At 36.7% G+C, this 72,089-nt stretch overlaps 3 protein-coding genes and 2 long non-coding RNA genes across 11 annotated transcripts; 1 reads left to right on the top strand and 4 right to left on the bottom strand.

The window, feature by feature from the left end:
- Positions 1-21,761: 21,761 nt before the first annotated feature.
- On the bottom strand, positions 21,762-23,470 carry LOC145795026 (uncharacterized). Its single transcript, XR_014335167.1, has 3 exons — positions 23,332-23,470; positions 23,140-23,236; positions 21,762-21,941 (listed from the first exon to the last, which is right to left on the bottom strand). It is a non-coding gene; the product is annotated as an uncharacterized LOC145795026 (long non-coding RNA).
- Positions 23,471-29,922: 6,452 nt separating this feature from the next.
- LOC114294355 (uncharacterized) lies at positions 29,923-39,636 on the top strand. 5 transcript variants are annotated; one of them, XM_082877692.1, is made up of 10 exons: positions 29,923-30,552; positions 31,014-31,101; positions 31,187-31,301; positions 31,405-31,541; positions 31,862-32,242; positions 32,348-32,430; positions 33,199-33,296; positions 35,746-35,787; positions 36,239-36,373; positions 36,512-39,636. In XM_082877692.1, the coding sequence occupies exons 5-10, from the start codon at positions 31,967-31,969 to the stop codon at positions 36,625-36,627; spliced, it is 750 nt and encodes a 249-aa protein (XP_082733818.1). In that variant the 5' UTR covers positions 29,923-30,552; positions 31,014-31,101; positions 31,187-31,301; positions 31,405-31,541; positions 31,862-31,966; the 3' UTR covers positions 36,628-39,636. The 5 variants fall into 5 exon arrangements, with proteins under 5 accessions (XP_082733818.1, XP_082733820.1, XP_082733821.1 ...); XM_082877694.1 differs by having other exon boundaries at positions 31,405-31,620; XM_082877693.1 differs by lacking the exon at positions 31,014-31,101 and having other exon boundaries at positions 29,924-30,552.
- Positions 39,637-42,922: 3,286 nt separating this feature from the next.
- LOC145795025 (uncharacterized) lies at positions 42,923-50,033 on the bottom strand. Of its 2 annotated transcripts, XM_082877690.1 has the most exons (6): positions 49,947-50,033; positions 49,326-49,705; positions 49,139-49,221; positions 48,273-48,370; positions 45,222-45,356; positions 42,923-45,083 (listed from the first exon to the last, which is right to left on the bottom strand). In XM_082877690.1, exons 1-6 carry the CDS (start codon positions 49,963-49,965, stop codon positions 44,968-44,970), a joined length of 831 nt encoding a protein of 276 aa, XP_082733816.1. In that variant the 5' UTR covers positions 49,966-50,033; the 3' UTR covers positions 42,923-44,967. The 2 variants fall into 2 exon arrangements, with proteins under 2 accessions (XP_082733816.1, XP_082733817.1); XM_082877691.1 differs by lacking the exon at positions 45,222-45,356 and having other exon boundaries at positions 42,924-45,083.
- A 57-nt stretch (positions 50,034-50,090) lies between these two features.
- LOC145795024 (uncharacterized) lies at positions 50,091-51,616 on the bottom strand. 2 transcript variants are annotated; one of them, XR_014335163.1, is made up of 4 exons: positions 51,013-51,616; positions 50,466-50,553; positions 50,266-50,380; positions 50,091-50,162 (listed from the first exon to the last, which is right to left on the bottom strand). It is a non-coding gene; the product is annotated as an uncharacterized LOC145795024 (long non-coding RNA). The 2 variants fall into 2 exon arrangements; XR_014335164.1 differs by lacking the exon at positions 50,466-50,553.
- An 18,335-nt stretch (positions 51,617-69,951) lies between these two features.
- On the bottom strand, positions 69,952-70,629 carry LOC145795711 (uncharacterized). Its single transcript, XM_082880581.1, has one exon. It carries the CDS (start codon positions 70,627-70,629, stop codon positions 69,952-69,954), a length of 678 nt encoding a protein of 225 aa, XP_082736707.1.
- Positions 70,630-72,089: the final 1,460 nt, after the last annotated feature.

Raw genomic sequence — 72,089 nt, 5'->3', positions numbered from 1 at the left:
CTGTTTTAGCCGACATAATTACTTCGGCTGAAGAGTACAAAGTGTTGGTTTAATTCTGCCAACCGCTAAGTTGGTTTAGTCCAGCCAACCACTCTTTAGCCGATTGTACTTACTTCGGCTAAAGAGTACTAGGAGTTGGTTTAGTCCAGCCAACCACCCTTCAGCCATACCCTTACTTCGGTTGAAGAGTAACAAAAGTTGGTTTAATCCAGCCAACCATTCTTCAGCCATACCCTTACTTCGGCTGAAGAGTACAAAGAGTTGGTTTAATCTAGCCAACCATTCTACAGCCATACCCTTACTTCGGCTGAAGAGTACAAAGAGTTGGTTTAATCCAGCTAACCACTCTTCAGCCATACCGTTACTTCGGCTGAAGAGTACAAAGAGTTGGTTTAATCGAGCCAACCACTCTTCAGCCATACCCTTACTTCGGCTGAAGAGTACAAAGAGTTGGTTTAATCTAGCCAACCATTCTGCAGCCATACCCTTACTTCGGCTGAAGAGTAACAAAAGTTGGTTTAATCCAGCCAACCATTCTTCAGCCATACCCTTACTTCGGCTGAAGAGTACAAAGAGTTGGTTTAATCCAGCCAACCATTCTTCAGCCATACCCTTACTTCGGCTGAAGAGTACAAAGAGTTGGTTTAATCCCGCCAACCATTCTTCAGCCATACCCTTACTTCGGCTGAAGAGTACAAAGAGTTAATTTAATCCAGCCAACCATTTTTCAGCCATACCCTTACTTCGGCTGAAGAGTACAAAGAGTTGGTTTAATCCAGCCAACCACTCTTCAGCCATACCCTTACTTTGGCTTAAGAGTACAAAGAGTTGGTTTAATCCAGCCAACCACTCTTCAGCCATACCCTTACTTCGGCTGAAAAGTACAAAGAGTTGGTTTAATCCAGCCAACCATTCTGCAGCCATACCCTTACTTCGGCTGAAGAGTACAAAGAGTTGGTTTAATCCAGCCAACCATTCTTCAGCCATACCCTTACTTCGGCTGAAGAGTACAAAGAGTTGGTTTAATCTAGCCAACCATTCTGCAGCCATACCCTTACTTTGGCTGAAGAGTACAAAGAGTTGGTTTAATTCAGCCAATCACTCTTCAGCCATACCCTTACTTCGGCTGAAGAGTACAAAGAGTTGGTTTAATCCAGCCAACCATTCTTCAGCCATACCCTTACTTCGGTTGAAAGAGTACAAAGAGTTGGTTTAATCCAGCCAACCATTCTTCAGCCATACCCTTATTTCGGCTGAAGAGTACAAAAGAGTTAGTTTAATCCAGCCAACCACTCTTCAGCCATACCCTTACTTCTGCTGAAGAGTACAAAGAGTTGGTTTAATCCAGCCAATCTCTAAGTTGGTTTTTCCAGCCAACTTAGAATAAAATGTTTGGTTGTTTCGACCAAACGTCCTGCAGCCTGGATCCTTATCCTGGGCTTAGGAGGGGTGTTGGTTTAATCCAGCCAACCTCTAAGTTAGTTTTTTCTGCCAACTTAGAATAAAATGTTTGGTTATTCCGACCAAACGTCCTGCAGCCTGGATCCTTATCCTGGGCTTAGGAGGGGTGTTGGTTTAATCCAGCCAACCTCTAAGTTAGTTTTTCCAGCCAACTTAGAATAAAATGTTTGGTTATTCCGACCAAACGTCCTGCAGCCTGGATCCTTATCCTAGGCTTAGGAGGGGTGTTGGTTTAATCCAGCCAACCTCTAAGTTAGTTTTTCCAGCCAACTTAGAATAAAATGTTTGGTTATTCCGACCAAACGTCCTGCAGCCTGGATCCTTATCCTGGGCTTAGGAGGGGTGTTGGTTTAATCCAGCCAACCTCTAAGTTAGTTTTTCCAACCAACTTAGAATAAAATGTTTGCAATGTACCTAACTTTACTAAAGCTGACTTTTACAAAGAACAACTTATGCTAAAAAGAATCGATTTGTTTTATGGAAGAAAGAAAAAATTACACATGTATAAAAGAGGATAGCTAAAAATAAAATAACTTGAGATTGGCGGTGTTCCATGGCCTAGGGATTGCTTTGCCGTTCTTGTCTTCTAGGTGGTATGCCCCTTTGCCAGCTAATCCGACCACTTTATAAGGTCCTTCCCAATTTGGCCCTAACTTGCCATCTCCTGGTATCAAGGTGTTTCCCATCACTTTGCGCAGTACCCAATCTCCGATCTTGAATTGCCTTGGATGTACTGTTTTGTTGTATTTCCTGGATAACTCTTGCTGATACGAGGCAATGTGGACTAGTGCTCTTTCTCTTCTTTCTTCGGCGAGGTTGAGCTCCAATGTTATGGCTTCTCCGTTCAAGTCGGGATCAAAATTTTAGCTTCGAATTGTGGGGAGGCCAACTTCCAGTGGGATTACTGCTTCCATTTCGTAGGCTAAGGAGAATGGTGTTTCTCCTGTTGATCGTCGAGGTGTGGTGCGGTAAGCCCATAAAATATGAGGAAGTTCTTCCGCCCACTTGCCTTTTGCCTTCTCTAGCCTTTTCTTCAGTCCATCCAAGACAACCTTATTTGATGCTTCTGCTTGGCCATTTGCTTGAGGATATGCTGGTGTAGAATTGTAGAACTCTATCTTGTATTCTTCACAAAAGCTTCTGAAGATTTTGCCATCAAACTGGGTGCCGTTGTCTGATATGAGGGCTTTAGGTATGCCGTATCGAGTAATGATATTTTGCCAGACAAACTTCTTCACATCTATTTCCTTGATCGATGCCAATGCTTCTGCTTCCACCCACTTTGTGAAGTAGTCTGTTACTGCGAGAAAGAACTTCCTGTTGCCGGGTGCTGTTGGAAGTGGTCCTACTATGTCCAAGCCCCACATTGCGAAAGGCCATGGGCTAGTCAATGGTAGGAGTTCTCTAGCTGGTTGATGTATTTGGTGTGTGAATTTTTGGCATTTCTCGCACTTCTTCACATATTTCTCTGAGTCTGCCTGCATGTATGGCCACCAGTATCCTTGTGAAATGGCCCTGTAAGCTAGCGATCTTCCTCCTTGATGGCTTTCGCACACTCCTTCGTGTATCTCGTATAAGAATGCTTCCACTTTACTGGGGTGGACACACTTTAGATAGGGTCCTGAGAATGACTTTTTGTATAATGCCAAAGATGGGGAGAGCCAAAATCGCTGTGACTTTGCTCTAATTTTGTTGGCTTCTTTCTTTTCTTCCGGTAGAACGCCATCTTTCAAGAATAGTATGATGGGATCCATCCATGAGGGGCCTAGATCGGCGCAGCATACTTCTTCTGCTTCCGGGTCTTCGATGCTTGGTCTTGGTAAGTAGTCGATGAGCAATGGACGAGGGATGGATGTATCTGCCATTGAAGCAAAGCCTGCTAGTTCGTCTGCTCTGCCGTTCTCTTCCCTGCCTATCTGTTCTATCCTTACTACTTCAAATTTTTTGATCTCTGTTCTGACTAATTCTTGGTACTTGGCCATCCTATCATCCTTTGCTTCATAGTCGCCAGAAATTTGGTTTACCACCAGCTGTGACTCGTTGAAGACCATTAGTTCGGTGGCCTTCATGTAGGATGCTGGTTTGAGTCCTGCAAGGAGTGCTTCATACTCCGCTTCGTTGTTTGATGCTAGGAAGCTAAGGTTGATTGTTTGCTCCACAACCAGGCCGTCTGGTGAGATGAGGACTATGCCAAGTCCTGCACCATGCCGGTTGGATGCTCCATCCACAAAGAGCTTCCACATCTCTCCAACGAACAACTTCCAGCAGGTGGAGGGGTCAGACGATGTCGTGGGGTCAAGAATGTTGCTGGTGTTTTCTTCAAGGTCCATGCTTGCTGTCTGCCCCTCGCTATCTGATTGTACCAAGTCTTTATTTGTTGGTGAGTCTTGGTTTGTTTCTTCCTTGCTGTCTTTAGTCTGGTCTGCCTTGGAGTTTGACCGAGTGCTTCCTGCTAGGGGTTGCGCTATTCCGGCGTCAACTTCCATCCCTAGTCCGGTTGTGTCAGTTAGGTCGACTGGGCAGATATGATGACTTCCAGGAGTAAACTCTGCGACGAAGTCTACCAAAGATTGGGCTTTTACTGCGGTTCTGGGTTGGAACTTGATGTCGAATTGTCCCAACTCTACTGCCCACTTCAAGATTCGCCCAGAAAAGTTCGCCCTCTCAAACAAAGCTTTTAGTGGAAAGCTATGAGGACAACTATGGTGTGGGCGTGAAAGTAGTGTGCCAATTTCCTGGAGGCCATCATCAAGGCCAATGCTAACTTTTCCAATGGAAAATACCTTGTTTCGGTTCCTAGCAATGTCTTGCTGACATAATAGATGGGCAGATGTTGAATTCCTTCCGTACGGACCAACACTGCGCTAATTACGTGTTGAGAGACTGCCAGGTACAGGAAGAGTTCTTCTCCAGGTACTGGGGTGACCAGCAATGGTAAAAAAGACATGTATTCTTTCAGGCTTTCCAGAGCTTGGTCGCATTCTTCGTCCCATTCGAACTTGGTTTTTAGTGCATGGAAGAATGGTCGTAGTCTGTCTGATGACCGGCTTATGAACCGATTGAGCGCAGCTGCCATGCCGGTGAGATGCTGCACTTCTTTCACTGAGTTTGGTCTCTCCAAATCCTGGATTGCTTTGATCTGGGAGGGGTCTGCTTCTATTCCCCGGTTGGTCACAAAGAAGCCCAGGAATTTGCCAGATCCTACTCCGAATGCACATTTGGATGCATTGAGGCGTAACTTGTGCTTCTTCAGGATACGAAACATCTCGCTTAGGTCCTTGAGATGGTCATTCTCATCCTTGCTCTTGACCACCATGTCGTCGATGTAAGCCTCCATTGTTCTTCCTAACAATGGTTCAAACATCTTGGTGACCATCCGTTGGAATGTCGCCCCTGCGTTCTTTAGGCCAAAGGGCATGACCTTGTAACAGTACAGTCCTCTTGGAGTTGTAAACGATGTGACCTCCTGGTCTAGTTCATGCATGGCGATCTGGTGGTAGCCTCTGTATGCATCCAGAAAGCTAAGTCGGTTATGCCCCGCCGTTAGGTCTACCAGTTGATCTATCCTTGGTAGAGGAAAGCTGTCTTTTGGGCACGCCTTGTTGACTGTTTTGTAGTCGACGCAGACATGCCACTTGCCATTCTTCTTTGGCACTACGACTGTGTTGGAGATCCATCTTGGGTAGTGTACTTCTCTAATTGCTCCTGCCTCCAGCAGGTGTCCTACTTCTTCTGCCACTATCTCGGCATGATGGAGTGCCGATCTACGGGTGCGTTGAATGATTGGTCTAGCGGATGGGTGGACATTGAGTTGGTGACAGATGAAGTTAGGATCAATGCCTGGCATGTCGTATGGTGTCCAAGCAAACACTTTGATATTGGAGGTCAAAAATTCCAAGACCTCTAATCTCTCAGTGCTGGATAATGATGAATCGAGCAAAAAGAACTTATCTGGGTTCTCTTCATCTATTCTCACCTCTACCAAGTCTTCCACTGCTTTCTGATTAGCCGCTTTGCCTACATCTGCGAACAGTTCATTACTCTCAGGTTCTTCCACCGAATGAACATATCCTTTGGCAGCGCGGCTGCCGTTCACCGTGACAAAACATTGCTTGGACATAATCTGATCTCCGTAGACCTCTTCAATTACACCGGTGTCGTTGGGGAACCGCATTACTTGGTGGTAGGATGATGCCACCGATCGCATGGCATGCAGCCATGTTCTGCCCAAGATGATGTTGTAAGTGGAGGGGACCTTCAATACCCAGAACTCCACTTGTTTCGTCACGCTTCCTGCTCTGACTGGAAGAATTATTTTGCCGACGGGCCATTCTGGCATGGAGTTGAATCCAATTAGGGGAAATACAGCAGGTGCCAAGTCTTTGTCTTGTAGCTTCAGTTGTTTAAATGTTTCGTAGTACATGATTTCACATGAACTACCCTGGTCAATCAGAATCCGCTTGACGTCAAAATCCTTGACTCGGAGAGTGACGACCAGGGCATCATTGTGAGGGTAATATACCCGTTCTAAGTCTTTATCTGAAAAGGACATGACGTTTGTGGCTTCTGTCTTCCCCTTCTTAATGGCAGGTTGGGCACTTAGAACCTCTCTTAAATGCTCGGCCTTTTTGATTGATCCCCTGAGCTCGCATACACGCTCAGGTTCGAAAACTCCATGTATCACATTGATAATGCCTTGAGGCGGGGCGTCGATTGACATCCCATTGGGGTTATTATGATCCTGGGGGGCTGGTTGCGTCCCTCCTTCAATGTATTTATCCAAGTGACCTGCCGCCACCAACTCCTCCAGGTGCTGTCTCAATGGTGTGCAATTCTGAGTGCGGTGCCCCTTTTCTTTATGGAAGGTGCACCGCGATCTTTCGTCGTAGTCTTTCTGTGCTTCTCCCAGCTTAGCTGGCCACTTGACGAAAGGCTCATCTCTTATTTCGCTCAGAATCCGATATATCAGTTTCTTGAACACTGTGGTTATGGCAGTGCGGATTCTCAACCATCTTTTATCCGGGTCTTCTCCGTTATCTCGTCTGCCACGTCCGTTTCTGTTCAGTCGATCTACCGTATTAACCTTCGCTGAGGTCTTCTTTTTTGGTACTGTGGTCATCCCAGATTTTACTTTGGCACGTGCGCCATCCTCTTCTACCCTGATGTGATGATGCACTCTTTCCATCAAGGCTTCCATGGTGAGGGGTGGCGTCATGGTGATCGAGTCCCTTAGTCTGTTCCCGACTGGAAGGCCTTTTTTATACTGTGCAATGGTGAGATTGGTGGGGCAGTCCCCAATCTGATTGAATGTCTCCCAGTAGCGACTATTGTAGGATCTTAGGGTCTCTTTATCGCCCATGTCGATGGAGAGTAGCTGGTCGATCTCCACCGGGGTTTTAGTGTTTATTCGGAACCTTGTTACGAACGCCTCTGCCAATTGCGCCCAAGAGGCTATGCTGCCCTCTGGAAGTTTCTCGAACCAAGTCAAGCCTAGATCGCCAAGGCTTGACGGGAAGAGGATGCACATTAGAGCCTCGTTTCGCCGATATATCGCCATAACCTGGCGGAAGTAGCTTAGGTGAATGTAGGGGTCCGTCTTCCCCTCATACGTAGTGAATTTGGGCTGAAGGAAGCCTATAGGTAGGGGCGCGTTTTCGATTGCCGGAATGAACGGCGAGGTTTGCAGCCTTGCTAATGCTTTATCCGTTGGTTCGTAGGCAAGGCGCGGTATTGGCATTCCAACCTCGACGCTTCCATGCATCCGAGGAGCCAACCGCTGTAAGGCAGAAACTCTGTGCGGATCCCGTGCCCTGGCATCCTCCTTGTATCGTGCCTTTTCTTCGAGCACGGTTCGTAAGTCGGATGATCTGGGTAACTCCGTCTGTCTAGATCTGGTTTGGTGCGTATGTGAGGGCCAATACGTGCTTCCTTCAATGTATGATCTTTCAGATCTCGTCCTCTCAGACCTGGAGTGACGAGTTCTGGAAGACCTGGATTGAGTATCGTCTGTCCTGAGGCTTCTGCTCTCTCCTTGCGAGGGTGTGGTATTCCTACTACGATTTTCTGAGTGGCGAGGGGGCGTCTTGTTTTTGCGCCCCTCTCCTATCGCCACTTCTTTTCTCTTCATCTGGTGCTTTAAGGCCTCCATGTCCGCCGCCATCTTCCTTATTAATTCATCTTGCTCCTTCACGCGGTCTTCCAGAGCTTGAGGATCAATCCTCCACCTTTGCCTGTCAGGACTTTGCGAACGAGAGTGACGGGGGCTGTTAGTCCGCCTCCCCCTAGTATCCCTCCTGGTGTTATGTCGTTGGGGCTCCAAATCTGCCATGGGAGGGATAGAAGGCAGTCCTTCACGCCTTGTACCCCCATCTGGTGTTTGCCCGTCGATGGCGGACTGCGGTAAATCTTCATTGTGCGCCATTGTTTCTAAAGAGGAGAAGCTTAATCAAGAGGTTTTTGTTCTTGTCTCAATTCCCATAGACGGCGCCAATTGTACGGGAAAGAAATAAACCTTCTCGTATAATCCTGTTGATCAAGTATGCGCTCCTCTGTACGTCGTCGCTTTATCACCTGAAAACACAAACGTGAGCTAGCCGACGGGTGTGTGCCGGAAACCTCTCCGATGCCTAAGTCAGCAAGCTTGACAAATAGACAAAAGCTCTGTGTATTCAGAAAGAAAAGTTGTGTGTTACCTCTCCAAAGGTGATGTTGTAAGCTTATATAGGTTCCGTGTGGCACAATCCTAGTAGGACTTTTACTTCTCCATGCAGAGTCCTTCTAGGATTCATACTCCTGAAAGATAATGCTTATCCTTCAACACCCCCCTCACTGCTTAAACCAAGTGAGATGGTTTTATCATGGCCGAACTCCAATATGACCGAAGTAAACATGACTATGCATAGCCGCAGAGTAAGCCAAACTAGCTCTTCCTTCTACTGCTCTTACGTCGACTTCTCATGCACACCCCATGGCGTGGTTAGACCGAGCTAACGTGTTATGGCCGGTGTAACTCTAGGACCGGTCTAACTCCAAAGTACCGTTAGACCGATCTAACTTCGATCTTCTGTTGGACCGGACTAGCTTCACGGCCTTAGGACCGGACTAACTTCAAAATATCCATACGACCGGAGTAACTTACATGAACATTTTACACGGCCCTTTGTACTGTGGCTCATAACGGCCCATTACCCAGCTCGGCCCAATTTTCACATAAATTACCCTCTCAGTTACCAAGCTTGTTTTACTTAGTTCCTTCCCTCCTTTTACACCTTGGTTGCTTGTGGTAATTTTGTTGTTGGACATGCCCCCGTGTTGCTTGGTTGGTTCTTCGCTTGTTTCGAACCCCCGATTCTGTCAAATGGGTAAGTTTAGGAATCAGTGAACACACCGTGTAAACTAGCCCTCTTCCACAAGAAATACCATATTCCTAAAGATGTTACACTAGTGTTAGGGGGGTTAAACACACTTCGAACTCCAACCAATCACACTGTGCCTTTTCCTATAGGAGCCATCGTAGAAGAGGGAGTTTGGTTCCCCTTGGATCCTTTGTGGCTCAAATTCTTCCATTACTTCAAACTCCAACCCATGGAGATAGCCATGAATACTTTTATTACCGGTGTAGAGGACCGACCAATGCGAATATCTCATGAAGGTGGTGGTCCAGGTTAGCTTTTGTCCTTAACGCTTTACTTCCACACTTTTGGTGTTGACTTTTAACTTTTGTTGTATGACTTTGACAGGTGATTCTTGGACAAGGAGGTAGACTACCAAAGAACATCTGGCCGACCTTGAGACTGCCTTTGCCTACCCCGACCAATCTGTGACAAAACTACTTAATTACAAGGCCACTTACAAGCACAAGCATAATGAGATGAGGGTTCATGTAATTGACTACTTTAGGAAGTCTCTAGAGAGGTCGTTTGAACAGCAAGCTTGTGATAACACTGGTGCTTCTACTTCCGCCATTGCTTGGTCATCAAGTGGAACTATGAGTGGGGGCCCTCGTCACGACGACCAAGAAGGCATGACTCGCTGAAAGCTTGACCTTGTAGCTCTTGCTTACGGTACAGGTCCTGTTCCTGAAGTAGCTACTGTGACTGTTCAGCTAGCTGACCAAAAAGTCTTGGTTCCAAAACAATCCGTACAGACTTCCAAGGAAGTTCCTTCTCCTACTCCACATAGTACGACACATATTGAAGAACTAAGGGGTTCTAAGAGAAAGAGAAGTAAAGGAAAGGACGTTGTAGAGGGCTCTGACAAGCAAACTTTCGCTGAAGAGTGGTTGCCTTCCTTGGAGTATAAAAGTCAGCTTATCACTGTGGCTGACAGCGTGACAGATTCTCGTGATTTGGCATTCCACATGTCCAAGGCATTACTCCTACCCCTGGACATGGTTGAGTGTAATGTAGATTCTGAATCTCTAATCAAAGGATCTATTCAAATGGTGACCGCAGTTAGTATTCCTCTCCTGATTTGATTGTTTTCCTGTCCTTTTTCAAGAAACTTCTCTAAGTGTTTTATTTTGGTTCTTGATAGTTGGCACAGCGGCTTGATGTTCTAGAGCAGCGTCGCCTGGAGCAAGTAACAGACTTCAACTGAGCTACGCAGTTACTATCTGACATCGACCTTGCTCTGAAGTCAGCCAAAGCAAAACGGATAAGGGTCGAAGAGGAGGCTGCCGCTGCTAGGGCGTCGACCCTTACTAAGGAAAAAGCGTTGTTGGAGACTGAGAAAACTGCTATAGTGGCTTTGGCTGCCAACAAAGAGGTCGAACAAAGAAAAGCTGAAGCGGAGGCCGAGCTGGAGGCAATGAAGGCCGACCAAGCTAAACTTATTGAAGAGGCCATCCAGAAGGGTTGGGATGAGGCTGAAGCAGATTATGCCCAACAAGTGCTGGAACTGAGGGATGGCTTATTTGCCAAGGGTTGGACAGAGGCCCTTTGTGCTGTTGGAATCGAGGAGACTTCTGCTTTCTTCAAGGACATCCCTGTTCCATCTAAGACTGCTACTACAAGGGCTGCTAAAGCAAAGGGGGCGTTATTGGCTGAGACTTCGGAGGCCACCCTTTCTATTTCCCCTCTTCATCTGCCGAGCGCTATTTCTGAATGAGCAAACGTAGTCATGTCATGAGGCTTAAAAGCCCTTTACTTCTTTTCTGCATTTTGTCACTTTTCTTTTTTTTTTTTTTGCAAGTGTTGGAGTTTAGCTAGTTAGACATCATCATTTTGTAAGGTTGAGCTCCTCTTTTTGTAATGGATGCTTTATAGTAATGCCAAGCTTTGTTGAATTTTTATATGTCTTGAACTTCAATTTTCAATTTTTACTTGCATGTGTTATGCTTGCCCTCGGCCGAACATGGGCTCTCTAGAGAAGGAGGCCGCTTGTTCAGTCTGACTAGGCTCCGTGTCGTAGAAAAATTGGAAGAAAGAACTTTCCATGCCCCTAGCCAAGCAGAGGCTTCGAGACTATATAGGGCGTCTAATCAGGCAGACCAGGCTTTGTGCCTTAGAAATGTCTAGTTGGATTTGGCCGAGTATTTCGTTTCTCGGCCTTTTCTTAATTCGGTTAAGCTTAACTCATCGTAGAGTGTAACTCAGCTCTTCGTTGAGCGCGAGTTGTTACCATGGACTATGCTTTCAAGTAATGATACTTGGCACAAATTCCACCAAGCTATACCATTTGGCGCCCTACTCCGACCAAAGGGCCGAGTTTACAGGCTGGGGCATAGGTTAAGACCTATAACCCGTTCTTGCTCAATTACCGAGCGAAAATATCTACGACACATGAAAAAAAACATTATTCATAGGGAAAAGGTGATTTCATTAATACTTAGAAAATTGCTATTACATTCAAAAGTTGTTTTAGATCATTACATTACTGATAGTATTTCTTTAAGTTGGCAACATTCCAAGGACGAGGAATGGGCTTGCCTGCTAGGTCAGTCAAGTAGTAAGCTCCATTGCTCAAGGAAGAGGTAACTCTGTAAGGCCCTTCCCAGTCAGGGTCGAGCTTCCCTTCACCAGGGACCTTCTTATGATCCATGACCTTCTTTAGCACCAAATCTCCAGGTAGAAATTGGTGAATTAGCACATTTTTATTGAAACTTCTAGTAAGTTGTTGCTGGTATACTGCTAGACGAATGAGCGCGGCCTCTTTGCGCTTCTCTGCTAGGTCAAGAGCTTGGGTGATAGCCTCATCATTGTTTGCTGGTTCAAAGATTTTAGACTGAATAGTGGGAAGGCTGACCTCCAAGGGGATGATGGCCTCTATCCCATAGGTGAGAGAGTAAGGCGTCTCCCCTGTCGATCGCCGTGGTGTTGTTCTGTACGCCCACAGAACCATTGACAGTTCTTCCACCCATTTGCCTTTGGCCTTCTCCAGCCGCTTCATCATCCCATTGATGACCGTCTTGTTAGACGCTTCAGCTTGACCATTACCTTGAGGGTAGACTGGAGTAGAATTTTGGAACTCAATTTTTAAGTCAGAGCAGAACTTCCTGAAAACTTTCCCATCAAACTGGGTGCCGTTGTCAGATAATAGGGCCCTTGGGATGCCAAACCGAGTAATGACACTCCTCCAAACAAACCTTTTCATGTCAGCTTCCTTTATGCTTGCTAAGGCTTCAATCTCTACCCACTTAGTGAAATAATCAGTGGTAGCAATAAAGAACTTTTTGTTAGCAGTACCCCTTATTAAAGGTCCAACGATGTCCAGACCCCATTGTGCAAATGGCTATAGACTGGTGAGGGGAGTTAGGTTCTTGGTTGGTTGATGAATGAGTGGGGAAAACCGTTGGCACTTGTCGCATTTTTGGACATACTGTTGGCCATCTTTCTGTAGAAAGGCTAGAACAATGCTTGATATTATTGGGATAAATCCAACATATGCTAAACTTAGATCAATATATCATTCTATTAACTCATATATATATATATATATATTAAGTTGGGGGCAATTAACCCATTCATTAAACTCAAAAAATATCATTATGGTCCCACTATAAGAATTTACACATTTGGCGACCACTTTTGCCGACCAAAAAAATTTTGGTCGCAAAAAAATGACATTTGGCGACCAAATATTAATTAGTCGCGAATGATCAATATTTTTGGCGACCAAATATGAGTTGGTCGCAGAAGGTCACATTTTGGCGACCAAAAATGAGTTAGTCGCAGAAATTGGTATGTTTTTCGCGACCAACTACAAATTTGGTCGCCAAAGGTTACATTTTGGCGACCAAAAAAATTTAGTCGCCAAATTTGTACTTTTAGCGACTAATATTTTAGTCGGCGTTGATTGAGATTTAGCGACTAAAAAAATTTGTTGCCGAAGGTACCTTTTTTGCGACTAATATGGTGTTTTGGTCGCCAAAAGTATTTGGGAGGGAAATTTCAAACAGGGAGGGGGGAAATGAAATTTTTTGGCGACAAAAAAAATTTGGTCGCCAAAGTAAAAACGACGTCGTTTTGCACCTGGAAAAAAAAAATTAAAAAAAAGCCCTGATCTCCTCTTTGTCTCCAACTCTCCCTCTGTGTATGTTCATCCGCTCTCTCCCTCTCTCTGTGTTCTCTCTCTCAATCGGTGCCACTCTCTCGCTCACCGAAGTCCCTCACCACCGTTGCTCACGTCCGTCGCACATCGCCACCGCCGTAAATCGCCATCGCCAACTGTCTTTCTCTCACACAGATCCTCAGACCACACTCGCCATCGCCCTCTGTTTCTCTCTCTCTCTCTCTATTCGGTCTCTTCTATGTGTCTCTGTCTTCTTGTCTCCCTCTGTGATTTGGGTTCAGGTGAGTGTTTGTCGCCTCTAAATCTGCAGAGGCAGAATGGTATCTGCAGAGGCAGCTCTTTGGCCCCTAAATCTCGCAAGGGCTTTCCGTCTCCCATCTCTCTGACAAAGAAAAACGAGTCGGTTGTGCAGACCCCCTTCGATCCTGGTACTCTCTCTCTATAATCTATCTATCTGTATATGTGATTGATTAGATCATATCTCTGTGTGAGTTAAATTACTCTTCCTCTGCCCTTTGTGTGCTGTGTTCATGTAATTCAGATTTAAAATCAAATTTGAAGAACTCTAATGGAAATTGTGTGTAGTGGGTATTTTGATTTGAAGCAATAGAACTCCAATTGAGTTACAAATTGAAAAGAATTCGATGGAAATTTGATATTCCCATAACTAAATTAACTAGGATGGGGCTCTTCCAAAAAAATTATCAATATAGTCTTTAGCATTTTCATTTTCTGAGGCATCCAACCACAAAAATCCCCTATTTGGGGAGCTACAGCCTATATGGATCTGTTTAAATCAATTTATTCGATACTTCTCTGATGGCCAATGGTTTCTGATATATTTCTTCTTCTGCTTTTTTTAAAAAAAAATTTAATGAGTATACTTTTGGGTTTTGGTAACTTGACTGTTTGTTTCCAGTTGGCTTTTTTTTTTTTTTTTTGGAGTTAGTTTCCAGTTGTCATACTGATATATTTCCAGTTTGTTTTCAGTTGACTGATATATATCAAAGTGAGGGTTTCCTGATATATTTCCAATTTTGCATATAAAAAGTGAGGGTTTAATGTGAACTATGCAAAGACTTTGAAATGTAGCATTTTATGTGACTGCAGATTTTAATGCAACATGTTTAGATTTTCTGATCAACTGCAGTGCCAACGAAATTTTCTGGTCCAGTGAAATAGTAGAATCTGTGAGAGAAGAATCATTTGAGTTTTGTGACAAAGATAAAGATAGTGAAGAAAGGGATAGAGTCGAAATGCTCTTGTGGAGGCTAATCGGGTAAACTTTCTTTAGGTGTTTGGATAATAATCCATTGTTTGTCTTTTCTTTTTCTCTAGGACTTCTGTTCTTCTCAAGAACATGTCTTCTTACATTTTCTTTCGACAGTCTTGAGAAGGAAAAGAAAATAAAGTCCTCTTCTTTGCCTCAATTGAGTAGATGTGAAGTTGGTTTGAAATTTATAAAGGATTTGTTTTTCAATTTGGTTGGTGAAATGTGAATTTTCACTACAGAGAACTCTTTCTCCTTGGGTTTTAAGCGAAACCGATAAGAAGTAGATTGGATTTCAATATATGTGTATATATACACATACACAAATTCTGAAAACGATACTTGGGAATATGTAGGTGATTGAATTAGACTTCCTATAGCTAAAAAAAATTTGTAAAGCAACAAAAATGATTTTGACATAAGCTTAGATTACAGAGATTGCACAAAGGTTTTGTTTGGAATTAATGTTGCATGGCATTAATTAATGGTCAAGTAGTAGTTAGGCTAAGTGATTTAATAGGAATCAGATGAGATATCTAGATCAAAAAAATTTAAAAAAAAAAGGAAAGAATCTAGTTGGAGGATGAAAACAAGTTGACTTAATCAAATTATTTATCCTAAACTGAAGATTAGGACAATATGGCTAGAAAGTGGGTCTTATCATCTAAATAATTTATTTATCTATTTATCACTAATCTTTTCTATAGAACAGATGAAATGGAGTTTATTTTTTTTTTGGTTACAGAAAGTGTGATTTACTTTTTTTAGGAGAAATTACAATAAAAAAAAGTCAAGTTACTGAAAAGTGGGTGAATTTCCAGTTGACTAATATATTTCCAGTTTGTTTCCAGTTTTCATACTGAAATTCACATGATAGCTTATATTGGAGTTGCTCATTACTATTTTTATGTGCAAAATTGGGTGAATTTTATACCTATATTACAGTGTGGAACTTGTAATAATGGAGGTTGTAGGCAATCAGACTTTAGTGCTGATCTGTGAACGAATCTTTCAACTTCCTTTGTTGATTGCATATATTTTCTCTCTTTTATGATGAGTTCAACTTCATCCAAATACACATAGTTGCTCTCTCTCTCTCTCATAAAGAATTGAAGTTGTTACTAGAGGAAAAGAGCATAAAGAAGAAGACTTCTTAAAGGGTTGCCTGTTTTATTGATGGTGTGGGTTCAGATAGACATAACATAAGAAATCCCATTTTGTTTTAAGGTAAAAAAAAGATGGAAAAAGATATCAAATTTTATTACCATAGATAGATTATTGAATACTATGAATTTATTACGTTAAGTAATGAATAAACTTTGGGTATGTAGGAGCGCGAAAGCTCTGTCGCAAGAAGAAAAATTGAGAGTGGATTTATTATCTATTTATGTATGGAAAATATATTTTTTTAAGTTAAAATTCTTCCTAAAAATTCAAAGAATAGTTTGTGCAAATATGTGCAATGATAATTTTTGTTGCTGATTAAAAAAAAAGAGTGCAATACAAATTATTCTTTGTCTATTGGTGAATTCAGTGATTTGCTTTATTGTCCAGTTTTTCTTCAACTCTACCATACTATCTAAGCTTGACAACACGTAAAAATTCACATACGATCTCTTAATGAACATGAATCCTAGTTTGGTTCCACCATACTATATAAGGAACTTCATATGTAACATAATTTGTTAGATATGGCTTTCTTTTAATCATTTGGATGTATCCATGTAGCACAGAAACATGTTGAAAGGGTATGATAAGGAACTTCTACTTTGAACATCACTAATAATATTTTAGTATAAAACATATCCTTACCCATCTTTGTTTTTTTTTATCTGACACAAAATTTCACACTATGAAGTGTTTATGTAATAGAGATTTACACCATATATCAACATGTTTTAATTATTTGGGTTATTTACATCATAATGATAATGATTTTAAGTTGTTTATTTTTTGTCTTAACTCTGCTGGACAGGCCTTAACCCAACTATTGTCCTTAATGAATTGCCAACTTTGTTCTTCAGGAAATGAAAGATTTGAAAGAATCAGTTTCGAAATCTTATCTGAATCAACTTGAAGAGTTGCAAAATTCATTGGAGATCACACAGAAGTAGTTGGTAGAGGCTCAGAGAGTGTCAGCTGAGCAAAAGCACGGTATGGTGGACCTTAATGAAAGACTTAGTGCATCACTACAGTCATGCACTGAGGCAAATGAATTAATAAACAGATTAGTTGCATCTTCTTTTCCCTTAGGGATCAAATAATAGCCATTGGACACTTATGGCACGAATTTGATTCGTTTAATTTTTGTATACACTCAATTTCTTCCAGATTTTGTGAGATTTAGTCACATAGATGTATGCTTGTTTTAGTAGTTCTAGCTTTTGATTATGCCAAATTGTTTCAACCTATTTGACATGAAACTTGAGACTATTTCAACAATATGCATAGGGTTGTGTTAGTCTTTCCGAATATGAAATGTATTGTTGTTTATATGATTAGGCAAAGTTATAATTTCTAGCTGGGTTGTTTAAATTTTTTGATTTTTATGGGCAATTGAATTATAGTAGGCCATTCATAGAGTTACATTGTTTGTTTTGCTGAAAAAATCTAAGGGTTTATATAATCAAAACAATAATTTTCTTTGAGCTGGCCAGGCAATTTTGAATGACTCATGTGAGATCCAAGGTGGCTAATAAGAAAAAGACTGCAGTGGAAATTTTAAAACTATATATCCTTTTGTTTGAGTTAAAATGCAATGATCTGACAGGAAAACAATAACAAAGTGCGTTGATACAGCAAAATACCATAGGACGTATTTTAAAAACTTCAAATAGTCCCGCTAAATTAAAGAATTGGAGATATGTCAAATAGTTGTCATGCTACATTTATACAACTATACTAAACCTCTTCATAAGGTTATATGGATCCACTATCCCCAAGTGAGAAGGGTGGTGCTGGGAATTTGTCCAATGATATGGATTTTTGTGAACAACATAAGTAGTTCCTTGTAGGGATCCACTATAATCGAGTAGATTGTTGAGCTCTTGTTATAACACTAGGTGTTGCTACGTAAATCTTTCTGAACCAAGGACTTCAATTTCTTTTGTGGCTAATGTTGCTTTATCTATTGAGGGCATTTATTGATAGAGTTTTGTGGGACTTTTGGCCCCATTTTGTCTTTTAGGAAGGCATGCCAAGAACACTTTTGGCCCCATTTTGTCTTTTAGGAAGGCAATTTCTTCACTCATTGTGTTTTTATTTATGGACTCTGGAAGTGAGACATCTGATGGACTTGACAGGTCTTCTGAAGATGTTCTCCTTCGCACTCTGAATAAGCAGGTGCAGCACTTCACAGGCACTGGAAAAAGATTTATTTTCTTCTAACTGAATTCTGATGTGCACTAGGTGCTGAAGGAGGGGCATGGAATACTGGATCGACACCACTTGTTAGTAGAGGCTTGTGAATTAAATTTTGTATCTGAAGAAGATTATATTGACTTGGGTAGGGCTGGTTTGGGAAGTTGTTTACTTGGGGGATTACCTGATTGGGCTGATTGCTTACTCAGCTCGACTGGTATATATCTATGCTATACATAGCTTGGGTTTGTGGGTTTAACCTTTTAAAGATTCTGTTTGTCTGACGCATTCATGTTGTGTGAAGGTGAGGTTTATCAATTTTGAACGAACTAAGCTTCCTGAGGAGATTCTGAAGCATAATTTGGAAGAGGAGGAAATACCTTGCAGATAACTCCATTGAAGTTGAGAAAAGTGATGCTGAGGTCCAGGTGAATGTTTTACTGACAGCAACCCCCCGTTCCTGAGCTTAGACTCAAGTATTGTACATGTGAGGGTATTCTTTCAATTACAATCTTTGATATTCCGTTTTCTTTTTGCATGAGACAGGCCAAGGGAGTCTACAACCAAAGGCTTCAGAATTTGGCTCTTACTCTTGACAAGGTGGCTGTCTTTTTTTTTTTTTTTCAATTTACATCTCTCTTTCATAAGAAGGGAGCATCTATGTTGTTAAATTTCGGACCCTAACTTTGACTACCTAAGCTTGTCATGAAGCTCCTTGATAATTTACACCTATAATGCTCCCTTTGGAATGGACAACTGGTCCTTCATTATGTATGGCAGCTTCTTCCTTATGGTCCTTGTAATTTAACTATAACAGGGCTAAAATATAGATCTGTTGCATACTAATTTTTCAGCTCTTCAAAGCCTACCACTTGTGTACTCATCACAGTCAACCACAAAGATCACCTACTCAATGCATATACAACGTTATTCGACTCACCAAGAGGAGGCTACACTAATTCTGGTATAAATTGGTGTAAGAATTTGCACCAGGGGAACAACTACAACATATTAGTGTAAGAATTTGCACCAGGGGAGATATGTGTCAGTCTTACCGAAGGGCAGTTTCAGCAGGTAGAGATGGTGTTCGAATTGGAATGTAGTTCTATAAATAGGATGTATATAATGTACACTGTATTGATGAAACTTAATGTTTAATTTTGACGGGTTGAAATTCAAAGCATCAAGCAGATTCTTGGACTTCAGCATGGAAAACAGTATGACAGTGTGAAGACTTTGAGATATGGTCATTTGATGATCATGACTGATCAGGTTTAAAACATTTAACTTCTTGTTTTGTTTTTTCTTTTGGTTTTATCTATATGTTGATTCATTACTGATGTGTTTTGCATATCCTTCAAAATGCAATCATATAAGGCTGCATAACCAAGAGGTACACTCTCTTCCCTAAATTGCAGTGTTGAATCGATTCCAATCAACATCAAGCTATTACTTTAAATGTTTCAATAATGAAATTTTTAAATGTTTCGGTATCTGCAGAGGGCTCTAGCCAAGTTGAAAGATCACAGCAACTATCAAGAAGGAGCAGCCAGGTAAAAAGATTCTTTGGTTCTCGAAAACCCATGTACTGCACACTGTTTGTTTCAATAAGTCTTTATCAATGCCTTCGGATTGAAGGCCTAATTTTAATAACATACAGTTTCTCCACACATATATATATATATATATATATTAAACTAGTTTTGTTGTTTTCCTTCCTGTCATATGAAGCAGGCCAGTAAATGCAGACTCCCAACTTGAGGTATTTCAGCATCTCTCATGCACAACACCACCATAAATTTCATCAGTTTATTTTTTTATTTTTTATTTTCATTTAAAAATAATAATAATCAGTTCACGTGAATAACAGGAAATTCAACAAGAAATTCATAGAAGCAGGTCTCAGTTGGAGGAGATGGAGAAACGGTTAAAGTACCTTGCACTGCCAGAAAAGCCCAATAATATCCATCTGTTTGAAAGTTCCAAAATTGAGTTGGCAATAATGAATTATATGTAAATCTAATTCTTTTTTTTTTTTCCCTAGGATTTTCGAAGAACATCCATCTGAAATTACGTTGATTCTGTTCTCTCTCTGTGTCTGTCTCTCTTTGTCCTTGACACGATTGTAAAGAAATAAAGTTGTGTTGTAATGTTTATGATTGATGGGGAAATGTTCCGATCTTTTGCATTCCATGACAACTGAGAGTGTGAAATGTTGTACTTTTGTCCCAAATTCCCAATAGCTTTTGCTAATCAAAGCCCCAAAACTAGTAAGGGCACTCGTGCCCTAGTAAGTTATACTTTTGCCGACTAAATAAAGTAATCGGTGTATCACCAAGCACATTTAGTGACTAAATAATTAGTCGTTAAAATTATTAGTTTTGGCAACCAAAGGATTCGGTCGCGAATAGGTCTATTGCCGACTAAAGTTTTAGTTGCGCAAAACATGTTTGGTCGCGGAATGTGACAATTGGCGACTAAAATTTTTTGGTCGCGGAATGTTACAATTGGCGACCAAAATTTTTGGTCGTGGAATGTCACAATTGGCGACCAAACTTTTTGGTCGTTGAATGTGATAATTGGCGACCAAACTTTTTGGTCGCGAAATGTGTCAATTGGCGACTAAGATATTTGGTCGGGAAAATATCACTTTTCGTGACCAAAGTGTTTTAGCGACTAAATGAATTAGTCGCGGTAATGATATATTTAGCGACCAAAAATTTAGTCGGCAAATCCGACTTTTCCCGACCAACCAAAATTTTGGTCGCGAATTACTTTTGCCGACCCTCAATTGGCGACCAAAGTAGCGACCAAAAAAATTGGTCGCGGATAACTTTTGCCGACCAAAAATGGACTTTTAGCGACCAATTTTTTGGTCGGCAAAAGTGTTAACTCTTGTAGTGTCCATGTGGGCATAAATATAGAAAATGAAGAAATTTAAATAAAAAAAAGGGTTTTAGTTAGGAGAATTATGATATTTATAATTAAAAGACCTCATTTTATTCTTTCAACGTTTTTGGCTTGCTAATTTCACTTGTTTTAACTTTTTATAGCGCTAAGAGGATCCACTACACTCAAAGCAAGATCAGGATGCAAAAACAAATAAAATGGAAGCACATTGATACTACCAATTGAGGAGAACAATGATTTTGAATTCGATTTTGAAAAGTGCAGATCAATTCTTACCAAGGGTCCCGAGCTCAATATCGAGACATCAAACGGTATGTTAACTCAATTACTGTCAATATTAATAATAACTATGTAGCTCAAGTTATAATTAAGTGCATTGGGAATGCCTCACAAGGTTGTAGGTTTGAGAAATTCCATTAAAGCTTTTTTTTTGAAAATTAAAAATAGGGAATGGGCCCACAACCCACAGGGATGTGAATTTTTGTCTCAAATCTTCCTTTTTTTTAATTTTATTTTTATATATGGCACTAAAATCTTAAATCCACTTTGGATTTAGAAGTTATTTGGTCAAATAAATAAAATAAAGGTTGAGGATAGGATATCACTTTATAATTTTCTGACTATGACAGTTAAACAGAGTAGCAAATTCTAAGACCACCTCCTCTTTCACACTTATCCCATGAACAACCATTACTACAAAAACAGATAAAGATTACATTTTTTTTGTGTGATGTATGTTATTTAATCACACCTTTTAAGTTTTATTAAAGTGTGATCTTTGGGAGTGTGATTAAAAAGGGTCATTTTTAATCACACTTTTTAAGTGTGCTTCATAACATCTAGATCACACCTTTTAAGTGTGATTAAAAATATTTAGATCACATCTTTTAAGCGTGATTAAAAATATTTAGATCACACCTTTTGAGTGTGATTAAAAATATTTTGATCACACCTTTTAAGTGTGATCTTTGGAAGTGTGATTAAAAAGAGTCATTTTTAATCACTTAAAAAGTGTGATTAATAACATTTAGATCACACCTTTTAAGTGTGATTAAAAATATTTACATCACATATTTTAAGTGTGATTAATAACATTTAGATCACATCTTTTAAGTGTGATTAATAACTAATAAAATCTGTGATAAAAAAAAGATTCGATATATTTGAAAAATAATTAATATTATTTTTGTATGCACATTTGAAGAACGTAATACACACTATATACTATATTTTGAATCATAACCACGTATTGAATAGAATAACATCATATATTTCATAAATGGAAATTAAATATTCAAAAGTATATACAAAAGAATTAAATAAAAAAAAATTAGCTGTGCTTACATATATTAAAAAATGAAAAAACTTAAAAATACTAAGTTCTTTAATTCTTGGACCATATTTTGCATCTCTCCAAAAAATTTCTGACCTGAAAAAAGAAAACACAAATTAATTCAGAAACCGCTGATGCATATGAATAAACTAAAAAGTTAATTCAGCAAACCAAAATAGGAACATTAATCATTTCTGGTTGATCTTAATCTTTTTGGAAGTAACTTCCCTGCAGCTCAGTGTCAATGGCATTGTAATTAGGAGGTCACTAATGAGCATAGTATTTAAAAATGATAAATGCCAAGATTAACCTGAAAATTACCAGAGTCACTTGCTAAATGCCAAACCTACCAAATAGTATTATAGTGCTAAAAAAATAAAAAAATTTGGACTATGATTTACAAGAGGCTAGAGGTAAATGTGGCTTTACTCCATAAGCCCCACAAATAGTTAGACATTGCAAACCTCATGTATTCAGCCTATGCTTCTTGTAACTAGTACCTCGATCCTATTTTTATCACAGCAGGTACATTCTTAGAGTAAGAATGTTAGATTTGCATAACCATATGCCTGATGTACCACAATATATATATACTAGCGTATGCCCGTGCCTGAAGGCACGGTATAAATAATATTGGTACACATTTTAAAATAAATCAATTAACATAAATTATTAATATTGGTATCACATCCTTTACAAAAAAATCAGTTCAAAATGATAATAATTTCACTGTTATAGAAATCAATTATAATAAATCAATTTAAGATATCGTACAATGGCAGTTTGTTTAAGTTAAAATATAATTTATCAAATTCATTAGTAAAAGTTTAAATTAAAATATTAATTTGTATTTAAAATTTTTATTAAACTTTTTATTGAACTCATAGGCAGCTTAACCTTTAGGCCACTTGGCCTATTGTATAAGACCTACCAAATAATTTCAAGAAACTTTCTGATTGCCAAAAGTCCCAATCATCTAAAGGCTTAGTAAGATAACCTCATTTTGACGTTTGGCCTTTATGCCTAAAATGTTCTTGGGCTGCTACTGGCTGAGAACTAGTACATGGCTACACATTTTAGAAGCTAGTTGTAATCAGCCTAGTAATGCTAAAGTTAACAATATAAAACTTAAAACAAAACAACTTTGAAAAAAATATGCAGAACACAGGTACTAACACAAAACTTAAAAGATCAAAAGTGAAGCAAAATTAAAAATACTCACTCATAAAGTTTACAGAAGAGAAGACAAAACTAATAAACCAACAAAATTACAAGATTGCCAAGTCCAACTGACCTCGTCCTGGTCCCAGTAAAGCCCCCAAGGCCTGAACCTGATAGTATATCTTTAAGAATAACGCTGATGCCAAGGAGTAGCAAAGTGTGATTTCGATCTGTCAGAATTCAATTTGAAGGAAAATTGCCAAAACTCAAAGAAAATTGACAGAGAACAATTGAAGATCGCAAGAACAATTATGTTGGATCTTACCTGGAGAGCAGAAGTGAAGCAACTGCAGAAATTTAGCTATTTACATTGGGTTTTTTTTTCTTCACAAAAGATTAACATGAATGCTCTAGAAACTAATTCAGAAACTGATTAAAGATACAATCTGTTCATACTCATTAAAGATACAATCTGCTTTATTATATAGATGTCCAGACACAAATAGATAAGCAAGAATTTCATCCCAAACCTTAAATTCAATCAACTAACTCCAAACATTCTGTAAGAGATTCACATTAACTAATATAGTCCATAAAAATGTAAATCCCTATACTGAACTCAATTTAAGCTGAAAATTGAATTGGAACTATTTTTCCATCAACCAATCCCCATTGAATAGAAAAGAAAATTCACAGCAACTATGACCCAAAAGATACCCATGAAATGCAGGCAGATTGGCAGCAAATAAAATTTTCAGCATCAAGGACTTGGAAAAGTGAAGATGCTCCATAATTTCAATTGCTGATGCATAATGGTGCGTTGATTATATTCATCACTTCAACTTTCTATTGCATATTAAAACTCATGCTTCATATGCTAAATGGTATATATATATATATATATATATAAAAAAAAACTCTTAGCACAGATATCTGTCCATTAAAAAAAATATTCAAATTCGTTTGCATCTGCTCAACCTATTATTGGGACCTAGGTCAAATCCAAAATCATATTCACATAAACTAATAATATCAGTAGTCCCAATTATTGTCACTGTCTATAGCACATATATCTACAAATATCATTAAATAATCCTGTTTCACTGATCGGTGTCCAGACACAAATAGATATGCAAGAATTTCATCCCAAACCTTAAATTCAATCAACTAACTCCAAACATTCTGTAAGAGATTCACATTAACTAATATAGTCCATAAAAATGTAAATCTCTATACTGAACTCAATTTACCCAGAAAATTGAATTAGAACTATTTTTCCATCAACCAATCCCCATTGAATAGAAAAGAAAATTCACAGCAACTATGACCCAAAAGATACCCATGAAATGCAGGTAGATTGGCAGCAAATAAAATTTTCAGCATCAAGGACTTGGAAAAGTGAAGATGCTCACTGAAGCATATAAAAAAAATAAAAAATAAAAAAAACCCGTAGAGAACAATGGAACAACCTCTCAGACCCATTCAAACAAACACTTAATAAATTAAATGAGTGGAAGAAATTTATAACAGAAAACTTACAGATTTTATTTACTAAACTTATAGATTGAGCAAACTTATGTTTTTTTTTTTTTTTTATAACCTTTTCTTCTCTATAACATATCTGTCGTTTAAAGGACAGATAACTATATATCAATTATAGCATAAATAGAAAACTTATGTTTAGTAAAATTTACCCAAATCTATATATCGTTTTCAATCTATAAGTTTAGTAAAAACATATAAGATTTACCCAAATCTATAACTTATTTTTTTATAACCTTTTTTATAAGTTTAGTGGAAAAAAAAATTCAAAAATAGGGTGGCTTCAACCAGATCATCATTTATTATGAATGAAAATGAAGTACAATTCAGAAATTGAAATAGTTTCACAAACACACAACCAAATCAATTTCAATTAACCCATTGCCTAAAATGATCCCAGAACACAACAATTAAGAACAACTACATTCAAACAAACACTTAATAAATTAAATGAGTGGAAGAAACTTATAACAGAAAACTTATAGATTTTATTTACTAAACTTATAGATTGAGCAAACTTATGTTTTTTTTTATAACCTTTTCTTCTCTATAACATATCTGTAGTTTAAAGGACAGATAACTATATATCAGTTATAGAATAAATAGAAAACTTATGTTTAGTAAAATGTACCCAAATCTATATATCGTTTTCAATCTATAAGTTTAGTAAAAACATATAAGATTTACCCAAATCTATAAGTTATTTTTTTTATAACCTTTTTTATAAGTTTAGTAAAAGAAAAAAAATTAAAAAATAGGGTGGCTTCAACCAGATCATCATTTATTATGAATGAAAAATGAAGTACAATTCAGAAATTGAAATAGTTTCACAAACACACAACCAAATCAATTTCAACCAAAAATGATCCCAGAACACAACAGTGATGTAGCCAATTTCTGTTTTGTACCTGTAAACCTTTTTTAACAGAAACCTTATATTATATGAGTGGAACAAAACTTTCCAACCCCCCCCCCCCCCCAAAAAAAAAAAAAAACAATGATTCCCCCAATTGCAGAGTAAGTTCTGATCTTCCTATACAAATTTCTGAAAAGGGAGAGAGTTTTAGAAGTAAACCCAAATTGACATTACTAATGCATACCCATCTGGGTAATCAACACCCATTTACCTAAAAAATAAAGAAAGATAGATCTTTTGTGAGATCAATTGGAAGCAAGAACAGAGTGATAGCAAGAGAGATAATCAGAAAATAAATCTGAAAATGAAAGAGAGATAATCAGAAAATACCGACAGAGGGAAAATCTGAAAATAAATCATTCTGTTTTCTGCTTTCTCCGCAAGCCTTTGAAGTCGAAATCTGAAATTAGGTACAAAACATGAGACCAAAGATGAGCAAGCAAACGATTTTTTTGTCTTGCATTGCCGAATTAGTTTCAAATCTCTCCGAATCCCAAACAGTACCTAACAATGGAGAGGTTAAATTTCCAACCCCCCCCCCCAAAAAAAAACAATGATTCCCCCAATTGTAGAGTATATAAATGAAGCAGTAAACAAATTTCTGAAAGGGAGAGAGTTTTAGAAGTAAACCCAAATTCTCTGCCAATTTATTTTTCTAGGTTTTCTTTCTCAAAACCCCCAAAAAGAGAAAAGAGATCGGAGGAAAGAAGAATTGAAATCAAAGAGCGAGAAGGGAAGAGGTAGAAAAAGGGAGAACTTACCTTGCGATGAAGAAGAAGAACGGGAGGGAGAGGGAACTTGGCACAATTGCAGAGTATATAAATGAAGCAGTAAACAAATTTCTGAAAGGGAGAGAGTTTTAGAAGTAAACGCAAATTATCTCTGCCAATATATTTTTCTAGGTTTTCTTTTTTTTTTTGTTTTTGGGGAGGGGGTTGATGGGCGGGAATGGGAAAAAAAAAAGTGGGAAGGGAACGGGAATGGAAAATAAAAAGGGGCGTGAATGAAATTTTTTTTTTTTCAGAAATAAAATTTAAATAACAAAATAATATTGTTTAACTTTTCTTTTCTTTTTTTTTTTTTGCGACGGGGGTTATCGTCGTCAAAAAAAATTATTTTTGTTAAAAATATATATTTTTTTGTAGTTAATGAATTTTTTTTAAAAAAATTCTTTTTTTTAGTTACTAAGATTGAAAATTTATTTGTTTCATTTTTATTTCAATGAAAAAAAATATTATTATTTTTTATTTGGTAGAAGTAGGGGTAATATTTTAATGAAAAATATTTTTCACTAAAATAAAAGTTAATTTTCTGTGGTCAATGAAAAATGTTTTTCTACGGCCCATTTTTTTTTATTATTAAAAATCATGAACTAATTTTTTGTGGTAGAGGAGAGGGAGTGGCAGTAGTGGTTAAGGTGGTGGATAAGAGATGATGGTGGTGGTAGTGGCGGCGGCGAAGGAGATTAGTGGTGAAGTTGTGGTAGTGGTAGAGTAGATGAAGTGGCAAGGGTGAAGGAGAGGTAATGGTAGTAGTAGTGGCAGTAGTGGTAAAGGTGGTGGATAAGAGATGATGGTGGTGGTGGTGGTGGTGGTGGTGGCGGTAGCGAAGGAGATTAGTGGTGAAGTTGTGGTACTGGTAGAGTAGATGAAGTGGCAATGGTGAAAGAGAGGTAATGGTAGTAGTAGTGGTAGTGGTGCCAATGGTAGTAGTAATGGTAGTCGTAGAGGTGAAGTGGCGACAGTGGTAGTAATGGTGGTAGTGGAACAGCGTTTGCAGTAGTGGTGAATGTGGTAAAGGAGATGGGTGGTGAGAGAGAGAGAGAGATGAGTGAGAGACAGATAGAGGATAGAGAGAGAGACAGACAGACAGAGACAGAGTGATGAGAGAGAGAGAGACAAAGTGGTCGCTAAAAGTGCATTTTCTTGTAGTGGATAGATAAATCGAGAGGGAGCTTAGTAAATAGAGAAAACGGAAGGGAGAGAGTGAGCAACGCGAACACAGTAAGAGAGAGAGAGAGAGAGAGAGAGAGAAAAGAGAGAGAGATGGGGACAAAAAGATAAAGAGATAGAGAGTGAGAGACAGAGAAAGAAGAGAGATGAACGAGAGAGACAGAGAGAGAGGTAGAGAGAAGAGAGATGAGCAAGAGAGACATAGAGAGAAGAGAGATGAACGAGAGAGACAGAGAGAGAGATAGAGAGAAGAGAGTTGAGCGAGAGAGACAGAGAGAGATGAGAGATAGAGAGAAAAGAGATGAGCGAAATAGACAGGGAGAGAAAAGAGATGAGAGAAGAGATAGATGAGTGAGAGACAGAGAGAGAGACAGATAGACAGAAAGAAACGAGTGATGAGTGAGAGAGAGAAAGAAGAGAGAGAGGAAGATGAAAAAATGGGTGAAAATATATAGACAAAGAGAGATAGAGAGAAAAAAAGAACGAAAAGAGATAAACGAGAGAGAGACAAAGAGAGATGAGTAAGAGAGATATAGAGAAGAGAGACAGAGAGAGAAGATAGATGGGAGAGATAGACAGAAGAGAGATGGACGAGAGACACAGAGAGAAAGAGAGAGAGAGACAGACAGAGACAGACAGACAGACAGAGAAGAGTGATGAGTGAGAGAGAAAAAAATAAGAGAGACAGACACAGAGAGAAAGAGAGAGACAGACAGACAGAGAAGAGTGATGAGTGAGAGAGAGAAAAATAAGAGAGATAGAGACACAGAGAGAAAGAGAGAGACAGACAGAGAAGAGTGATGAGTGAGAGAGAGAGAAGAGAGACAGAGACAGAGAAATAGGAAGATGAAAAAATGGGTGAAAAAGTTTCGTGTCTAAAGCCTCCTTCTCTAGTAGTGAGTCGTCTCTATCATTCACGGGTATAATAGAGGCGTGGATTTGAGAATTGTATATTTTATATAAAAATCAAATTGAAATATTTTATACAATCACACCTATTTAGGGCTGATGTGGTGGTGGTGGTGGCGGGTAGTGGATGGTGGTTGTAGATGGGTGCTGAGTGATGGTAGCGGGTAGGTGGCGGACAGTGGATGGTAGTGGCGGGTGGCGGGTAGATGGCAGGTGGGTGGTGGTGGCGAGTGGGTGGCAGGTGGGTGGTGGTGGCTAGCAGGTGGGTGTTGGTGGCGAGTGGTGGTGGCAGGTGGTGGGGGGGATGGGTGGTGGTGGCGGAAGAAGGTGGTGGAAAATGGTGGCGGGTGGTGGCTAGTGTTGGGTGGTAAAAAAAAAAAAAAAAAAACTCAAAATTCAAAACGAAAACACATTTTTTGAGTTTACATTTTTTTGCTAAATTTATAAACTGAGACCACTGATTTATAAATCAAAAATTTACCAAACAAGTTTTTATTTAAGTTTTTAAAATTTTTGTAAATATAAACAGAAAACTGAAAACGTGTGTTACCAAATGGCACCTTAGCAAACACGCTTTAGATGGTAAAAATGTTGTAAAAATTAACAAATAATTAAATAAGTTACCAACGTAAGAATTGACTTCTCAAAAGATTCTTAGGCCATATATGGTTTGAGTTTTAGAAAAAAAATTTAAAAATTAAAAATTAATTTGGTTAAGAAATAAAAACTAAAAAATAATTATCATTTAAGGGTAAAAAATAATTATCATTTTAACTTTTGGGCAGGTTATATACATATGTATAGCTGTTTCAATTTAATTTGTAAAAAATTATTTCTAACCACTCGAAAGATAAAAATTATTTAAAAATGATAATTATTTTTTATTTTTTATTTCTTAACCAAATTAATTTTTAATTTTTAATTTTTAATTTTTAATTTTTTTTTTCTAAAATTCAAACCATACACAGCCTAAAAATCTTTTGATAAGTCGTTTCTTATGTTGGTAACTTATTTAATTATTTGTTCATTTTACGACATTTTTACCATCTGAAACTTGTTTGGTAACCATTTCGTTTTCAGTTTTCAATTTATATTTACAAAATCTTTTAAAATTGTCATAAAAACTTATTTGATAATTTTTTTCATTTATAAATGGTTGTCTCAGTTTGTAAATTTCAGGAAAAAAAGTAAATTCAAAAAATAAGTTTATGTTGGTTTTTAAACAGAAATTTAAAAATTTTACTAACAATTTTTTTTTCAATTAATTTTTTTTCAAATAATTTTTTTTCCAATTAATTTTTTTTCAATGAATTTTTTTTCAATGAATTTTTTTTCCAACTAATACTAACCGAGGGGGCAATTGGTAATGCTACTTTAAACCTTAGAGAGGGGATTGTAATTTCTAAAATGTAAGGGGTGTCAATGTAATTTACCCAGTAAGGGAAAAATTATTATTTAAAAAAATTAAATTGCTAAGGGGGGAATCTGTAATGAAACTTTAAACCTCAGGGAGGGAGATGTAATTTCCAAAACGTGAAGGGAGAACTGTAATAAACATAAACCTTAGGGGATGTCAGTGTAATTTACCATATATCTATATAATAAAGCACAAAGGTTTTTGAAAAATATATCAAAATGTATATGAGATACATTTTGATCTAATGGCTGAGGTCAATTCTAAGAATATATTAACGGTATAGATCATAATAAAGGACAAAATTTTTTGAAAATGTGAGATATATTCCCGCCTATCCACGTCTCTCTCTCCCTTTCTGTTCTCAGCCACGTCTCTCTCCCTCTGCCTTCCACCTACTGACGTCTCTCTCAGCCTTCCCTCTTTATCTCTTTCTCCCTCTTTGTCCTTCGCCGCTGCTCATCATCACTATAGCCGGAGAGCGACACAGAAAGCTCTGCTTAATTCGGACTCAACTACCATCTCGCCCATCAATCCTCGAAACTTCACTCAACCGAAGATCCAAACCTCTCTTCACTTCTCTCCAAAAGATAACCACCACCACCGTTTGATTCGACGGAAAGCTCGGTTCACTGCGAAATCTGTGATTGATTCGGCCACGATTGATCAACTAGGGATTCCGGAATCCGGCAGTTTCGACTTCGCATCGGAGCTCCAAGTTTCGGAAACCCAATCAGACCGTGTTGGAAGCTCAAGCCAAGGTCTGCACTGAAGAACAAGCTTTCAAGGTTTTGGACACCATTTTGAGATCAGGTCAATAAATCTCTCTCTCTCTCTCATACCTTTTATTTATCAAGGTTTTATCTATGTCGTATTGAAACAGTGTCCAAAATTGTATCGATTGCGAACCCGTTTGGAATAATATCTCTGACACTGTTTCATCCTCACCCAAATAATATCTATGTCGTATAGAATAATATACTCCAAATCTGTGTCGTATTGAAACAGTGTCCCAACCCAATACACTCCACTTTACTTATATATCTGTCTATATCATTCCAAATGCTTCTGGGGGAATTTGAATGTTTCTTAATTAGCTCATTTTGACAAATTTCAATTGTTTTCCAAATTCACTCTTACTTATGTTGGAGGCTGCATAACTCAATAATAAGGGCATAGTTGAGCTCGGTAATCTTTTGTTTTTGGGATAAGATTGAGAGCTAAGTAATTAATGAATCACTTTCTAACGAGCTGCCTAATGCCATTAATTTCAGGTTGGCAGTGTGTTTTTGTCTACCCATTTTCCAAAATTTCAAATTCAGTAAACTCTGTGTGGATATAAATGAAAAGGAAACTTTTGAGGTATACAGCAAACCATAATCATTGGTCATAATGCATGTTCAACCTTCAATTGGTCTATGTAATCATAGTTTTATTTAATTGATAGAGGGAGCTTCAAAATCTGGAAGATGAACAAAATAACCGTGTTCGTGGCTTTCGAGAGGTGATCGATTTGATTTCTACTTCTCAGAAACCTGTTGTTGCCCACAACTCACTTAGTGGTCTGTCTCTTGAATGAACAGCTTTCAGTCAATTTAAACTATACTGGCCAACCTATTTCCTTACATTTATTGATTTTCCACTCCTATTTTTTCCTTGGTGCAGATTTTACATTCATTTATTCAAAATTCCTTTCCTCACTACCTTCTAGCATGGATGAGTTCAGGTGTTCTGTGCGTTTGGTTTTCCCCCACATACTTGATGTCAGCCATCTGATGAAGGAAATTGGCCTTATGAAAAAGGTGACCAACTTACCTGCAGCTATTTTGTCTTTAAAAAGACGGTTTTTTGCGCCTATTGATATGAAGATTTCTCACCAAGGCAAGTCACTCTTACATACTTGCCTCTCATGCTCACAGCATGATCTGTTTTAAGTAGTATATTGATTGGAAAATGCCTTCATGATTGGTTCTCTCAGTGACATGGAAAACCAGGGTATTTGCCAATATAGTTTCTGTCATCTTTGGAGAATTGAAATTGCTGCTAATTAATTGTATCTGATGTTTCACGAGGTAAACAGTAATTTAATGTTCCATTAACTGGCCAAGTTTCAATCTTTCAGATGATGCAAGCGAGAGCAATATCCATGGCCATGATGTTCTGAGGATAAGTGAATTGTTTGCTAAACTGTGCACTATTCTGAAAATTGCCCCTGTAACTCACGAGGATGAAAATGGCCATTTGCCTTCTGTACTTGAAGACTATACAAACATTTTCAATCCTTGCTCCACAAGTTCCCAAAACCACACTATTGATGAGGATGTCTCGGTTTGGACAGACAACAGAAGAAAAGTTGACAGTAAGGATTTTGGTTTTCTTGTGGGGATTTAGAGGTGGGATGTCTGCCAGAACACTCAAGAAACTTCTCCATGATTCCCGTGATGTGTTCTCTGAAGAATTTGATGTTCAACTGCTGGATAAGAGTTACTTAGATGTATTTAAGGTGTTGGATTGATATGCATTTGTGCTTATAGCATATTATTCTATTTCAATTGTGTCAGACATTGTTCTAGAAATAACCTTATTTTTCATCCTCTAAATTGTGTAGGTGAGGATGAAGAAGGGGAAGGCATTGTCTTGCAATCACGGTATCCGTGGGAAGGAAGTGACCGAGATTATGATTACGAGGAGGTATGTTTTATGTTTTATGTTTACTGTTATGAGAGACAATTTTTATGTTTTTCCAAAAATTCTGCTCAATATGTTTTTCCAATAATAAAATGTATGAGAGACATATTTCATTTGGATGGCTCAGATGAATCTAAGTGTATATCACTGGTTTAGATCAATTGGTGGTTCCCGCCCAACACTTTCTCCCTGATTTGCCTGTATATCTACCCTGTGTATATCAATGATTTGCCTACGTATCTACCCTCTGTCTCTCCATACTCTCTGTCTTCACATACCCTTTATCTACCTTCCCTCTCTATCTTCCTCTCTGCACTGACTCTTCCTCAGTATCTACCTTTCCTCTCTATCTCCCTCTCTGTCTCCCCATTGCCGAATTCCTTGCTCTGTTTCAATCTTCTGGGTGTGTTTTTGGGTTTACTTGCTGGGTTCAGTGGGTCTGAAGTCATGACTTTAATGAAAACATGACTTTAATGGGTTTATTGAACTGCTGGGCTTTTAACTACTGGGTTTATTGAAGAAAAGTATCTTATTGTGTTGAAATGTATTTTGAAGTATCTACTGTTGAAAAGTATCAATATGTTCAATATGTATCTTATTGTGAAGAAAAGTATCTACTGTTGGAAAAGTATTTTGCTAATTCAATATGTTCTTCTTCTAAAATGTTCTATTGAACTGCTGGGTCTTCTTCTAAAATGTTCTATTTTGCTAATTCAATATGTTCTATTGAACTGCTGGGTCTTCTTCTTGAATTTTTTTTTCCTCTCTCAGCTTTTGCCTTCATCAGAGCTTACTTCGACTGTGGATCACTCTGACCACTCTCACCGTTGTTCACTCCGGCTGCGACGTCACTTCCGCTGCTCGGCTGGGTTAGTTTATTGCTTTGCCTTCATGAAAAAGAAGAATCATAAATGTGTTAGTTTTTTTCAAGTTGACTCTGTTTTTTATCACAAAAATCAGTTATTGCTTTGCTATGTTTTTTACTAATTTTTGTCTCTCCTCCTTTCTCTCAGTGTGTTGGGCCTATGCTATAGATTTTTTGAATTCCTGCTGTCAGACATGAGATTTTTTCAGTGTGTTGGTCCATGTCAAAAATGTTTCATCGATTGCATCCAAACCAAAAAAAAAGACATATAGTGAGCACTGTTCTGCATCAAAAGTTTGTTAGTACCCATTACCAAACACTACAAAATAAAGACATAGTATGCATTAAAAGTTTTACATTATAAATATTTTGCTGTGTAAAATACTTTACATCCAAAATAATGTGTGGGGTTTTTAAATAATGAGCACTGTTCTGCATCAATAGCCTTCAGAATATCCAAATCTGATTTTTGTTTTGTTTGGGTTGTGCCTGAGTTTCATTCTAAGGTTTTCTTTATTCTGTTCCTTTATTTGCACTCCCCTATGGGAGTTAATAATCTTCGCATAATCCCAAAGCTTGAGAAAATTTCATTGTGCCTATTTGGTTAGCTTTTCATTGAATTGGAATATTTTTGAAGAAGAATTCCCATTAATGTAAGGGATGCCTTTCATGTTTTGCTGATTTGAAGAGAAAACTTAAATTTATGGACGTGTATTGAATTTGATAGTAAATCCTTAGAAGAATCATAAATGGTATGGACTCTAAAAGAAAGATTGAAAATGCAAGCACAGAGTTCGCTAGGCATGTAGAATTTGGCTGATTACATTTGGCATAAGTGTGTTGGTCTGTCTTGACCAACAAATTTCGACGTAATCATAAGTGTGTTGCTGCATTTGAAAATCTTGCTCGCAATTTTTTATGTATTTGGCAAATTTCATCTTCTAAAATGTTCTTTTAAACTGTGGAATTGTATCTATCATTATTATGGGGACATGGACCAACCCCATCATCTCCACCCTGCATTTTCAATGTGTTTACTTCCAATATTTAGCCATTAATTTGGTTTTTTCAGAGTCATAGCAACTCCCTTTTTTTCAGAGTCATGTTAATAATTTTTAAGTTATTTACAGAACCAAACAAGCATTAGACATGCAGAAGTATAGCATGGGCCAGTGAGTGTGAGGTCCGTGTCCATGCAGTGTTATTTGTTCGAAATTTGCTGTTTCAGTTGTTACGGGACTCAATTTGGGCAAAACAACCCAAAGAATCTATTGTTAACAAACAGATTCTGCTTCTGCTATGTTATATATATAGATATATATATATATATATATATATATATTTGTTCAAAATCTGTTGTGCATTTATAAAATTTTAATTTTTTTTTTCAAAATTTGTTCTTGAAATTCTGTTTTTCAAACATGGATACTTCTTACAAGTTAATAATTTTGTTATGAGTACAAAATATAAATTAACAATTGTGTTATGAGTACAAAATATAAATTAACAGTTTCACAAAATATTAAAATTAATATGCATTTTTTGTTAAATTATTTTGTTGTTCAAGTATTTTCCCGCTTTTTGGGCAAAACAAACCAGAGAATTTGTTGTTATCCTTGAAACATGGATGTTCTGATATGTTTTTTTTTTTTTTTTCAAAATCTATTGTGCATTTATATATATTTTTTTTCTTTCAAAATCTGTTCTTCAAACATAGATGCTTCTTACAATGTAATAATTTTCTTATGAGTACAAAATATAAATTAACAGTTTTCAAAAATATTAAATTTAATATACAATTTTTGTTAAATTAATTAGTTGTTCAATTTTTTTTCCCCACTTTTTGGGCAAAACAACCCAGCCAATTTGTTGTTATCCCTCAAACTTGGATGCTCCAGATATGTTTTTATATTTATTTTTATTTTTTAAAATTTGTTGTGCATTTATAAATTTTTCTTTTTTTTTTTTTTTCCCCTTCAAAATCTGTTCTTCAAGCAGGATGCTTCTTACATTTTAATAATGTTATTCTAAGTGCATTAAATAAATTACCAGTTTCCAAATAATTTTTTTTGTTAAATTAAGGGTAAATTACAAACATACCCCTGAGGTTTACTCAAATTATAAATTACTTCCTGTAGTTTTAGAAATTACATTATGCCCTTTTAAGGTTTCTAATTTCATAACAAATAGGTTATTTTCAAGTTAATTAACAGTTTTTAATAATGTTAAAATTTTATTTCAATTAATAATTCAGATAATTTTATTATGGTATAGATGAACAGTTAGAAATTTCACTTTTTCAATTAATTTTGTTAAATAAAAAATTCTGACAGGGAGGTATTTATAATTTTCTAAACCACAAGGGACATTTCGTATTTTAAGTAAATCTCAGAAGATGTATTTGTAATTTATCCTTAAATTAATTAGTTGTTCAACTTTTTCGCACTTTTTAGGCAAAACAATTCACCTAAGTAGAGCATGGCCCTCTTTCAGAGGTGTGTTGAACTTTATTTCCTCCGTGCTTTGAATCTCAAACTTTTTATATTTTTTTAGTTTCTTCATATATTCTCTCTATATGATTTTTTTGTTAAAAAATATTGCAACTTCTCTTTAAAAGTTACTCGGTCTTCTTATTTAATATTAATAAAGAGTTTACACACAAAATAAAAAAATAAAAAATGCCTCCAATTTTGAAAATAAATGCAATGAAAATGCCTCTATTTTGAAAATAAATGCCTCTATTTTGAGGGGATTGAAAATAAACATTCATCTCTAATTTTAATTATATAAATGTCTCTGTTTATGAGAGAGTAAAATAATATTTGTTTATAATTAAAAAAAGTCCATTAAACCAGTGAATAAAAAACAGGGCAAATATTGATCATTAGATGAATATTCAATTAATTGAATTTTTGAATGATATTTGAATGATACACCATGCAACAGATTTGGATGATATAGATATATGGAAAAGAAATTCTGCACAGACTTTAACCAATTCTGCAAAGAAATTCAGACAAATCTATAGTATTTATATTCAGACAAATTCTGCACAGACCAATATTTGGATTTTGTATTCGGGTAATTGAAAACATGACTTCAGTATTCTCTCATTTTTATCTTAATTGAAAACATGACTTTAGTATTCTCTCATTGATTCGGGTAATTGTTCTTCTTCTTGAATTTTTTTTTTCCTCTCTCAACTTTTGCCTTCATCAGAGCTTTTGTGGATCACTCTAACCACTCTCACCGTTGTTCACTTCGGCTGTGACATCACTTTGGCTACTCGGCTATTCACTTCGGCTGCTCGACATCCTGCTCGGCTGCTCGGTTAGTTTATTCACTTCGGCTGTTTTTTTTCTGCTCGGCTGCTCAATGCTTTGGTAACGTTTGGCTACTCGACATCACTCTTTTTCCTCTCTCAGCTTTTGTTATTTCTTTTGTTATTGCTTTGCTTTGATATTGAGCCAACTGCTGCTCTCGGGTGAATTTTTTTCTTTTGTTATTGAGCCAACTGCTATGTTTTGTTAAAGAAAATAGTTGCTTTGTTAAAGAAAATATTGCTGCTCTGTTAACAAAGTGACTATACCATGGTTGCTATGGTTTAGACTATATCATGGCTGCTTTGTTAAAGAAAATAGTTGCTTTGTTAAAGAAAAAATAGTTGATATTAAGCCAACTGCTTTGTTTTTTATCTCTTTGTTGCTTTGTTAAAAAACTGTTTTTTTTCTTTTGTCAAAGAGTAGTTGCAAAGGCTATGTTTTTTATCACCAAAATCAGTTGGCTCTGTTTTTTATCACCAAAATCACCAAAAATTATGCTCAATGTTATTATTACTGTTTTTTATTCTGTTTTTTATCACCAAAATCACCAAAAATTCTGCTCAATGTTTTTTATTCTGTAATTAAAAATTCTATTTTTTATTACTGTCAACTATTTAAATTAGTGATGAGAGACAAAAATTCTGCTCAATGTTTACTGTTATGAGAGACAATTTTTATGTTTTTACAAAAATTTTGCTCAATATATGGACGTGAGCATGAATAGATGTTATGAGAGACAATTTTTATCATTAGATGAATATTCAATTAAGTGAATTTTTATCATTTCATGCTCACATTCAATTTTTATCATTTCAAGAATATTTATCATTAATTGAATAGTTGGTCCAGATGATGATATGTGAGCATGCATATATATAGTGACTTATTGATGCTTCATATCACTACTACTAATTAATTATTGAAGTGATTAATAAAGCAGGTACATTTCAGGTAATCTAGATGTTTGATAGGTTGGGTTTGCATCTTTAGGTATTTTTCAATTCGATTTTCACAGTTCTTATGCTTTGAATTTTTCTCAAATAGAGGTCTTCACTTGAATTTTGATTTTGATCGTGAATTGTATAGGAAAAGGATGAATCTAATGATCCGCTTTCTAGGTTGGGTTTTGTATTTCTTACTAATGATTTCTTAGTGGTGGTTACCAAAATAAAATATCACTTGGCTGGTTTTGTTTTTGATTAAATAGAGAATGGTTGTTTGCCTATGCCATTTTCTGTTCTGATAAGATTGCTAATTGTTTCAGTCTTTTTCCCGGTTCAAAATTGTTGTGTTGATTTCTGCCTCTCTCCTTCATAATTGTTGGCTTGATATTCAAACAGGTTATTTTAGACCAAAAATGACTTAGATAGAATATCACTTGGCTGGTTCTGTTTTTGATTAAATAGACAACGGTTGTTTGCCTATGCCATTTTCTGTTATGATAATCTAGATGTTTGATAGATTGGGGTAAATAGTATAATGATTTCTTAATGGTGGTTACCAAAATATAATATCACTTGGTTGGTTCTGTTTTTGATTAAATAGAATGACCATTTTACAGTGTTGCAATAATTCCTGTTGTATTTTTTTTTTTTAGTTACATTTTTTTCGATTAAAGGCATATAATGATTTCTTAATGGTGGTTACCAAACTATAATATCACTTGACTGGTTCTGTTTTTTATTAAATAGATAATGGTTGTTTGTTTATTCCATTTTCTGTTATGATAATCTAGATGTTTGATAGATTGGGGTAAGTAGTATAATGATTTCTTAATGGTGGTTACCAAAATCTAATATCACTTGGCTGTTTCTGTTTTTGATTAAACAGAATGATCATTTTAGTGAACATTATAAATCTTATATGTTTGTTTCTTAATTTGCATCAAGGCTGGGAGGAGTTGTTATTTTATTTGAGTTTTGAGTTTTACTTATGGTCATGTATTGCTTAACAAATATTCAAAATGTATTTAAGGTTGGAAGCAAAATGAATATGAATGGGTGCAGGTGAAGATTGAAGAAGGTGCTGTAGGGTGGTTACATACACAAAACTGATGGGACTAAACTGATATAATAAATGGCTTTGGGCTTTTGGACAAAATAAATGGGGTTTTTTAGGCTGTGTTGATTTGTAAATGATGGGGGAATTAAGTTAGTTAGAGTTTGTTGTTAAATTACCAAGCGAAGAGTTTGCTTTTTGAATTTTATTTAATTAAATTCTTTTTTAAATTTTCCCTCTAACCTTATGTGATCAATTAAAGGAAATTCCAAAAAGAAAAAATTGAAAAAAAATAAAACCCAAAGAAAATATTGATTGATTTGTGTAAATTAATGTTTTTATCAGTCATTAATTTTTATATGTGTTGACAATGTGTTGTGTTTGTTCATAGTGTTTGTATTGGGTAACCAATTATTATTTTGCAACAATGTTTGTGTTTAGTTTGAATTGGGTGGTCTATAAAAAAAACCTTTCATTAGTGTGACAATACATGTGTTTGTTTTGAATTGGGTAGTCTCTTTTAATTATTATATTGGCTTTTTTTTTCAGTGTTTTACAGGTGGATGAAGACTAGACTAGAAGCGAATGGCAATATTGACTCCCTTTTTACAGGCCTACATTTTTTTAAGCTTAATTTTTTCTTATCTCTTTAATGATTTTGTATTTATTGTTGTGTAAACTAAACGTGCACTTCTTTGATTGATGAGTGTTGGAAGAGTGGCAATCTCGAGAGCAGAATTTACACTATTTTTGGTTTCATCGTTAACAAACTTTGAAAATGATTGACGTTGTATAAAGTTAAAGATTATTTACAGGTTGATGCTGTGTAAACTTATATAGAGTTGGTTTGGTTATTTAGAGGTAGACATTTGGAGGTGTTTGTTATTTAGATTTTGATCAAGAATACCATTTTTGTATTGGCATGGTGTGCTCCAAAGGGAGAACACCATTTTGTTGTTCCTCTTATTTGAAGTTGTGTTTATAATAAAGGGGATCCTCTTGATAAAATGTATGTTATCTATTCATTTTTTGTATGTCATGGGAAAACAGAACTTTAGGTATACTTGATTCTCAATGTTCCTAGCTTAAGAGAGAATGATAAATGAAAATTATTCAAACAGAACATTATTTACACCGTGCCTTTAGGCACGGGCATACACTAGTATATATATATAGGAAAATGTTTGGGAATTAAAAAGAGACATAAAAAATAAATATTATCCCACTCAATCATATTAAGGGTGATTAAAAATTTGGGAATTGTATATTTTATATAAAAATCAATTTGAAATATTTTATACAATCACACCTATTTAGGAAGTGTGATTAAATATTTAAAAAGAGTGATTAAAAAGTAGTAGTATATATATAATCATACTTTAATTAGAAAGTGTGATTAAAAAATATATAAATAATCACACTTTAATTAGAATGTGTGATTAAAAAATATATATATAATCACACTTATTTAAAAAGTGTGATTAAAAAGTAGTAGTGTATATATAATCACACTGTAATTAGAAGGTGTGATTAAAAAATATATAAATAATCACACTTTAATTAGAATGTGTTATTAAAAAATATATATATAATCACACTTGTTTAAAAAGTGTGATTAAAAAGTAGAAGTGTATATATAATCACACTTTAATTAGAAAGTGTGATTAAAAAATATATAAATAATCACACTTTAATTAGAATGTGTGATTAAAAAATATATATATAATCACACTTATTTAAAAAGTGTGATTAAAAAGTAGTAGTGTATATATAATCACACTTTAATTAGAAGGTGTGATTAAAAAATATATAAATAATCACACTTTAATTAGAATGTGTGATTAAAAAATATATATATAATCACACTTGTTTAAAAAGTGTGATTAAAAAGTAGAAGTGTATATATAATCACACTTTAATTAGAAAGTGTGATTAAAAAAATATATATATAATCACACTTAATTGAAAAGTGACATAAAAAATAAATATTATCACACTCAATTAAATTAAGTGTTATTAAAATATCAATCTAATGTTTTTTATCACACTTCCAATAAAAGTGAGATATTTTTTTTTGTCAAAGTGTGATCTTTAACTATTTTTGTAGTAGTGAACACTTTTATAAAAATTAATCCTTAAACCAGAAACCACTTCAAAACACCTCAATATTCTTTTATTGATTATCACGAGGGAGATGGTTGCCATCAATTATTGCTTCTCCTAATGTCTTTACTGTTTGAAGGGATATCCTGAATATGGTTCTGTCTAATTTCAGGTTGCATAGTTTCTATATAGAGAATGTGGAAATTAGGATTGGGAATGGTTTTAGGACCTTGTTCTAGATGGATAATTGGAGGGGTGATTCATGTCTTCAAGGTATGCAATTTCCGTTTGTAAAAACTTGTCCTTTAAAAACTTTTTTTCTGAATGGTGGACTCACTAAAATGGTCAAACGGCATCGAATGTCAACGAAACTTGACACACGACTAACTAGGCATAAATGACTTGTAGAAAAAGATGGGACTGAAAACTGATTCCCGGTTTTGAATATATAGCCTAATTTTTGTTTGTGAAAGTGTGTCCTTTAGAAACTCTTTTTCTGAACGGTTGACTCACTAAAATGGTCAAACAACGTCGGATGTCAATGAAACTTGACACACACGACTAACTAGGCACAAATGACATGTCCGAAAAAATGGGACTCGACCTCTTGACATTGATTATTTGTTCTGTGTCTTGTGTCACCTATATTGCCTATTTGTTATTAATCTCACATTTGTTTCATGTCTACTAGCATGAACTACTAGGGGCTGTTGTGTCTATGTTTAAGGACAATTATTTGGCTAGATATCATGTTTTGTATTTATTCAATTATTGTTAGATTATAGCGGAATGTGTTCAATCAATACCCGATTTTAATAGTATTGTCATCATTGTAAGATGTAATTAAAGTTTTTTTGGATAGTTCACGTATACCAATAGTCCAATTGGTGGAGGGACTTTTTATTAGTGACAATCCATTGTGTGAAATTGATGGAGTTCCAATTGGGCCAGAATATTGCAAAGTCTGTCTTAAAGCGAAAAAGTTGAATGCTCATTTGGAAACACCATCCTAAGGTCTAAGAAAAATTGGAGAAGCTGGCATAGAAGATACATTGTGTGGCACTCGATTCATGTATATATTACAATCTTATTTATTAAATTACTAGTGTATGCCCGTGCCTAAAGGCACGGTGTAAATAATGTTCTGTTTGAATAATTTTCATTTATCATTCTCTCTTAAGCTAGGAACATTGAGAATCAAGTATACCTAAAGTTCTGTTTTCCCATGACATACAAAAAATGAATAGATAACATACATTTTATCAAGAGGATCCCCTTTATTATAAACACAACTTCAAATAAGAGGAACAACAAAATGGTGTTCTCCCTTTGGAGTACACCATGCCAATACAAAAATGGTATTCTTGATCAAAATCTAAATAACAAACACCTCCAAATGTCTACCTCTAAATAACCAAACCAACTCTATATAAGTTTACACAGCATCAACCTGTAAATAATCTTTAACTTTATACAACGTCAATCATTTTCAAAGTTTGTTAACGATGAAACCAAAAATAGTGTAAATTCTGCTCTCGCGATTGCCACTCTTCCAACACTCATCAATCAAAGAAGTGCACGTTTAGTTTACACAACAATAAATACAAAATCATTAAAGAGATAAGAAAAAATTAAGCTTAAAAAAATGTAGGCCTGTAAAAAGGGAGTCAATATTGCCATTCGCTTCTAGTCTAGTCTTCATCCACCTGTAAAACACTGAAAAAAAAAGCCAATATAATAATTAAAAGAGACTACCCAATTCAAAACAAACACATGTATTGTCACACTAATGAAAGGTTTTTTTTATAGACCACCCAATTCAAACTAAACACAAACATTGTTGCAAAATAATAATTGGTTACCCAATACAAACACTATGAACAAACACAACACATTGTCAACACATATAAAAATTAATGACTGATAAAAACATTAATTTACACAAATCAATCAATATTTTCTTTGGGTTTTATTTTTTTTCAATTTTTTCTTTTTGGAATTTCCTTTAATTGATCACATAAGGTTAGAGGGAAAATTTAAAAAAGAATTTAATTAAATAAAATTCAAAAAGCAAACTCTTCGCTTGGTAATTTAACAACAAACTCTAACTAACTTAATTCCCCCATCATTTACAAATCAACACAGCCTAAAAAACCCCATTTGTTTTGTCCAAAAGCCCAAAGCCATTTATTATATCAGTTTAGTCCCATCAGTTTTGTGTATGTAACCACTCTACAGCACCTTCTTCAATCTTCACCTACACCCATTCATATTCATTTTGCTTCCAACCTTAAATACATTTTGAATATTTGTTAAGCAATACATGACCATAAGTAAAACTCAAAACTCAAATAAAATAACAACTCCTCCCAGCCTTGATGCAAATTAAGAAACAAACATATAAGATTTATAATGTTCACTAAAATGATCATTCTGTTTAATCAAAAACAGAAACAGCCAAGTGATATTAGATTTTGGTAACCACCATTAAGAAATCATTATACTACTTACCCCAATCTATCAAACATCTAGATTATCATAACAGAAAATGGAATAAACAAACAACCATTATCTATTTAATAAAAAACAGAACCAGTCAAGTGATATTATAGTTTGGTAACCACCATTAAGAAATCATTATATGCCTTTAATCGAAAAAAATGTAACTAAAAAAAAAAAATACAACAGGAATCATTGCAACACTGTAAAATGGTCATTCTATTTAATCAAAAACAGAACCAACCAAGTGATATTATATTTTGGTAACCACCATTAAGAAATCATTATACTATTTACCCCAATCTATCAAACATCTAGATTATCATAACAGAAAATGGCATAGGCAAACAACCGTTGTCTATTTAATCAAAAACAGAACCAGCCAAATGATATTCTATCTAAGTCATTTTTGGTCTAAAATAACCTGTTTGAATATCAAGCCAACAATTATGAAGGAGAGAGGCAGAAATCAACACAACAATTCTGAACCGGGAAAAAGACTGAAACAATTAGCAATCTTATCAGAACAGAAAATGGCATAGGCAAACAACCATTGTCTATTTAATCAAAAACAAAACCAGCCAAGTGATATTTTATTTTGGTAACCACCACTAAGAAATCATTAGTAAGAAATACAAAACCCAACCTAGAAAGCGGATCATTAGATTCATCCTTTTCCTATACAATTCACGATCAAAATCAAAATTCAAGTGAAGACCTCTATTTGAGAAAAATTCAAAGCATAAGAACTGTGAAAATCGAATTGAAAAATACCTAAAGATGCAAACCCAACCTATCAAACATCTAGATTACCTGAAATGTGCCTGCTTTATTAATCACTTCAATAATTAATTAGTAGTAGTGATATGAAGCATCAATAAGTCACTATATATATGCATGCTCACATATCATCATCTGGACCAACTATTCAATTAATGATAAATATTCTTGAAATGATAAAAATTGAATGTGAGCATGAAATGATAAAAATTCACTTAATTGAATATTCATCTAATGATAAAAATTGTCTCTCATAACATCTATTCATGCTCACGTCCATATATTGAGCAAAATTTTTGTAAAAACATAAAAATTGTCTCTCATAACAGTAAACATTGAGCAGAATTTTTGTCTCTCATCACTAATTTAAATAGTTGACAGTAATAAAAAATAGAATTTTTAATTACAGAATAAAAAACATTGAGCAGAATTTTTGGTGATTTTGGTGATAAAAAACAGAATAAAAAACAGTAATAATAACATTGAGCATAATTTTTGGTGATTTTGGTGATAAAAAACAGAGCCAACTGATTTTGGTGATAAAAAACATAGCCTTTGCAACTACTCTTTGACAAAAGAAAAAAAACAGTTTTTTAACAAAGCAACAAAGAGATAAAAAACAAAGCAGTTGGCTTAATATCAACTATTTTTTCTTTAACAAAGCAACTATTTTCTTTAACAAAGCAGCCATGATATAGTCTAAACCATAGCAACCATGGTATAGTCACTTTGTTAACAGAGCAGCAATATTTTCTTTAACAAAGCAACTATTTTCTTTAACAAAACAGAGCAGTTGGCTCAATAACAAAAGAAAAAAATTCACCCGAGAGCAGCAGTTGGCTCAATATCAAAGCAAAGCAATAACAAAAGAAATAACAAAAGCTGAGAGAGGAAAAAGAGTGATGTCGAGTAGCCAAACGTTACCAAAGCATTGAGCAGCCGAGCAGAAAAAAAACAGCCGAAGTGAATAAACTAACCGAGCAGCCGAGCAGGATGTCGAGCAGCCGAAGTGAATAGCCGAGCAGCCAAAGTGATGTCACAGCCGAAGTGAACAACGGTGAGAGTGGTTAGAGTGATCCACAAAAGCTCTGATGAAGGCAAAAGTTGAGAGAGGAAAAAAAAAATTCAAGAAGAAGAACAATTACCCGAATCAATGAGAGAATACTAAAGTCATGTTTTCAATTAAGATAAAAATGAGAGAATACTGAAGTCATGTTTTCAATTACCCGAATACAAAATCCAAATATTGGTCTGTGCAGAATTTGTCTGAATATAAATACTATAGATTTGTCTGAATTTCTTTGCAGAATTGGTTAAAGTCTGTGCAGAATTTCTTTTCCATATATCTATATCATCCAAATCTGTTGCATGGTGTATCATTCAAATATCATTCAAAAATTCAATTAATTGAATATTCATCTAATGATCAATATTTGCCCTGTTTTTTATTCACTGGTTTAATGGACTTTTTTTAATTATAAACAAATATTATTTTACTCTCTCATAAACAGAGACATTTATATAATTAAAATTAGAGATGAATGTTTATTTTCAATCCCCTCAAAATAGAGGCATTTATTTTCAAAATAGAGGCATTTTCATTGCATTTATTTTCAAAATTGGAGGCATTTTTTATTTTTTTATTTTGTGTGTAAACTCTTTATTAATATTAAATAAGAAGACCGAGTAACTTTTAAAGAGAAGTTGCAATATTTTTTAACAAAAAAATCATATAGAGAGAATATATGAAGAAACTAAAAAAATATAAAAAGTTTGAGATTCAAAGCACGGAGGAAATAAAGTTCAACACACCTCTGAAAGAGGGCCATGCTCTACTTAGGTGAATTGTTTTGTCTAAAAAGTGCGAAAAAGTTGAACAACTAATTAATTTAAGGATAAATTACAAATACATCTTCTGAGATTTACTTAAAATACGAAATGTCCCTTGTGGTTTAGAAAATTATAAATACCTCCCTGTCAGAATTTTTTATTTAACAAAATTAATTGAAAAAGTGAAATTTCTAACTGTTCATCTATACCATAATAAAATTATCTGAATTATTAATTGAAATAAAATTTTAACATTATTAAAAACTGTTAATTAACTTGAAAATAACCTATTTGTTATGAAATTAGAAACCTTAAAAGGGCATAATGTAATTTCTAAAACTACAGGAAGTAATTTATAATTTGAGTAAACCTCAGGGGTATGTTTGTAATTTACCCTTAATTTAACAAAAAAAATTATTTGGAAACTGGTAATTTATTTAATGCACTTAGAATAACATTATTAAAATGTAAGAAGCATCCTGCTTGAAGAACAGATTTTGAAGGGGAAAAAAAAAAAGAAAAATTTATAAATGCACAACAAATTTTAAAAAATAAAAATAAATATAAAAACATATCAGGAGCATCCAAGTTTGAGGGATAACAACAAATTGGCTGGGTTGTTTTGCCCAAAAAGTGCGGAAAAAAAATTGAACAACTAATTAATTTAACAAAAATTGTATATTAAATTTAATATTTTTGAAAACTGTTAATTTATATTTTGTACTCATAAGAAAATTATTACATTGTAAGAAGCATCTATGTTTGAAGAACAGATTTTGAAAGAAAAAATATATATATAATTGCACAATAGATTTTGAAAAAAAAAACATATCAGAACATCCATGTTTCAGGGATAACAACAAATTCTCTGGTTTGTTTTGCCCAAAAAGCGGGAAAATACTTGAACAACAAAATAATTTAACAAAAAATGCATATTAATTTTAATATTTTGTGAAACTGTTAATTTATATTTTGTACTCATAACACAATTGTTAATTTATATTTTGTACTCATAACAAAATTATTAACTTGTAAGAAGTATCCATGTTTGAAAAACAGAATTTCAAGAACAGATTTTGAAAAAAAAAATTAAAATTTTATAAATGCACAACAGATTTTGAACAAATATATATATATATATATATATAACATAGCAGAAGCAGAATCTGTTTGTTAACAATAGATTCTTTGGGTTGTTTTTCCCAAATTGAGTCCCGTAACAACTGAAACAGCAAATTTCGAACAAATAACACTGCATGGACACGGACCTCACACTCACTGGCCCATGCTATACTTCTGCATGTCTAATGCTTGTTTGGTTCTGTAAATAACTTAAAAATTATTAACATGACTCTGAAAAAAAGGGAGTTGCTATGACTCTGAAAAAACCAAATTAATGGCTAAATATTGGAAGTAAACACATTGAAAATGCAGGGTGGAGATGATGGGGTTGGTCCATGTCCCCATAATAATGATAGATACAATTCCACAGTTTAAAAGAACATTTTAGAAGATGAAATTTGCCAAATACATAAAAAATTGCGAGCAAGATTTTCAAATGCAGCAACACACTTATGATTACGTCGAAATTTGTTGGTCAAGACAGACCAACACACTTATGCCAAATGTAATCAGCCAAATTCTACATGCCTAGCGAACTCTGTGCTTGCATTTTCAATCTTTCTTTTAGAGTCCATACCATTTATGATTCTTCTAAGGATTTACTATCAAATTCAATACACGTCCAAAAATTTAAGTTTTCTCTTCAAATCAGCAAAACATGAAAGGCATCCCTTACATTAATGGGAATTCTTCTTCAAAAATATTCCAATTCAATGAAAAGCTAACCAAATAGGCACAATGAAATTTTCTCAAGCTTTGGGATTATGCGAAGATTATTAACTCCCATAGGGGAGTGCAAATAAAGGAACAGAATAAAGAAAACCTTAGAATGAAACTCAGGCACAACCCAAACAAAACAAAAATCAGATTTGGATATTCTGAAGGCTATTGATGCAGAACAGTGCTCATTATTTAAAAACCCCACACATTATTTTGGATGTAAAGTATTTTACACAGCAAAATATTTATAATGTAAAACTTTTAATGCATACTATGTCTTTATTTTGTAGTGTTTGGTAATGGGTACTAACAAACTTTTGATGCAGAACAGTGCTCACTATATGTCTTTTTTTTTGGTTTGGATGCAATCGATGAAACATTTTTGACATGGACCAACACACTGAAAAAATCTCATGTCTGACAGCAGGAATTCAAAAAATCTATAGCATAGGCCCAACACACTGAGAGAAAGGAGGAGAGACAAAAATTAGTAAAAAACATAGCAAAGCAATAACTGATTTTTGTGATAAAAAACAGAGTCAACTTGAAAAAAACTAACACATTTATGATTCTTCTTTTTCATGAAGGCAAAGCAATAAACTAACCCAGCCGAGCAGCGGAAGTGACGTCGCAGCCGGAGTGAACAACGGTGAGAGTGGTCAGAGTGATCCACAGTCGAAGTAAGCTCTGATGAAGGCAAAAGCTGAGAGAGGAAAAAAAAATTCAAGAAGAAGACCCAGCAGTTCAATAGAACATATTGAATTAGCAAAATAGAACATTTTAGAAGAAGACCCAGCAGTTCAATAGAACATTTTAGAAGAAGAACATATTGAATTAGCAAAATACTTTTCCAACAGTAGATACTTTTCTTCACAATAAGATACATATTGAACATATTGATACTTTTCAACAGTAGATACTTCAAAATACATTTCAACACAATAAGATACTTTTCTTCAATAAACCCAGTAGTTAAAAGCCCAGCAGTTCAATAAACCCATTAAAGTCATGTTTTCATTAAAGTCATGACTTCAGACCCACTGAACCCAGCAGGTAAACCCAAAAACACACCCAGAAGATTGAAACAGAGCAAGGAATTCGGCAATGGGGAGACAGAGAGGGAGATAGAGAGGAAAGGTAGATACTGAGGAAGAGTCAGTGCAGAGAGGAAGATAGAGAGGGAAGGTAGATAAAGGGTATGTGAAGACAGAGAGTATGGAGAGACAGAGGGTAGATACGCAGGCAAATCATTGATATACACAGGGTAGATATACAGGCAAATCAGGGAGAAAGTGTTGGGTGGGAACCACCAATTGATCTAAACCAGTGATATACACTTAGATTCATCTGAGCCATCCAAATGAAATATGTCTCTCATACATTTTATTATTGGAAAAACATATTGAGCAGAATTTTTGGAAAAACATAAAAATTGTCTCTCATAACAGTAAACATAAAACATAAAACATACCTCCTCGTAATCATAATCTCGGTCACTTCCTTCCCACGGATACCGTGATTGCAAGACAATGCCTTCCCCTTCTTCATCCTCACCTACACAATTAGAGGATGAAAAATAAGGTTATTTCTAGAACAATGTCTGACACAATTGAAATAGAATAATATGCTATAAGCACAAATGCATATCAATCCAACACCTTAAATACATCTAAGTAACTCTTATCCAGCAGTTGAACATCAAATTCTTCAGAGAACACATCACGGGAATCATGGAGAAGTTTCTTGAGTGTTCTGGCAGACATCCCACCTCTAAATCCCCACAAGAAAACCAAATCCTTACTGTCAACTTTTCTTCTGTTGTCTGTCCAAACCGAGACATCCTCATCAATAGTGTGGTCTTGGGAACTTGTGGAGCAAGGATTGAAAATGTTTGTATAGTCTTCAAGTACAGAAGGCAAATGGCCATTTTCATCCTCGTGAGTTACAGGGGCAATTTTCAGAATAGTGCACAGTTTAGCAAACAATTCACTTATCCTCAGAACATCATGGCCATGGATATTGCTCTCGCTTGCATCATCTGAAAGATTGAAACTTGGCCAGTTAATGGAACATTAAATTACTGTTTACCTCGTGAAACATCAGATACAATTAATTAGCAGCAATTTCAATTCTCCAAAGATGATAGAAACTATATTGGCAAATACCCTGGTTTTCCATGTCACTGAGAGAACCAATCATGAAGGCATTTTCCAATCAATATACTACTTAAAACAGATCATGCTGTGAGCATGAGAGGCAAGTATGTAAGAGTGACTTGCCTTGGTGAGAAATCTTCATATCAATAGGCGCAAAAAACCGTCTTTTTAAAGACAAAATAGCTGCAGGTAAGTTGGTCACCTTTTTCATAAGGCCAATTTCCTTCATCAGATGGCTGACATCAAGTATGTGGGGGAAAACCAAATGCACAGAACACCTGAACTCATCCATGCTAGAAGGTAGTGAGGAAAGGAATTTTGAATAAATGAATGTAAAATCTGCACCAAGGAAAAACTAGGAGTGGAAAATCAATAAATGTAAGGAAATAGGTTGGCCAGTATAGTTTAAATTGACTGAAAGCTGTTCATTCAAGAGACAGACCACTAAGTGAGTTGTGGGCAACAACAGGTTTCTGAGAAGTAGAAATCAAATCGATCACCTCTCGAAAGCCACGAACACGGTTATTTTGTTCATCTTCCAGATTTTGAAGCTCCCTCTATCAATTAAATAAAACTATGATTACATAGACCAATTGAAGGTTGAACATGCATTATGACCAATGATTATGGTTTGCTGTATACCTCAAAAGTTTCCTTTTCATTTATATCCACACAGAGTTTACTGAATTTGAAATTTTGGAAAATGGGTAGACAAAAACACACTGCCAACCTGAAATTAATGGCATTAGGCAGCTCTTTAGAAAGTGATTCATTAATTACTTAGCTCTCAATCTTATCCCAAAAACAAAAGATTACCGAGCTCAACTATGCCCTTATTATTGAGTTATGCAGCCTCCAACATAAGTAAGAGTGAATTTGGCAAACAATTGAAATTTGTCAAAATGAGCTAATTAAGAAACATTCAAATTCCCCCAGAAGCATTTGGAATGATATAGACAGATATATAAGTAAAGTGGAGTGTATTGGGTTGGGACACTGTTTCAATACGACACAGATTTGGAGTATATTATTCTATACGACATAGATATTATTTGGGTGAGGATGAAACAGTGTCAGAGATATTATTCCAAACGGGTTCGCAATCGATACAATTTTGGACACTGTTTCAATACGACATAGATAAAATCTTGATAAATAAAAGGTATGAGAGAGAGAGAGATTTATTGACCTGATCTCAAAATGGTGTCCAAAACCTTGAAAGCTTGTTCTTCAGTGCAGACCTTGGCTTGAGCTTCCAACACGGTCTGATTGGGTTTCCGAAACTTGGAGCTCCGATGCGAAGTCGAAACTGCCGGATTCCGGAATCCCTAGTTGATCAATCGTGGCCGAATCAATCACAGATTTCGCAGTGAACCGAGCTTTCCGTCGAATCAAACGGTGGTGGTGGTTATCTTTTGGAGAGAAGTGAAGAGAGGTTTGGATCTTCGGTTGAGTGAAGTTTCGAGGATTGATGGGCGAGATGGTAGTTGAGTCCGAATTAAGCAGAGCTTTCTGTGTCGCTCTCTGTGTCGCTCTCCGGCTATAGTGATGATGAGCAGCGGCGAAGGACAAAGAGGGAGAAAGAGATAAAGAGGGAAGGTTGAGAGAGACGTCAGTAGGTGGAAGGCAGAGGGAGAGAGACGTGGCTGAGAACAGAAAGGGAGAGAGAGACGTGGATAGGCGGGAATATATCTCACATTTTCAAAAAATTTTGTCCTTTATTATGATCTATACCGTTAATATATTCTTAGAATTGACCTCAGCCATTAGATCAAAATGTATCTCATATACATTTTGATATATTTTTCAAAAACCTTTGTGCTTTATTAAATAGATTTTTTGAAATAAATATTAATTGTTTTATAGTTTTTGTAAGCTTGAAATTAATTGATATTGTAAATAATTATTTTTTTTGTTTCTTTTTGCAGATGCTACCTTTTTGAGTATGTGATGATATCTTCGCATATCATTATTGAACCTTACTGTTGATAGTAAAACAAGCTATTAATATTGTGGAGAAGGTGGTTCGGAAATACTCTTTGGATTCAGTAGGATGCTCGTGATCCTCAGCTAGTCACCTGAAAAAGAATGAACACTCCGATCGGGGTGCCGGAATTAGCACTCTGATGGACAAGTCAGTGTATACTCTCTTGGTTGCTTATATCTCAAGTTAGACTTACTTCTTCTCACATACCTCTTTTAGTTGATGCTCTTCTTATTTATAGTCGTCCTTGATGTTGATGGTAGGGCCTACATTTCGTCCAATGGATAGTCGCTCATTTGGCTTTCTCTTCATATTCGGCCCAGTTTACAACTGATTCAGAGGCCGATCTGGATATTCGGCCTCTGTCCCTCGAGGCTATGAGTCATATTGTACATGATTTGATTTCCTTCTTTAATTTATTCAGCTAACCTACATAATAATTTACTCGGCCCCCACAATTGCCCCCCAAACATCCTACTAATGTCAGTTAGCCAGCATGTTTGGTTTTGGAGGGTCAAAAAATATAGTGGTTTCCCTTATTCCAATGCAAGTGTCAAAACGCCTACTCTTTTTAGGCATGATTACAATTTTTCACCCCTTCGTACGCCTCATTCATTTAATACGATTTGAAACCATGTTGTCTCTTCGTTTGTATGCTTTTTCGAATGCACAAGGTTTCTCATTGCTTGTCAGTTCACCTCGCTTCACACCCTCTACAACCTCTTTCCGTTCTTCATTATCCTCATTTCTTGTAAGTTTTTTTCTCTTCCATTTCGACTTCTTTTCCTTGTTTGTTTACTATTTAGAGTGTCCACTTTACCTGCTATGATGGTGAAACATCTGAGAGCCCTTCTTTCGGCGGACCGAGTCTCTGGTTTCTATCGTCATTTTTTCATTCTTGACGACGTCCATCTATCACTCTTGGCAGAGAACGTGATAGACACATAGAGAACTGATGAAAGCACAATCGTCTTTCCTCTCCTGTCGATTGCTGAGGGCGGAGTCCATTTCCCCGTTCATCCACTTTTGAGGGCTATTCTTTACCATTGGGGTTTAATCCCTTTCCAACTGAACGTGAATTTTTACAGAATAATAATGGGGATTGTAGAACTAAACCGGCACCTTAGGCTTAACCTTGGAATCCCTACCATTTGGCATTGTTATGCCTTGGTCAAATCCACTGGTCGGTAGGGGCGCTCTTTCCTCAGGGCCAAGGACACCGACCATCATCTGGTGACAATGCTTGCCAGCTCTGGTTAGCGTGTTGATGATGTCATGGTCATTGTTCGTAGCAACTGAGAATTCGGTGAGGGCGAAGATCGTCAAGATCTAGTGCCTAGGCGAAGGGGCGAACCAGGTGGCCATTTAATCCCCCACGCGATTTTATTAAATATTTACTTGGTTCAACTTCTACGTACTTACCATTTTTATTTGTGTAGGAAACGATTTGAAAGAAGTTCTTATTTCGGCCAACAACACTATACTCGCACAGATCAAAGCCGCACTCCGGTTCTTCAGCCGTCCGAATCTTTAGAATCAAGGGAGGGTGGCCCACATTCTTTTGAGATACGAGCCGACCTACACTACCTTTTTGGTCACCGATAACATTCTGATTCTGAGGGGTGAACAGCACCTTACGGCGCTTGTTTTTTCGAGCTTCAAGAACCTTAGACAGATTGGTTTTGAGGCATCAAACTCAGAGCTAGCAGACGAACAAGTAGCTGAAGGGGTCGCTGAGCAGTCGAATCAACCACCCCAGGACAAATCTGACGGGTCAGAGGAAGAGGTTGACGCGGCTCTAAATTTGGCTTTTAACGAAGCTGACCTTAATCCTCCATCCACTTTTGGCCAAGCGGACATGTCCTTTGAAGACATTTTCACCGACTTGGGGGACATACCCGACTCGTATCCTGACAACATAGATGGTGAGTCGCTCACTCAAATGGCCAGACGGAGAAATATCGAGAGAATGGCTGCCCGTCGGAGAGCCAAGGCCGAGCGAAATGAACCTCCGCCCCCTCAACCTGACGTTAGGGAAGAGACTCCACCTGCTCCCGTTGAGGTGGTTCAGACTGATGTGGCCGATACAGAGCATGTTGCCGATCAACAGGACCAAGTGGAGCAAAGGAGGAAAAAGTCCAGTCGAACAAGAAGCCGGTTACTCGAAAGACCAAGTGGATAAACGACCACGAATGGAAGAGTCGGACTTGGTCTTGCCGTTGGTTGCTTCCGATGCATCAGTTGTAAAAGACCCGGTTGCGGCCTTGAGCTTGGCCTCCTCCATTTCTCTGCCGGTTGATAGAGCAACCTTTAGGGCAGAGCACGATCTACTGTCCATCGCATTGGCCGCTCAGTCGGTGATATTGGTACGTGATCTTTGTAATTGTGAAAAACTAATCAAAAGAAAATTTTATATTGGCTTACCGATTTCTTATTTTGTAGGCAGCGGGAAGGATAACGGAGATTGGTCGTCGCCAACATGACGCTATCGAACAGATCGGCTTTCTTACGGACGAAGTGGAAAATGAGAAGGGGAAGGCAGCAAAGGCCTCTCTCAAAGTCGAATCTGAGGCCATGAAAACGACGACAGAGAAAGTGAGGGCCGATGCTGAAGAAGATAAGGTCAAAGCTGCTGACCGATTGAGATTGACCACCGATGAGAGGGCGAGTGCTAGCGAAGCGCTGAGACTGGCCAACGAGACAATTTCCAAATTGGAGGCCGATTTAGAGGAGTCAAGGAGGGTGATGGTGAACGCCGAATCCGAGAACTCCAAGTCGTTCCAAGTTGGCAAGAATGTGGCTTTGGAGAATTACATAGAAGAAGTGCCAAAGTTCGAGAACAGGGGGTTCAAACACGGTTGGCTCAAAGCCTTAGCTGCTGCTAACGTGGTATCGGAGCAACCGATTCCGTACGAGCAGGTAGACGTTGAGCCGCTGGAGTCTGACCCTGAAGACTGACTTAGAGCAAGTATTTTTTGTTTTGTTTTGGTATTCTGTGTATGTAGATTTTGTTAGACTTTGTTAGAATTGTGACTGTTTGTTTGTGTCAGAAGCTAACATAGGGTAGTTTTCATTTGTAAAATGACTTCTGTTTATGCTCAATTTATGAATGAAAATTGCTTTTGCCTTTCTGCCTTGCTGAATGTGCTTGTTAATTGGCTAAGTAAGATGTAAAAACATGAAATGTGATGAACAAACTACTGAATTAATCCAGCACAAAAATAACTGTATAACACTACAACTTAGCCAAATATATTAGTGAATCTACCCTTGCTCTAGCATGTTGATGAACAGGTCCGTCGAAAAATGGAAGTTCAGGGATTTGCTGGAGCATAGGAATGTCTTAATGCATGGCATTGATATCTAGGCCGAATAGATTGATAAATCTGCCCTTGCCTCCGCAAAATTGAACCAGACTGCCTAAAAATGGCAGTTCAAAAAATCTACTGGGGCATCATGACAATTCGGCTCGGAGCTCTGATATTTAGGCCAAATAGATTGATGAATCTGCCCTTGCCCCAGTAGGTTGATGAACGAGACTGCCTGAAAACGGCAGCTCAGGGGTTTGCTGGGGCACAATAGCGATTCGGCTAAGAGCTCTGATAATTAGGCAAAATAGATTGATGAATCTGCCCTTGCCCCAGCAGGTTGAACGGGACCGCCTGAAAACAGCAGTTCAGGGGTTTGCTGGGGCACAATAGCGATTCGGCAAGGAGCTCTGATATTTAGGCCGAATAGTTTGAAGAACCTGCCCTTGCCTCAGCAAAATTGAACAGAACCACCTAAAAATGACAGTTCAAAAAATCTGTTGGGGCATCATGATAATTCGGCTCGAAGCTCTGATATTTAGGTCGAATAGATCGATAAATCTACCATTGCCCTAACAGGTTGAACGGGATCGCCTAAAAACGGCAGTTCAAAAAATCTGCTGGGGCATCATGACAATTCGGCTCGGAGCTCTGATATTTAGGCCGAATAGATTAATGAATTTGCCCTTGGCCCCAGTAAGGTAATGAACACAGACCCCCAAATTAATGAACAAGACCGCGTATCCACGTCAGTTTGTGGCACAAAGCATTGAAGGGAACGCTTAGGGAACGCTGCTCCCACGATTAATAAGATGGATGGGGGTTGTGTTCGTTTAGGGTCCATATTGGTGTCCAAATTTGGCTGATCACAGGAGGAAGAAAAGTAGCGGGTTTAAACTAAATGTCTAGAAGACTATTTTTCAACAACAGAGGAGAAGGGAGTGGAGTTAGACACAGATGAATCGAGGTGGCGAGCCTTCACGCACGGGGAGTAGCACGTTGAGGGAACGTGAAAAATGCCAGTCCCTGCGTCATTGAAGTAGGTCTCGTAGAAGGGAAAAATAGCAACGAGGCAGCTCCCCTCCACCATGCTCGAGAGAAGAGACCAGTGCGACACCGCGCCCCTTAAGCTTTGCAGTTTTTATAGGGAACAAACCGATGACGGAAGCAGATTCAGTTGTACACGACCCAAATGTGGCGGTCGAGTTTGCTTGACAAATTTTTCCACTCGAAGTTCAGCAATCGATGGTCGGTCAACCTGACTTTGAAGTGTTTCAAGAGGGGATCCATGGAGCGGTGAAAGGGTTATATACCGCCTATGAGATCGACATACGCCTTCGTGCTGCACAGAGGGAGATAGAGCAAAAGAATGAATGCATTCGAAGCTTAGAAGCTCGTGCGTAAAAGGCTGAGCACGAACTTAGGAAGATCAAAACTGTCGAGACACAATCGGCTGGCCAAGCTAACCCAATTGCGGAAGAAATGGTGACCCAACGGCTCATAAGTCATGCTATTGCCGATCGAGATACGGCAAGCATGTTTGCAATAAAGGCGGCAAGGACCGGGGCTTATAAAAAAAGGCTTCCATGACGGCCGAAAAGTGGGGATTCAGAAGACTAAGGAAAATCTCACCGAGGAGGCCTGCCGATGAAAGAATCGAGGGTTCAAGCATGGGTGGGTCAAGGCTCTCCAGGCTGCAGAGGCTCTCTGGGCAGCGGGCGTTGATTTGGCATCACCGCTATATCAGAGTCATCATTTTCCCTTTGCAGCTTTCGAAGTCAAGAAAAGTGATGATGAGGGGGATGCCGAATAAAAGTAGACTTATTGTAATGCTCTAACGTGGATTAGGAGCAAATTATGTATTATTGATTAATTCAATGAAACATTTTATTTTAAACGTTTGCATGTTGTTTCAATTTATGTTTATAAATTCGGTTATGATCATCTTCGATTTTTCGTTAACTACATTTATGCGTTTTAATCATAACACAAAAAGCATGCCGATTTCCGAGACATTTATCTTAGCCAAACTTGGACCGATCATGTCTTGCATGGATGGGGCTTCAAATTCGGGGCTTTTATCTTGGCCAATCGTGAAATTCACGAAGGGCGCTCCAAATCCGGAGACTTATTTGGCCTAAAAGTGTCATTCACCGATGGGGCTCCGAATTCGGAGGCTTTTATCTTGGCCAATCGTGACATCAATGAAGAGCTCTCTGAATCCGGAGACTTATTCGGCCCAAAAGTGTCATTCACCAATGGGGCTCCGAATTCGGAGGCTTTTATCTTGGCGAATCATGACATCCACGAAGGGGCTCCGAATTCGGAGACTTATTTGGCCCAAAAGTGTCATTCACCGATGGGGCTCCGAATTCGGAGGATTTTATCTTGGCCAATTGTGACATCCACGAAGGGCGCTCCGAATGCAGAGATTATTCGGCCCAAAAGTGTCATTCATTGATGGGGCTCCGAATTCGGAGGCTTTTATCTTGGTCAATCGTGACATCCACGAAGGGCGCTCTGAATGTAGAGACTTATTTGGCCCAAAAGTGTCATTCACCGATGGGGCTCCGAATTCGGAGGCTTTTATCTTGGCCAATCATGACATCCACGAAGGGCACTCTGAATCCCGAGACTTATTCGGCCCAAAAATGTCATTCACTGATGGGGCTCCGAATTCGGAGGCTTTTATCTTCGAACTAAAATTTCATATAGCGAGATAAGAAGTCTTGCATTAAAAGAGTGAAAGTTGTACACGGTGAATAGTCAAAACAAGTTATCATGCCCCACAAGTCGGGTTAATGATAAAATTTACACAAGTGCGTGGAATTCCAAGGACGTGGCAGGCTTCTCCCAGACATGTCTTTGAGCCAATATGCCCCTGTTCCCGCGATTGAATCGATCTGATAGGGGTCGTCGCAGTTAGGAGCCAATTTTCCATCAGCCGGATTCCTAGCGGCGGGAAGTACTTTCTTCAGGATCAATTCTCCTGGTGCATAGCGGCGTAGCTGAACACGTTGATTATACGACTTGGCAAGTTGCTGATGGTACCGTGCCACGAATGTAAGGGCACGGTCTCTTCGTTCCTCAATCATAGTCAAATCCAAGGCAAGCATCATATCATTTCGGCCCATATCAAAAACTTTCAATTTCAAGGTTGGAAGGCCGATCTCCAAGGGGATAATTGCCTGGGTTCTGAAGCACAAAGCGAACAGCGTTTCCCTAGTGGATCGCCTCGGAGTAATGCGATGAGCCCATAACACACTCGGCAATTCTTCGACCCATTTGCCTTTAGCTTTCTCTAGCCTCTTCTTGATGTCGTCCAAGATGGCTTTGTTGGAGGCTTTAGCTTGACCATTGCTCTGTGGATAAGCCAGGGTGCAGAAATAAGGCCGAATACCATACGTGCTGCACAATTCTCGATAGATGCCACAATCAAACTAGGTGCCGTTGTCTGAAATGAGCACTCTTGGAATGCCGAATCGTGTTATGATATTCTTCCATACAAAACTCCTAACATTAGTATCACGGATATCTGTTAATGCTTCCGCTACGACCCATTTTGTGAAGTAATCCGTTATGACAATTAAGAATCGTTTGTTACCTGAGGCCCGTGGTAATGGCCCGATGATATCAAGCCCCCATTGAGCGAACGGCCAAGGACTGGAGATTGAGCTCAACTGCTCGGCTAGCAAATAGGTTAATGGGGAAAACTTCTAGCACTGTTCACAATTCTTGACATAACACTCGGCATCAGCTCTTATGGTTAGCCAGTAGTACCCTTGTGTTACAGCTCGATGAGTCAAAGAACGCCCACCAGAATGGGCACCACAACTACCTTCGTGTATTTCAGCCAGGAGTTCTTCGACTTTATCCTGATGAACGCATTCTAGGTATGGACCAGAAAGGAATTTTTTGTAGAGCTTTCCTTGCGGATCCAAGTACTATCGCAAGGCTTTGTTTCGTAGTTTGTGCACTTCTTTCTTGTCCGTTGGGAGTTGTTCGGAAGATAGAAATACAGTGATGGGGTCCATCCAACTTGGACCTGATTCTATGATATTGATTTGAATTGACTCTAACAGGGCAATGCTCGGCTTAGGGATGAATCCTACTTCCATTGTCCTTTAAATTTATGAGTTGATGACGGAGGCTAGGCAGGCCAGGGCGTCTGCATGTGTGTTCTGATCCCGGGTTATTTGATTTAACTCATGATAGTTGAATTTCGTAAGCAAAGAGTTGGCCGTTTTCATGTAAGCTGCCATACGGTCATTTTTGGCTACGTATTCCCCCTTCAATTGGTTGATGACTAGCTTTGAGTCAGAGAAGATAAGCAAACACCGAGCACCAAGGGGATGTGTATTCCGCAAGCCGGTTAACAACGCTTCGTATTCGGCCTCATTGTTCGATGCTTCGAAGCCCAGTTTAACAGCCTGCTCGATTATTGCCCCGTCGGGAGCCATGATCACTACACCTGCCCCACTGCCACGTTGGTTGGATGATCCATCACAATACAACTGCCAATTGTCCCCTATGTAAATTCTCTAGTTCGGCTTAGGTTAAATTTGATCGTACTTAAAGTCGGCGAGGCATCCAGCGAATTCGGCCATAAAGTTAGCGAGCACTTGCCCTTTGATTGAGGTTCTGGGCAGAAATTGAATATCATACTGGCTGAGTTCGAGAGCTTATTTTGAAACGCACCCTGATACTTTTGCACTACGGAGTACTGATCGGAGGGGGTAGTCCATTAGTACCCCAATGGTATGCCCTTGAAAGTAATGCATCAGTTTTCTTGCTGTCATGACGAGAGCCAGGATGAGTTTTTCCAACGGAAGGTAGCGTGTTTCGGTGTCAACCATTGCTTTGCTCACATAATAAACTGACCGCTGCTCCCCAAGTTCTTCCTTTAATAGTACGGCGTTGACAGCCCGATCGAAAACTGTTAGATATAAAATGAGCGGATCACCTGCCGAAGGGGTTGTCAAGTGCAGAATTGACCGGAGGTAAGTCTTCAAACCTTCCAAAGCGGCTTCACACTTGGGGGTCCATTCAAAAGCTTTGCCCTAACAAAGGGTATGAAAGAATTGCTAGTAGCGATCTGTGGAACGACTGATGAATCAATTGAGTGCGACAGCCATTCCCATCAGCTTCTGAACCTCTTTGACCGACCGAGGAGAGCCGAGTTCTAGAATTGGTGTGATTTGCCTCGGGTTAGCTTCGATTCCGCGATGGTTAACAATGTAGCCAAGGAATTTGTCGGATCCGATGCCAAATGCACATTTGGAAGCGTTTAGCTTCATTTTGTATTTGCGAAGAATGCCGATGTATACTTCCATAGTACGGCCAAGTTGCTCTTTGAACATGGCAGTGACTAGTCTTTGGTAGGTTACCCCCGCATTCTTCAGCCCGAAAGGCATAACCTTATAGCAATAGGTTCCTCTTAGGGTGAGGAATGCAGTTTTGTCTTGGTCCTCCGGGTGCATGGCAATTTGATGGTAGCCCCTGTATGCATCCAGGAAGCTCATACGTTGATGATGTGTTGTTGCATCTACAAGTTGGTCAATTCTTGGGAAGGGAAAGCAATCTTTGGGACAAGCTTTGTTTAAGTCCGTGAAATCCATACAAACACGCCAAGTTCCATTTTTCTTCTTCACAACCACAGTATTCGACAGCCATGTAGGATAGGTCACTTCGCGGATTGCCCCGGCATCAAGTAACTAGTCAACTTCTTCAACAACGGCAGCAGTCTGTTCCGCGGCTGACCGCCGACTTTTCTAAATAAGCGGCTTACATTTGGGGTCAACGTTTAATCAGTGTTGAGAAACAGATGGATCCACCCCCAGCATCTCATATGGTGACCACGCAAATACATCAAGGTTGCCGAGTAGGAAGGAAACTAGTTGTTGCCTGTCGACTTTATTCAGGGAAGCGCTGATCATGAAGAACCTGTTTGGGTTCTCGTCAATTTCAACTCGATCCAGGCCTTCGGTTTCCTTTTCACTTGAGAGCCGCCCAACATCGTCGAGGCTCTCTCGATCCGGCACCTCAATAGAATTCACTTCCAGCTCTCTTGCTGGCTTTGCGGCAAGACGATAACATGCTTGTGCCGAATTCTGGGAAACACGAATTTATTCAATGCCACATTCAGTCGGGAAGTGAAGTAGTTGATGATAGGTGCTTGGCACGGCCTACATGGTATGCAGCCAAGTTCGTCCCATGATAAGACTAAACGGCGAAGGAAGCTTGACAACTGAAAATTCCTTGTCCACTAATCGGGAACCCGCTCGAACTGGTAGTGTGATTTTGCCTAACGGATATTCCGGATTAGCGTTGAAGCCGGATAACGGGTAATGAGCTGGAGATAGGTCCGACTTAGTGAAGCCAAGTTTGACGAAGGTCTTGTAGTACATAACTTCCGAGGTGCTCCCCTGATCAATGAGAACACGCTCAACAGTGAATCGGTTTATGCGTAGCTCGATGACCAAGGGGTCAATGTGGGAGAGCATCACGCCGGCCAAATCTGAATCATTGAAAGTAATACTCGCAGTTTCGTGGGGCCGTTTCCCTGGTGTGATTTGGTTTTGGGGGTTAGGATGTGATTGAATTGTATGTACGACGAATGCCGTCAGCAAGCTGTATATCATATGGATTACGCCGAGTGGAGGTGAATCTTGCCGTAGAGCAACTGTTTTGGTTGAGTCGTTCTTTCGGACGTGTTGCTTAAGCCGACCGTCTTGTACAAACTCCTCAAGGTAATCTTTCAAAGCATAACAACTTTCCGTATTCGCACCGCCTATCCCGTTTTCTCGTGTCAGGAGGTCCCACCATCTTGAATGGCCATTTGAAGAATGACATATGTTGTACTTTAGACATAACTGTGCTGATCGGCTTTGACAACTTCGTATATTTCTTGTCCACGCGCCTTATGCGCCTGCTATCCACTTGAAGTTGTTCATTAGCCTGGTGTGAACATTGGTTGTTTGATCGGCATGAATCTCATCTTTTGTCTCGTTTAGTCCGATTTCGTGGTTCAGGGCTTTGTGATGGTACAGAATTTATCGGTTGAACGATTTCATATGGGGCCGTCGTGTTGGCCTTGTGCCCGACTTTGACCCACAGGGCGTCATCTTCCACTTTGTAATATTCCTCGACTCTCTTCATTAACGACCAGACTGTCTTGGGGGGCCTTCTAGTTAAGGAGCTGCGGAGGGCACTATGAGGATGCAACCCCATTTTAAAGGCGATGATGGCCATGGAGTCATTGCAGGCATCATCTACGAGATTAAAGCACTCCCAATAGCACGCCAAATACGCTCATAGGGTTTTCCCTGGTTGGATTTGCATTGCCCAGAGAGAACCGGCCTGCTTCGACTGGACCTCATTGGTGATGAACCTTGCCCTGAAGGATTTTTAGAGTTGATGGAAGCTCTTAATCGATGCCGGCTCTAATTTATAGTACCATCTGACAGCCAAAGGTCCCAAACTGCTCGAAAATATTCAACACATGAGGGCCTCGTCGTCTGCATGTAGCGTCAGGGCTTGCTTATAATGACGGATGTGATCTGTGGGGTCCGATTTTCCATCGTATAGAGTGAACGATGGAGCTTTGAACTTTTTGGGTAGCACTGCCCTTGCAATCCGTCGAACAAAGGGGTTATGTTGATCCTCTTCATCTGAACTATTTTTTCTTCGCTTATTTCATGCACGCAGACTTTCTTCGGAGGAACTGGAGGTTTCGACTCGTCCCTTCTTTTTGGATTCTGGGAATGATAAGTCAGAATCACTGTCATTATCTTGCCTCCAAACTCGAGGTCGTCGACCATCCTTTGTCAGAGGTCGTTCCGGATCTTGGCGTGCGGCTTGTTGGGATTTTGCCACCTCCAAGGCCAAATCTTGTCAAAGGCACTCGTTCTCAGCGATCATGTTTTCCAACCTCTGCTCGTTTTGCTTCGCCTGATCCATAATCGCTTGCATTGTCTCATGTGCTGATGTCGAGGGTGAGGTCTGGCAACTGAGTCGAAGTTCAAAGTCCTTCGAGCGGCGATGGTCTCGGGCCCAAGCATGTTGCTTAGAGTGGTTTCGTCTCGTCGTGTAAGGTCGTCAGTGACTATCGGAGGATCTCTGTTACGCCCGCCATGGATATGCTGGAGTATTCCCATAGACGGCGCCAATTGTGGAGAAGGTGGTTCGGAAATACTCTTTGGATTCAGTAAGACGCTCGTGATCCTCAGCTAGTCACCTAAAAAAGAATGAACACTCCGGTCGGGGTGCCGGAATTAGCACTCCGACGGACAAGTCAGTGTATACTCTCTTGGTTGCTTATATCTCAAGTTAGACTTACTTGTTCTCACATACCTCTTTTGGTTGATGCTCTTCTTATTTATAGTCGTCCTTGATGTTGATGGTGGGGCCCACCTTTCGTCCAATGGATAGTCGCTCATTCGGCTTTCTTTTTATATTCGTCAACATGATTTTTTATAAGAATGAAATACTCGACGAGTTTTACATATTGAACGGTTCAGATTATTGAAAGAAAACCCATGGTGAGCCCCATTGACCTGAACAACACAATCCAATCCATCGTAATAAATAGTAAAATTAATGTAACAAATTTACATAAACATTATTTATTGTATTAAATATCTCTAACAAACTCTACTATCATAACAAATAGTAAAATTAATGTATGTGTGGTTGTAAAAAAATAAAGGTGACGAAAACACCCTTATTTATTTTACTTTACCCCCTATGATTTGGACTGGGTGCAGATTACCTCCCTGACGTTCGAATACCATCACATAACCTCCCTGTGGTTAATGGGTTGATATGCACAGTTAGAATTTCCATCTACTCTAACAGGTTGTGCAGTACTCGCGAGTAATGTGCAATTGGGCATGAACTAATGATGTTCCCTCACAATTAAAAGACCAAAAGGCCCCTAGAGTTAGAAATAAAAGCTTACCCAAGAAAATTGCTTTGTATATTCTCTCTTTCCTCCATGTGTTGAGTTGTAGGCAACTCTACCCAACAAAAATATCATCATCCTCATCATCATCATCATCTTCTCTCTCTCTCTCTCTCTCTCTCTCTCTCTCTTATGTTCTTTATCTTTTTTTTCTTTTTTTTTTAAACATAACACAAATATATATATATATATATATATATGGATAAAACATTCACTGTGCATCTATATATATATGTGTGTGTTTATGATTTTAGATGATTTGATGATGATGTTGTAGGACAATCTTCACTGTATTTAAATAAATTAAATTCTGTTGTGTACTAAACAACAACCAGAATATAAAGAAATAAAGGAAATGAGAGAATTTGTTTGATTATAAAAATCAAACTCGAAATAAAAAATAAAATAAATAAAAACAGATTTTATTTTGTTACAAAAACAAAATTAAAATCTAATTTAAGTAAATTAAATAACTTACTTGATAAGTCCTTAGCCCATTTTGCCCATAACCTCTCCCTCTAAAACACTTGGGTACCACTTGGGGCACACCCCAAGTACCAAACCCAAGCCTTATAAACCCATTCAAAACTTCCCACCAAATCAATGTAGGACAAGCCATTTTACAACCTTAAGGAATTTCTACCAAAACTCCATTTTCATGGAGCACACTTTGGCTTCAATTTTTCATTCACTCGGTAATGGTTTTGAGCAACCAAATATACCACGTGAATCACAACGCGGCATAGAACGCGTTACCACTTTGACCCGTGAAAATCGATGCACGGGACCCACCTAAGAAATAGACCAAACTTAGAAAAAAATTCTGATTTTATCTAGAATTTTATAACCATTTCCAACAGATGTTTGATGAATTGACAATTCAAAATTGTATTACTATATTTCAATTTTGTTTTTCACTATGTATATATATATATATCTTTGATTTGATGATTAAAAAAAAATAGAGAGAGAAAAGGTGTTGATTCCAGAAATATATATATATATATATATAAAATAGAGAGAAAATATGTTGATTCCAAAAATATATAACACAGATATATATATATATATATATATAAATTTTAGTTGTACACCAAAAGCATAAAAATTACCAAAAGGATAAAAATTTACATGATCCCCAGTGATGAAAAAGAAACCATTACAAATAAAGACAACAGAGAAAATGGACAAATCTACTAAGCAACACAATGTCAAGGTATAGGACAATCACCAAAGCCACGACCACCCATCATTCTTCCACTCACACCCCACCCGAAACCTTTACCAAGGCCAAAGCCATCAGAAGTTTGACCGCAAAACCAACAGAATGACCCCAAATTTGTCGAATCGAACAATCGAAACCCTACTTTGTCAAATTTAAGCATAAATTTGTTCAATTCAAACCCTGATTTGTTCAATCAAAGACCCTAATTTGTTGAATCACAAAACCTAAGTTGTCACCACTTTTCTCTTCTCAAATGCACGACTGTTTCTACAATGAAATGACAAGCAATGTTATATATATACAAGGGCAAATCAGTCATTTTACGTTTGTCATTAACGGTGTTCCGCACCCAACCCAAACCATAAGGGGTATAGTGAAGTTTGCCTTTTATTTTGTCTTTTTTCTTTGAATAATGTTATATGTACCAATTAGTGTACTAATTAGTATACTAACAGATGATGTGGTATAATTTTAAAAGTTTTGGATATTTGTAATTTGTATAATAGGTGGGGCCAGTAATAATGACATAACCCTAGTTGGTACATTAATTAGTACACAAATTGATGTATATAGCACTACCGTTTTTCTTTTCATTTCCCACCATTCTAAAACTTTCGACTTATTTTCCTTAAAAATACACCCTTGAGATTTGCTTAAAATATGAATTGTCCTCTGTGATTTGGAAAATTACAAATATCTTCCTATCAGAATTTTTTATTTAACAGAATTAATTGAAAAAATAAAATTTCTAACTGTTCACCTATACAATAATAAAATTATTTGAATTATTAATTGAAATAAAATTTTAACATTATTAAAAACTGTTAATTAACTTGATGATTTATTAATAAAATGACTTATTTGTTATGAAATTAGAAACCTTAGGGGGCATAATGTAATTTTCAGAACTACGGGGGATAATTTGTAATTTAAGTACATCTCAGGGGGTGTGTTTGTAATTTACCCTTATATTTAATTCTTATATATATATATATAGAGAGAGAGAGAGATATATATATGATATTGAATTTCTTCTCATTTTTTTTAGGGCAAATTGCAAACACCTCCTTCGAGATTTGGTGAAGATATAGATTCTCTCCTAGGGTTTGAGAAATTACAAATTGCCCCCTGAGAGTCAAATTTGCATAACAAATTAGGGGGGAATCTGTACGAAAATAAAAACCTCATGGGGCAATTTGTTATGGAAATATAAACCTCAGGGGGCGGGATGTAATTTCTCAAACCTCATGGGAGAATCTGTATTTTCACCAAAGCTTGAGGGGTGTTTGTAATTTGCCCTTTTTTTAATATATTTTTTTTTATTTTTTAAATTGTTCTTGTAATTTTATAGCAACAATGGATAAAGATTTGATTACAAGTGAGATTCCTCACTGTATTTCAAGAAATTGTTTTGACTTAAATGAGTCTCCTAAAAGGGAAATTATTCAATAATACCAAAGTACTATATGTTTGTACTCCTTAACTAATCATTATTTAGTATGCCTCTTATGTTCTCCAATCACTCAACACAATACCTCACCTACTCAACTTTTCTACCAATCATAATACTATATAATATCATGTGTCCATACTCGGGGATTACTGAATTATTACCCCTCCTAAAGAAGGTTTGCTTTTATTTGGTTTTATAATTTTTCATTTATAATAAAATACAATTCTTGATTTTTATTTTTTTTATGTAGGCATTGTTTTTATTTGATTAAATTTTTTTCATTTATTATAAAATATGATTGTTCGATTGTTGATTGTTGATTTTTTTTTAATATATTTTTCATTTTTTGTAATTCTTGATACAAAGTAACACAAATAGATGATTTGATTGCAAGCGGAGAGAAGTTGGTTGGAATGAATATTCCATAGATGATGGGGGAGTTATTGAAGAACATAAAGATGGAAATTTAACAGAAAATGGGTTTGCGCCTTTTTAGAGATGAGTATAATTTGGATCGGTTCGGTTTGAGGGTAAAATCAGGATTAATTATGGAATTAAATTAATCTATTTAAATTATAAAATTAATCCAAACAAAATTTTTTAAATATTGTTTGGTTCGGTTTGAAATTACAATTCTCACATAATTTCTCCACAAATAAAATCATATAACATTTTCAGAAAAAGCCAACCTATCATAAATTGTTCAACATTAATTTGCCTAAATTTTTTTGAAATATAACTTAAACAAATATAATATCTAATAAATAAATATATGGTTCAACATGTAGTAAGTATAAAACTCCCATCAAACAAATATTTTATCATGGCAACGACAATTATAAAATTAAAATTATGCTAAATAATTAAAAAAAGCATCAGGAATAGATACAAGAGTAGCAATAACAGTAGCAGGAAGTATGATATGTATATGGTTTAAGTAACATACGGCTCGGCTTAGTTAACCGTGAACTCAAATTCGAAACTAATTTGCAAAGATCGATTCCCAAATTTTCCAAACCAGAACCGAGCCACGGATTCAAAAAACTAATCCAAACCTATTAAATTGGAATGAACCAGTTCAAATTGCAAAATTTTCAAATTCTGTACTTAACCCTAAGCCTTTTGTCCAAAAAAATGTCAAAAAACATCATGTGGCCCAAATTTATTGATATAATATTATTGGTGTAATATAGTGTGGTAAAGTAATAATAATTAATATTTATTCATATATATATATATACACACACATGCATATTGTTTGTCCCCAAGAGCATGAGTGGGACTAGGTCTCCAAATGGCCGATATTACTCGACAAATTCATCTCATGGCCCATCTCAGTCAGTACAAGTGTTCAATTCGTCCCAATTCATATAAGATAATTTAGAATTTGGGACAAAAAATTATAATTTGGGCTTGTCCATAAACTCAACCTGTAAGAGCTTACATGAGTAAGTCTAATCAACTCGTCTCAATCCATAAAAGATAATTTAAGATTTTGACTAAAGATTTATAACTCGAACCTGCCCACGAACCTGGCCCCTAATAGCCCGCATGGGTTAGTCAAATGTTTAGTTTTAAATTTTTTTGGTCTAATTTGATTTTTTTTTTCCTTATGTTTAAAGTTTTTATTTTTTATTTTTTATTTTTTTCCTGTCCACTTGGTGGTATTATATATTACTTGATTGTTTTTTTTTTATCATATTAGATGTAAAAAGGTAAAATAAAAAAAAAAAATCAAAATACTTAAATTATGTTGAAAAGTAAACAAGAAAAATAACTAATGAAAATATTAAAAACATGTGAATGAAAAATGTATAAAACTTAATAATATAAGTATAATGAAAAATGTGTAACCCAGTTCAGTTTGATTTTGACCCATAAAATTTTGGCTTATGAGTAAGATGTGGTTTTAGTTTTTTAAACAGACCCAACCCATTAATTGGTCAAAGTCTGAAAAATTTGTTAAAATATAAGATTTAAACACAATAGTCACGCGTTGGATAAACCTGATCCGTACCATTTATGACCCTAAGTGGGAGGGTGTAAGACAAAGATTAGGAAAAAAATATATGAAAGTATCATAATAGAGACAATTAAAAAAAAAGGATAATTTGGCCTTTAATATTTATTGCATTTTCAAGCTTCCATGATAATGTATATTGTTAGGAATATTTAATATCCTTAACAAAAACCCAATAAATAAAAAAAGAAAAATTACCCAAAAAAATAAAATAAATAAATCTGAAGTTTAACCGTAATAATAAAATAAATCTTAAATTTTTAATTTTGTTAATTTAAATTCTGAACTTTTGACTTGTTTTCAATTTAAACTATTTGTCTATTTTCATTAAGTAAAATTGACCTAAAAATGGTATTTCAGGCATTAAGCTTAATAAAAAATAATATTTTAGACATTTTACATATACCTATATTGAGTTTAATAATTAAAATACTCTTTTTAAATTAGTTTTACTTAACGAAAATAGAAAAATGATTTAAATTTTAAAAAAAAAGGTAAATTACAAATACACTCCCTGATATTTGCTTAAAATATGATCTTCCCTATGTAATTTTGAAAATTACCTTATGTCTCTTAAAATTTCTAATTTCATAACAAATGGTCTATTTTATTAATAAATTATTAAGTCAATTACAAGTTTTTTTTTAAAAATGTTAGAAATTTAAATCAATTAATAATTCATGTAATTTTATTATTGTATAAGAGAGCAATTAGAAATTTAATTTTTTCAATTAATCCAGTTAATTAAAAAATTTTGATAACAAATTATTTATAATTTTTTAAATCACGAGAAATAATTCATATTTTAAACAAATCTTAAAAAGTGTTTTTTAAATTTATCCTAATAATGTATTGGATTCAGAACCCACTCTCACACACACTCTCTCTCTCTCTCTCCCTCTCATTTTTCAGCTTTAAAATGTCTATTTCTCCGTAAACAATTATAATAGGTATAATGAATAAGATTCTATAAACAATTCATATATTTTAGAAACAATCCTCTATTAATTTTAAATAACTGATTACATCAATAATTTTTTTTTTGGGAGCCAGTTTTTTTTTTTTTAGTATAATATGTTATAGGATTTTTTTTTTTTATTTTAGAGGGTAGAGGGAAGGCCCCCCTACAGAGCAGGAACTTCATTCAACAAAATATGCACTAAATTGGTAGGGACCTCAGCAAGCCACAAACCGCTTGTCTGGAGCTACCTTTGCCATTTGTGCCAAGTGATGAGCCATAAGGTTGCCATTTCGCCTCACATGTGAGACACGAAAATGTAAGAATTGCTTGGTACAGGAAATGACACATTGAAAAAAATGACCAAACGAAGCACATAGATTGCTCTCTTCTCGGATAGCCTTCACCACGGTCAGAGAGTCACCTTCCAAACGAATATTGGTTAGCCCCAACTCTGTTGCAAACTCCAGCTCCTTGACAGCAGCAATGGCTGCAATACAATCGGCCTCCATCCATGTCGGGATTTGCTCCGATAAAGAAGCTATCGGCTCACCACGCTGATCACGAATGAGGACTCCCACACCACATGACTGCAATTTTTTGAAAGTGGCCCCGTCAAAATTGACCTTAACGAAACCCCCTGCCGGCGGACTCCACCTCTCCATCCCACAGCCTACTGGAAGTCCATGCATATTGGATTGCAGCAAGACACACACCATTTGAACAGTTGAAACTGCCGAGCGATCAACATTATTGAATATGGCTGAATTTCGAGAGGACCACACACCCCAACATATGGCGAAAAACAGCCCCAATGTATCCGCATCAGAACTACTCCCAATTTCATATGCCCAACTCATAAAATCAAGACCAACTCCCTTATCGAGCACAAACATTAACGGGCTTTGGTGCTATACCTCTTGCGCCATCGAAACTGATGTCAAAGTGGACCGCAGCGCATCCATATTAAATGGGCGCATGGTGAGAAGTTTACCCACCAAACAAAGCCCTGCCTTCGCCGCAGTGGATTGAATATGAACCTCATCCACTACCACCTCTGCTTCCTCCTCCTCTGTCAAGACGAGCTGCCGGGCCAAGTCATCGATAGAGTCCGCCATTAACAACCCACCAGAGAAACAAAAAGATATGCAAACCTACTAAAAAACACCACCCACTAAAGGGGAACTAGCCTTGTACAGGGCAAGAGAGAAACTCCTACCAGAGAGGAGAACTTCTTTATTTCAGATCTATTTTCTCACATTAATTATCTTATAGTTTTTTGGAAGTGTCTTTTCCCCCCCCCCTCCCCCTCTTAAAAACCAATTTTTGTGAGTCTAAAGCAACCCTCAGGGTAATGTTAGGAATATCAAATTTTCTACGAAATAAATGACCAAATGTCTCACATGGGTGTTAAATGTATTATCAAAATTTCTAGAAATTCTGATAATACATTAGGTAGCATTTGGTTAAGTTTTAGAATCGTGATTCCAATAAAAAAAATTTAAAATTCTTTTCAAAATTTATAACTAAATACTCAATTCAAAACTCTTTTCAAAAACTATTTTTTAAAACTCATAACCAAACTCTTTTTAAAACTCTATTTAAAAAAAAAAAATCAAAAAACATATTTCTTTATTTTTTTCTTTAAAATTATTATTATTAGTTTTTATTTTTGAAGAAAAATATTTTTTTTATTATTTTTATTTTTTTGAAAAAATATTTTTTTATTTTTGTAAGTGTTGGCCAAATAATTTGTTATAATTTAAATATATATAGTGATCCAAATTTATTTTTTTTAATTAATAATATATATATATATATATTAAAAAATTAAAAAATGTATACAAATATTTAAAAAATAAAATAAAATATTTAAAATAAAAAAAATTTAAAATTTTTTTTTTTTAAATTTTAAAATAATAATTAAAATATTTAAGAAAATACAACCCACAAATGTAGTAAATACAGCACAGCTTAAAAAAAAATATTTACCCTAAAAAAATAAAATAATTTTTTTAAATATTAAAAGAAAAATCCAAAATAATTTCAAAATAAAACACAAAACTCAAAAAAAAATTCCAAACTAATAGTCAAATAATTTTTTTTTTTTTTCAAAACTCATTTAAAATATTATTCTTTCAAAATACAACTACATTCAAATTATGATTATAAAGTATCCCTAGTATTAGTCAATTCAACTGGAGCTGACATGGAGATGACGACAACGAGAACAACAAAAACAAAAACAAAAACAAAAACAAAAACAACAACAATCCTATGTATGCTTTGTTTGAAATGCAATCAATATGATGGTCTGTTTTTTCCTACAGCTTCTCGCAATTACGCATCAATCAGT

Source organism: Camellia sinensis, chromosome 7 (genome assembly GCF_055761805.1).
Source record: "Camellia sinensis isolate YWXY chromosome 7, ASM5576180v1, whole genome shotgun sequence".
In the NCBI taxonomy this organism is placed as follows: Eukaryota; Viridiplantae; Streptophyta; class Magnoliopsida; order Ericales; family Theaceae; genus Camellia; species Camellia sinensis.
This window is presented reverse-complemented; position numbering and strand designations above follow the sequence as displayed.

Coding starts and splice junctions, on each gene's coding strand:
- LOC114294355 (XM_082877695.1), top strand. CDS start 31,967: ATGAAAATGGCCATTTGCCTTCTGTACTTGAAGACTATACAAACATTT. Junction 35,788..36,238: donor AGCATGGCCCTCTTTCAGAG/GTGTGTTGAACT, acceptor ACCATGCAACAG/ATTTGGATGATATAGATATA. Junction 36,374..36,511: donor TATTTGGATTTTGTATTCGG/GTAATTGAAAAC, acceptor TGCCTTCATCAG/AGCTTTTGTGGATCACTCTA.
- LOC145795711 (XM_082880581.1), bottom strand. CDS start 70,629: ATGTTTGTGCTCGATAAGGGAGTTGGTCTTGATTTTATGAGTTGGGCA.
- LOC145795025 (XM_082877690.1), bottom strand. Junction 48,371..49,138: donor GAGATTATGATTACGAGGAG/GTATGTTTTATG, acceptor TTCCTCTCTCAG/CTTTTGCCTTCATCAGAGCT. Junction 45,357..48,272: donor CACTTCCGCTGCTCGGCTGG/GTTAGTTTATTG, acceptor ACCATGCAACAG/ATTTGGATGATATAGATATA.